This window comes from Vipera ursinii (assembly GCF_947247035.1).
Source record: "Vipera ursinii genome assembly, chromosome: 1".
In the NCBI taxonomy this organism is placed as follows: domain Eukaryota; kingdom Metazoa; phylum Chordata; class Lepidosauria; order Squamata; family Viperidae; genus Vipera; species Vipera ursinii.
The window spans coordinates 275,017,153-275,089,241 of NC_139512.1; the positions used below are offsets into that span (position 1 = coordinate 275,017,153).

A 72,089-nucleotide genomic window follows, 5' to 3' on the forward strand; every position below is an offset into this window, starting at 1 on the left:
ACTCCATCTTCACAAATGTACTAGTTGACTTGGGCAACAGCAATATTCAGCAGTTACTAATTTTTGCCCTAGTTTTTTTCCCTTGTCTAAGCAATAAGAACTCCAGAAATAGCACTACTAACTGTCCAAGAAACATTTGGATTTTTAAAAAAATGAGAAATGTATATCCCCTCCACAATACTTGCTTTATTTTCCAGCGTGGAAGCAGAATTTAGAGAGGTAAGATACTGTATGTTCCTATGGCAAATAGCATAAGTAATAAGCATTCAGAGTTTCAAGGAAATATCCCTGCACTCTAATTTACCTACATTTCAACTCAAAAGAAAAAATAAATAAATTCCCTGTCTGGGCATTTGGCAATTAGCTACTTTCAACTGTTTCTGTATCCTATCTCCAAGTGAATGTTCAATAGGTATTTCCTCCCTAAGAGTAGGACAATCATGAAATACTAAGATTTGTTTGTCAAAATTGGCAAGCATGACATCTACTTCAGCACAGAGAATTAAAACAAGCCAGAGTATTTACTATTTCCAGGGGAAACTGCCTACTTAGAAATTGTCGTGTTTTAAATGACAGTGAGTATGGGTTCAGTGTTGTGTTTTTAGGCTTAATTCAGCTATCTTCTTGCAAAGGGATCCTAGGAAAGAACTGAGTACTAAAAGTTGGAAAATAAAGTATGAAAGACAGCTTAGTATTTTTAGTAGCTACATTCACAGAGGAAATGCTTTGTTGTTTATGGATCCATAGGAAGAAAATGGGAAAAGTTTGTAGAACAAGAGTGTCCAGAGTCTATCATTCATAAAGACTGTCCCACAGCATCAAGCTTTTATTCATTCATTGCTTTTGTCACTGTTCTTGCTACCTACCATCTTCCTTTGGCTTTGTTCTTACCATGTTCTCAGCACTGAGGAACTATCCAAGAGATCCAGAGAAGATGCCATAAGGTTGCAAGACATCTGATGGAACATTGTTCTAGATCAACCATTCCCAATAGGGCAACCTTGAGATATGTTATCACCTGAATATAGTTTTTTTTGGACCCACTACTTAATAAGTGGATCACTCATGGGCTATCAAGGAAAAGGTGGCCTGATTCATTTTGTCAGTATTGACTAGAACCTTATCTGGGTAGATCTTTCAGCTATGTTAACTTCATTTATCTTCACTGTTGGAGAACATTCCTGGGAATACTCTAGATAGACAAGAAAACAAACAGTTAGATCGTAGAACAAATTGATGCAGAGTTTTCAGTTGATGAATAAATAACCAGGCTCAAATTATAATATTTTGGACACATTATGTAAAGACTAGTTCTCTGGACAAAGCTATAATGCTGGGAAATATGGAAAGAATGATAAAGAAAGAGCAACCATCAACAAGGTAAATGGATACAATTACAGAAGTGATATATACACCTTTGGAAGATCTGAAGGACCAGTTTGGGGGAATCATTCTTCCTGGGGGGGAAAATGATCTATGCAGTCACTAAAAGCTGGCACTAATTTGATGATAAATTATCAGCTTTATCAGTTATAGTTGGTATGCTATTATGTGTTATTTGTGGGCTACCTGTGTAAATAGTCTGATCGTTTTAGCCAATCTAGTTGAAAGAATCAAGTCGGCTGTATGTGAGAAGGTGTTACATTGGTGTTTTTCATCTATGCTGCAGAAGATTTCATGGCCTGATTCAAAGAGCTATTAATTTTAAAATACTAGAGGAATTGGAGCCCAGTTACCTGAAAAATGGTTCTGCCCTAAGATTGAGTCCTTGCTCAGATGTCCCGACTTAATAAAGTGAGCTGAACAATTAGTGAGAAAAGAATTAATGAGGACAACCTTATTTTGGGATGTCCTTCCTTTGAAAATATAAAATTCATTTTTGAGCAATGATTTGGTCCACATGGTTTGGAAAGAAAGAATAAACCTAAAACCCCTCATAATTAAACCTCATGATTTGAGAACATACCATGCAGTAAGATCTAATTTGCCATTTTTGAGCAAATGGACAGACAGGCTTGATTTCTTAATACTAGATATGAAATAGAAATAATTGGCCATGCGAGCAGACGACTGGGACTGGAACTGAATGGGGAGAGTGTGAATGTGCTGGTTTATCAAAAGTCACACACAAAAAAGGAGAAAATCTGCAACACAGTATCCCCGCCAAAATGTTGCAGACAGTCTAGAAAAATACCATGATCGATGTACTGAAAGCCACTGAGTGTTCAAGGAGCATGAAGATGTATGCACTACTTCCATCCCAATTCTGCCACAGGTCAACAAGTCCAATCATGCTACCTTTGTACTGAAACCCAGTGGAGTCCCAGTGAAACAGATCTTGACAACCTTTGAAGATTTACAATTCTTTGGTAAGGCCACACCTGGAATACTGCATCCAGTTTTGGTCACCACAATGTAAAAAAGATGTTGAGACTCTAGAAAGGGTACAGAGAAGAGCAACAAAGAAGATTGGGGGACTGGAGGCTAAAACATATAGGGAACGGTTGCTGGAATTATGTGTAGTTTAAGGAAGAGAAGAGTGAAGGGTGACATGATAGCAATGTTCCAATATCTCAGGGGCTGCCACAAAGAAGAGGGAGTCAAGCTATTCTCCAAAGCACCTGAAAGCAGGACAAGAAGCAATGGATGGAAACTAATCAAAGAGAGAAGCAACCTAGAACTAAGGAGAAACTTCCTGACAGTTAGAACAATTAACCAGTGGAACAACCTGCCTCCAGAAGTGGTGAATGCTCCAACACTGGAAGTTTTTAAGAAGAGACTGGACAGCCATTTGCCTGAAATGGTATAGGGTTTCCTGCCTGAGCAGGGGGTTGGACTAGATGACCTCCAATGTCCCTTCCAACTTCTTGTTGTTGTTGTTGTTGTTGTTGTTGTTGTTGTTGTTGTTATTATTATTATTATTATTATTATTATTATTATTATTATTATTATTATTATTATTATTATTATTATTTCTGGAACTGAAGCTCAACTATTTTCTCCACAACATTGCCTAAAAAGAGAAGTTTCAAACTGACAGAAAATTGTCCAGGATTGGTGAGTTCAGTGGCAACTTCTTAAGAGGAGTTCATTCTTGGCTGATTTTCAAATAGTTTGCATGATTGTGAAGCAGGACAATCTGGACAGAAAGTTGGCATCAAAACAAAACAAATAGTTGAATCCACAATCAAGCTTCCACACCTTACTGCAATTTTAAATGTATACTGCTAAGAAAGCTAATAATGTTTTTGCTTGCTGTTTAAAAATACCCCAAACCCACATAGTTTTATGGGTTGAGGTGGGTGCTGATGTCTGTCAGACTTCACACCATATTCAGGCATAAATCTCAGGACTCAATAAATTCAACTCCACCTTCATTAATTAACTAACAATAGAAACTTCACAGCTTTCATATGCTAGATAAGTTGCTTTACTGCAGATAGGAAACAAGTCATACATATCTAGAAGATTAGTTTAGTTTTAGTTTTAGTTTTATTAAATTTTTATACCGCCCTTCTCCCTAGGGACTCAGGGCGGTGAACAGGGCAAATGATAAAAGTACAAAACTACAAAAGTTAAAATAGAATTAAATTAATGCCCAAAATAAAACAGTAAAATATACAAATATTTAAAAACCCAAATTAACTCCCCCTCAGGCCAGGCCAGCTTGTTCAAACAGGTGGGTCTTTAACCCGCGCCGGAAGGAGCGGAGATCCGTTGCCATCCGGAGCTCCACCGGCAGTTGATTCCATAAGGCCGGGGCGCCCACAGAGAAGGCCCTCCCCCTGGGGGCCACCAGCCGGCATTCTCTGACTGGAGGCACCCTGAGGAGGCCCTCTCTGTGGGAACGCACAGGGCGGAGGGGGGTTGACGCCGGCAGCAGGTGGTCCCCGAGGTATTCCGGACCCATGCCATGTAGGGACTTAAAAACCATCACTAAGACCTTGAACCTCACCCGGAAGACAACTGGTAACCAATGTAGCTCGCGGAGCAAAGGTGTAACATGGGAGTACCGGGAAACTCCCAAGACAACTCTCGCGGCCGCATTCTGTACCAGTTGGAGCTTCCGAGTGGTCTTCAAGGGAAGCCCCATGTAGAGAGCATTACAGTAGTCAAGGCGAGAGGTCACGAGCGCATGAGTGACCGTACACAGGGCATCCCGGTCCAGATAGGGCCGCAACTGGCGCACCAGGCGAACCTGGGCGAAAGCCCCCCTAGTCACAGCTGCTACATGATCTTCCAAGGTAAGTCGTGAATCTAGGAGGACTGCCAAGTTGCGAGCCCTATCCATGGGGGGTAACAGCTCACCCCCCATAGAAAGGGATGGAACAATTTGAATGTCCCGGGATGCCGGAATGTACAGCCACTCAGTCTTGTCCGGGTTGAGTTGAAGTCTGTTCCTCCCCATCCAGACCCGAACCGCCTCCAGGCAACGGGACATCACAGCGAGGGCATCACTGGGGTGGTTTGGGGTAGAAATAAAAAGTTGGGTATCATCAGCATATTGATGATACCCAACTCCAAAACCACGAATGATCTCACCCAGCGGTTTCATGTAGATGTTGAACAGGAGAGGCGAGAGAACCGACCCCTGAGGAACTCCACAAACGAGAGACCTAGGGGCCAATCTCTGCCCCCCTGCCAACACCGACTGCGAACGTCCCAGGAGATAGGAGGAGAACCACCGAAGAACTGTGCCTCCCACTCCCAATCCCCTGAGACGCCGCAGCAGGATACCATGGTCGATGGTATCGAAAGCCGCTGAGAGGTCTAATAGGACTAGGACAGAGGAACATCCCCTATCCCGAGCCCTCCAGAGATCATTCACCAGAGCGACCAATGCCGTCTCCGTGCTGTACCCGGGCCTGAAACCCGATTGGTACGGGTCAAGATAATCCCTGCTGCAGAACATAGGCATCAAATCCAATATATTGTATCTTGGGTTTGGATTTTTTATAATTATTTTGATTTGGGTTTTTATTACTATTTTTTTCTTTTAATATTGTATTTCTCCCAGATCTGCTGAGTGTGGATGTGACTGGGTCAGGCTGTAAAGACAATCAATGCTCCTGTCCTTTCAAATTAGTGGGCTTCATCTGTTTTTCCCTAGCTTGAACATTAGACATGTCTAATGTATGTAACAATTCTGTCTGTCCTGAAATTTCCAGCCTCACCAGATTCAGACTTTGGAAGATATTAGACAAGAAGAGGCAAAATAGTCTATGCAGGTCTGGTGATTGCACATCTAACATTAATCTTATTACATTTTTATTGCAGGATCCAATATGGGCTAGTCACTGGGACCAAAGATTTAATCTTTCAAGCTTTCAGATTCATGCTGGACCCCATCCTCAGGGAACTTCTGTCTACTGGAATGCGTGCTTCGGGTTATTCTATACATAGTATTTATGTGGAGCCTGGTTGGGTGTGGCTTATTATTGGTTGATTGGGATGTTGGTTGTTGTTTCCCTCTGCTACCAAGTTCTTGGCTCCAAGGGGCCCATTTCCCAGGCTTCAATCACTTCCCTGGCTGTTTTTGTATCTGCTCAGCCAACAATCTTAGTAACTGCAAAATTGAATGTATGTCTTTGTTCATTGCAATTTGAGGCTACCAATGAGTTTGGGTCTCCTCGTCTGATCACTCACTTGAGTTCATGAAATCTGGCAGTTAGCTTCTTTGCTGTCTTTCCTACATAGTAACAAGGACAATCCATGCAGGGGATCTAATAGATTACATTAGAAGTATCTCCCATCTCCAAGCAATCATTACAATGCATGATTTGTCCTCATATGGTAATCTCTGGGCAGGGTGTACTTGCAAATCTCAGAAGCTGTGTTCTGCTGCTTCCAAAATCCTGGGACACATATTTTTGCTATATTTTTAATGTTGTTGGAGATAGTGTCTAGATTTTTGAAATCCATTTTCATTCATGTTCTCTTTACTCCACTATATTCTCCTTTTTTAGGGTTATTGCCCTCCTTTCTTAAGATCAGGGCTTTTTTTCTCATAGAACGCTCAGAACGGAGTTCCGGCACCTTTTTTGGATGGAACCTTGCAGGGTAGGCAAGGTGGCTTGTATGACATGTGTGAGTTCCGGCACCTTTTTCTTTTACAAAAAAAGCACTGCTTAAGATACATTAACGGTCACCCTATTTTAGATGGAGACCTACAACTGTTCACAAATGGGCTTGCATTTGGCAATTCCACTGGGATTCTGCACTACCTGGAAGCAGAGAAAGCTAAGTGTGCTTTTTACCAATTTGGTCCACAGAACAGTGGATATCCTGCTGACAGGTCTTTCTTCAGTTACCCATCACCTAGAAACATCCACCTACAGTTTTCTCTCACAAGAGCTTTTTCTGCTTTATGAAAGAACAATAATTATATACAACACAGAGAATGCAATATAAAGATTAAAAAATCTTAGAAATATGTACCAGGAAATTGACCAAATTAGTCTGAGGTCTTCTTCCCTGCTCCTCTATTGGGAGAAGGAGGAAAACCAACTCTAAATTAAATATTGGCAAACAGCACACTTGGAGAACCCTTCCTGCAGGTATATTTAGTTTTCTAAAATGGTATTAAAATTCTTTGGACTATTGCAACTTCAACTGGTGCAAAATGCAGCTGCCTGAATATTGCCAGAAGCATGGGTTCAATCTGATCAATACAATGGTCCAGATGTGCTGGTTGTTATCTCAAGTTAGCCTTTCCAGCCTTAGAAATGTTGAGCCCAGTTTGTTGAAGAATCATCTTCACCCATATGCCCATCTTTGAAAAGAAAGCAGACAGGAAGCAATAAGGAGTGAACTCTTCCAGGGACAGCTCCATGTCTGCAAGATGCAGTCTTCAAGTATTAAACAGGCTCCACTTTAAGAAGCTTTTTGTAGAAGGCTTTTTAAAATAGCTTTGTTCTTGCTGTCTCTTTCTCGATTTTAGAGGTCCCTGTAAGTTGAAATGTTTTTCACTGATTGTGCTGAAGGTTTTGGCTTTCCTGTGTTCGCCTCTCAATGGATTTTATTAGCTGTTACTGTTTTATTATTGTGAATGGAATTTATTATTCAATCTATTAAGCCACCTTGAGAAGGTGTTTCTATTAGAAGCAGTGGACAAATTTGAAGATAAAATTATATATATATATATATATATATATATATATATATATATATATATATATATGGAGAGAGAGAGAGAGAGAGAGACCTACTTGCAAGTAAACCTTTATTGAATGCTCTTCTAAAATGTTCCAGGCACTGATAAGCACTTTCATTGTTTTTCATTACTGCTAGTGTTTTCAACAAAATGGGCAAGATAGAGGGTTGAATCTCTTTAACTAAAATCATTTGGCCTTTATTCAAAGTGTTGCACTGTGGTAGAATAATGTTTAGTGCATTCTATTGGAGTCTAAAAAGCAAAGCATCAAGCGTACTGTACTTTAACAAAAAAAGAAATCACGTTTAAAGTTAGACAAGTGAGTCTTGATCATACACATTTAGCCCAGGCACACTTTTTTACATACTTCCATAGACTAACGGCAACCTTTTCCATGCTCAGAATTCTGTGCAGGGCTGTTAGGTAGATGACTATGGCCTAACTGGGTTGGGTTGGCAATATATATAAACTATGATTGTATTGTTGTAATAGAAACAGTATTGTATCACTTTAAATGTGTGATGATTGGCCAACGCTGTTTTTCCAATGGCCATAAGAGGGAGCTAGAGACATAGCTTCTTTCTCTCTGTTATTCTCTCTGTTACGTTTGCTGTTACTTGCTAATTATTGTGGTTTATGGGTTTGCTACTGTTTGCTGAACCTGAAGAACTGTGTTTTGACTTACAGACTGGTAAGAAGACTCTGTATTGGATAATCCTTGGGCTATTGTTATTTGCTATCATCTCTTTACTCGTGTATGACCTGGATTGATTTTTTTTGGACTGTGCTATTGTATTATTCCCCAAGTAAAACTTTTTTACACACCTCAGTGTATCTGTGTGGTTGCTGCGTAAACTTGACTACTCTCAGTATCCTCTTTTTCTGTGCAAGCTCTTGTTAGCTCAAGAGGTACTCTGCACATCCTTTTCAGGGGCAATTTTGCTTAAGGATAGACTCCAAGAAGCAAGGATATAGTGATTCATCCTTGCAATGCTTGGCTAACCCACTTATTTTGAAACATAAGCTTGTATGGAAAAAAAGTCTCTAATCATGGAAAGGACACTCCAGATACTCGCTAATGAAAGACCAGTTTTCTAACTTCTCCCTGATGGCCATAGCTCCAGAGGATCCTCCAGGGTTCAATATGGGAGTCTGTAGAAACCACAGGTAGGAGATGTTGGACCAAGGACTGTGGTTAACAGTGTGAAGAGGAATGACAAACATGCTGGCTGAGAATCCTGGGAGTTGAAGTCCATACCTCTTAAAGTTCCCAAGCTGGAAAAATACTGATCTAAAGCACTCTCTGATATCAGCCCTCCATCCAAGCGTGTTTACTTGATAACCCTAATTTTTACCATTCCCAGGGGCAGGAGAAGTAGGAGTACAGGATGGGTTTACGACTTTGCAGAAATGACTTATTACTTTTCCCATTAATCACATGATGGCCAAGTCCATCTATTTCACCATCCTGGAAAATGATCCAACGTCGTAGTTAATATTAGAGCCGTGTGTGTGTGTGTTTCTATACATGCATGTGTAGGGCTTTTTTTGTCATAGAACGCCCAGAACGGAGTTCCAGCACCTTTTTTGGATGGAACCTTGTAGGGTAGGCAAGGTGGGTTATATGACATGTGTGAGTTCCAGCACTTTTTTTTAACAAAAAAAGCGCTGTGCATGTGCATGCTTAAATCTTTTGTATATGTGCCTGAGCATTTGTTTTATATTTTATGGTTCTGGTTCACTTGGGACTAGGATAACTAAGACTGCTGGATGCAGCGCTGAACAATCCTTATCAGATGAATTGCCTGACTGATTGGCAATGCTGCCAGCAATGGTGAGTCACACATGTCCTTCTCGGCAAAGCATTCCTCAAAATTTTCACCCTGGGAATTGAATTTTTTATAACAAAAGATTATAAACCTCTTTATGATTTCAGATTTTCTACAAAACAAATCAGTCCCTGGGGAAGGAATGGAGTTGTAGGACTTCCTGAAGAGAAACTGGAAAGGGTTTGAAAAAGCTAAGCTGCTGGCTTAGGTAAAGAGTAGTTTTGAACAAACAGCATCTACTAAATGAAATTTTAGCACCCTTTTTCTTGGCTTCTTCCTAATTTTCTCCATGGCAAAAAAGACTTGCCAGGTTTGTAATGAAACTAATCCAAAGCAGATTTCCAAACACATTTGCTGGTAAATGTTGTTTGCTTCTTTAGTAAATTCTCATTTTTGTACTCATTTATCTTCCCCATTATCACAGAAAGCTAAGACTTGCTAGATAATGATCTTTTTAAGTGATTAAATATCTCTTTGTTATATAAAGGTTAGGTAATAAAAACAAATCTGTAGTGAAAAAAGCAAGAGCATAATAAAGGTTCCAGTAGCACTTTTTAAAAATTCTCCTAAAGTTGCTTTTGAAAAAGTCACAATCAGAATGCATTTACTAGCAATACCTTGCAACTGGATTAAGAAGCATATTGCTTCTAATAGTGTTAGCAGCTTGAAATGCTGAAATTGTGTTAATGATCACTTGAACTCCACAAATCTGATCAGACCCCTATGAAAATTCACTTTGGGAAAATTTACCCAAATGGAAAATTAACAGATATACTGGGAGATAGTCAAGAATACCACCACTACGAAGTGACCAGGGATAAGCGGAGACTTCTAGGAAGTTGTGAATCTGCATGGGAACCATAACATTTTGGAGCCATCACACAGACTGAAAATAATGCACAGATGGGGTCCTGCCTTGATTCTTCTTGAACCCAAATATAGCCAGACAAGCTAGATTTTCAGTTGAGAAGGAAGGTATGAATAGATAAAAGGGCATGAACTTGTTGTGTATGAAAGAATAAGTGAGTAGATGACACTTTTCATATAATATTGCCTTTGTTTTACAATGCCTTTCATTGCAAGATTGCCTTTGTTTTTGTTTTGTGTATATTTTGTACATATTTTTCAGTATATAAGGATTAACAATAACAACTTGAAAAACTGCAGTGTGTCTCTTTAAAAAATGCAGTCTGAGCAGGGGGTTGGACCAGAAGGTCCCTTCCAACTGTTATTCTATTCTATTCTTTTTCAGTGGTATAGCTCAGGTGTCAAACTGCCAGCCCGTGGGCCAGTTTCATCATACCGAAGCCGCGCCCACCCCATTGCCAGCAATGCAAAAAGAGTCGCGATATGTCACGACACGTCATGTGACGTGGCGAGTTTGACACCCGCGGTATAGCTTATGCTTCAATGGAAATAAAATATACTACATTACATCTATCATCATCCATCCATCTATCTATCCATCCATCTACCCATCTATCATTAAGAAGGTGGTTTTCAGCAATATTCTGTTTGTGTCACACATACCAATAATATCAATTTGTCTTTCTAATTAATCCAGAAGAAGAGATTGTCCAGTGATTAGCCTATCTACTCCCTTTTCCTTTGTCAACAGCAGTAACCAATCAGATGTCTCTGAATATACACAAGCAGGACATGAAGTTTATGCAGCATTTAATATTTAATGGCAGTTTCTGTTTAGGGAGATCCCATTTAACAGCTACCAACTGTTGTTTCTTTACTCCACAGTCAAAAGCTGGGCACAAAATATTCACTGTATCTATAAGGGGTGATCTAAACTCAGTTTTTTTTTCTTTCCAGTCCTTTCAATGTCTTAATTAATGACACATGCATGAGCTATTAATTAGAATAGAATCATCTATTAATAGATTAATAGAGTTTAGGTGGGGTTTAGAATTTGGTATTCTAAGTGCATTTATATAGAAGCCAGATTTTATTTTCCTAGTAATACTTGAAATTGCCAACTTAATATTCACCATCCACAAAATCAGGGTTTTGTCTATTCAACTAACAATTTATAAAAAAATAAAAATAAAGTTGAAATGGGAAACAATTCAAAATCATTCTGAAGACTGTTGACATCCTTACTGCCAAATCACCTCTTCCTACATGTCTTCCTACATGTCTTCCATCCTTCTGAGGTAGGTAAAATGAGGACCCAGATTGTTGGGGGCAATTAAGCTGACTTTGTAATAATGCCGCTTGGGGGGTGTGTGTGAAAGCCCTAATAAGCAGGCATATACATAGAATGAAGGCTACTGCTAAGCTTGTAAGCCGCCCTGAGTCTTCGGAGAAGGGCGGGATATAAATGGAATTAAAATAAATAAATAAATAAATAAATAAACATATATAGTTTTTGTAAATAAACATTAAGAGGAAGCCTTTCCTCACTGGTGTATATTCACCATAATGAAAGGCATATCAGCTAAAGCAACCTTCTCTTGGGAGGTAGTAGAGTTCGATTCTTACATCAAATCACATTCTATTTACGAAAAAAATAGTTTCCCTTGATAATTTTTTGCCATGGCAAAAAGGGAACAACTCTTTCCCACAGTTTCATATTTCTATATACCACTTATACAGCCATTATTTTTTTCCCTAATTTTGTTCCCTTACTTGATTGTTTTATCCTGCCTAATACTGTATGAAATGTTGTAAATAAATATAAAGTAATAAAGGAACTCAAGGCAATGAACACACATAGTACTCCTTCCTCCTCTTATATCTATGGAGATTCTCAGTCATCCAGGTCACGGTTGTCCCAAAGGTGCTTTTTTTCAGGAGGCAACTGGACTTTCTTGTTTTTCTTTAAAGACATTTCGCTTCTCAGCCAAGCTGAAGAAGCGAAACACTTTCAAAGAAAAACAAGGAAGTCCAGTTGCCTCCTGAAAAAAAGCACCTTTGAGACTTCCTCCTCTTATTTTTCCCACAACAACGACAATCCTGCTGGGCTGAGACAGAGCGACTGCCCAAATTCATTCCTCTTAGCATCAATGCGAGCAAATAATTGGCCCTAAATTATCCCCATTCATATTATTTTTTGCAAATAGATGAATAGATGCTGTTGCATGAATTACAGCTACCAGAGACTCAAAATCCCCATTATACAGTATAAAAAATAATTACTTAGTTTGGACTAAAAAAAACCCTTTTTACCCATTAAATAGATGCATGATTTCTTATTTTTTTAAAAAAAATAATCACAGCCTCTATGACTTGGATCTCGTATTAAATAAAAGTCAGCAATTGCTTCTGGAAAAAAGCATAAAGAACTTATTTTTTTTCAATTCCAAAGAATGAAAGCAGATTTTACATTCAAGGCAGGGTTCGTCAGCAAAACACTTTGTGAAATGTACCACTGGAGCAAATTCAAAGGATTTTGAGGCAGGACAAGATGCAATGGTTGGAAACTAATCAAGGAGAGAAGCAACCTAGAACTAAGAAGAAATTTACTGACAGTTAGAACAGTTAATCAGTGGAATGGCTTGCCTCCAGAACTTGTGAATGCACCAACAGTGGAAGTTTTTAAGAAGAGATTGGACAACCATTTGTCTGAAATGGTATAGGGTTTCCTGCCCTTCCATTCTATTTCCTGCCCTTTCCTGCCCTTCTATTCTATTCTATTCTATTCTATTCTATTCTATTCTATTCTATTCTATTCTATTCTATTCTATTCTATTCTATTCTATTCTATTCTATTCCATTCCATTCCATTCCATTCCATTCCATTCCATTCCATTCCATTCCATTCCACTCCACTCCACTCCACTCCACTCCACTCCACTCCACTCCATTTCATTGGATCATACCCAGTATTGATTGCCATCTTGAGAAAACCATAACTGAAGTGAAGCAAACAGTGAATCTCCCCATTAGGAGGGCTTTAGATTATGTTTTGCCTTGCGTACTGCTTTACACTTTGTGGTTTTTGTTTTAACACATTGCCAGATCAGTCGCAACCAGATGGTTGCAGTGTGCATGACATAATAAAGCAGTAGCTCTAGGCCTCACTTGATCACTCTTGCCATTGGGAGAGAAAAAAGCACAACTTCTAAAGCATTCTAAAGCATAGCTCAGAGGATGCTGCTGATTAGTTCTTTACTGCAGCCAGATAGCATACCCAAAGAAAATACTTTGCAAATCCATGCCAAAGGAATGCACGGAGAGAGATGGTTGTTGGTTGGTTTCTTTAGGAACAGTTTTTGTCTAAGCAGATGTGTCCAAAAAAAGTGCAATTTGCCTTTGCCTTGAATTTAATATACTTTGTGCAGCAGTTCAGCACAGAGATACTACCTTCTCCCTCCCTCAAATAAAATAAAATTATTAAGAGTATGGAGAGAACAATTAGATCAGTGAAATAGTACTTAGGCTGATTACTTATTTCTCTCTGTGTTTTTCTCGATTTAAATCTCCATGAAGTTCTTCTTTGTATAGATAAACCAATAAGCTCAGCTCTTCCTCAAATGCTCTGTACTGGTTTAAGGTCCCAGTGATTGTTTTTAACTTAGTAATATAAGTTCTTTATGTTACATCCAATTTAGCCTTCTTTATCCCCATGACTCTATTGATGCTCTTAAAAGAAATCACTATAAAAGTTTCATTTTGAACATCTTTGAAGTAAATAGGAATGATCCTGGAACAGGATATTGTTTATATGCATGTATCATTGATTTTATTAAACTCTGCACAAGACATTTTCCTAGTAGCTTACACACAGCATAGCCATTACTACCTAGAAAATCACTAACTTAACCTAATGCTATATTTTTCCTGGAGAAATTTTACTGATGTGGTTAATAAGACTTGGCACTGACTTGATGACACATAATAATAATCAATCAATGATAATTAAAGTATCAATATCTTTATCAAGAGAGGAGGGAAGGAGAGGGGGAGAGAAGATAGATGAAAAAGAGAGAGAGATTAGGAAAGAGAGAGAAAGAGATGAGCTTACATTTAGAAAAAAAGATCACACTGAGTCTTGTCAAAATATGGCATTATATCATTTTCATTACTCCCAAATGCCAAACACAAAAGGCAGGATTTAGACTGTGACGGGTACAGCATGGAAATCATATAACATTTTATATAAGAATAATCTGTATATTGGTGCATTGTTAAAGAAGGAGGAGGAAGTTTTGCAAATATAATCATTTTATTAAAACAAATTGGAAATCCCAGACATGGCTTTAGCCCAATAAAGCATGGATTGTAAATAACTGGAATATCAATCTGATACTGTTAGTAACACAGCTTGTCTCTTGCTACAATGCAGTTGCACTTGAAAGAGAATAACTAGCCTCTCATTATTTTGTTCAGTTTAGTTTCTCCCTTCATGCAGAAGTTATAACAAAGTTCTATGTGAGAGAACTATTTTGGCAGGATAAATCTATAAATTGATTACCTTGTAATATGCATCTTACACCTACAAAATAAGTTCCAAATGGAATTAATTACTAAGTCTTCAATACATTAGTAATTGTATTGAGTATACCTATCTTAGTCATGTTGTGCAGATATAACATATATAAGTCAGTGAAATTCAGCATCAGGTAATCCCATTTGCACTCAGAAACTAAGCAGAGATGGACCAGACAGCACTTGGATAGGTGACATCCACTCAATAGCAGAACTGTAATCTATTCTGGAAGAAGGCAGTGGCGAACCATTTTCATTTTACTGCCTAGAATGCTGCAAAGATATATCTGTAAAGTCAGGGAAGGGAAGATCTAGATACTTTTGGTGCCTAATATGCAACAGGCTTCTCTATCATTTGGTTTTATTCCAATGAACCATGGTCATTATTAGTCAGGGCAACGTTTTGTCATCTTCTTATGTCAAGAAAACTACACGAAGAGAAAGACCTAAATTCCTTTGTTTTTTGCAAAATCCAAGACAGCAACATCTTGTGGCTGACTTCTGATTAAGTAAACAACTGTATAGAAAAGGCTGAAATCTGACAAAGAGAAAGCTAATGAGAGAGAGGGTTGTTGCTCACCTGCTGGCCAAGATCTGACGCTGTGGCGGAGTAGATCGGGTGAAAAAGAGTTCCGTCCCACCACCACCACCCTCCACCAGAGGCTCCTCCTTTCCAGACTTATCCCGGTCAACTTGCGCACGTGTGCGCGGCTATCAGAGCCAGCTGTGTGAGCGCACGTGTGTGTGTGTGTGTGTGTGTGTGTGCGTGCGCGCGCGCGAGCACATCTGAAGGGAGAAGAGGCTCCAGCGGGTTTGTTTCTGCAAGACTTTCTTTCCACACTTCTTTCTCTCTCTCCCTTCTCCCCGCCCTCGACCTCCTTCTCCCTCGGCGCTCGATGGGGGGAATGCGGTGGAAGCCGCAGGAGGAGGCAACGTTTCCCCAAGGCTTCAGCTTCAAGGTGCGACGGGTCCTTTGCTTCTCTCTCAGTCGCGTCAGGCAACTGCAAGGATCCCGTCCTCCTTCGGAAACTGGCTAAAGAGAGCGTTGGTTGGGACCTCTGCCTTGGGCGGCTTCCTCGACCAGGAAAGCGGCTTCGCACTTAACTAGGTGGTCAGCACCAGGGACAGCTCCCGGCGCCCATTCTTCCCGCGCCTGCCTTCTGCCTTCTGACTTCTGGCGCCATCTAGCCCGACCGAGATTAAGAGGAGTGAAGGTCGGGCACGATTATGGAAGCGGACAGCTGGAACCAGAGCGAGCTCAACGGCACCCAGCTTTTTTGCGGTGGACCCAACGGAACTCTTGGGGGACGAGGAGACAGTTTGTGTTCTGGGGTCAGCCCTTCCATGATCACAGCCATAGTGATCATGGCCCTCTATTCCGTCGTATGTGTGGTGGGGCTCTTTGGGAACTTCTTGGTCATGTATGTCATCATCAGGTAAGAAGACCGGGGGGGGGGACAGGAGGGGGGAGGAGCTGCTCGAGTGGGGGGGGAGCAGCCAAAGGATTGCTGAAACAAAGTAGGCAGGGAGGGAGGCTTGGGAATTTTGTGAGGATGATGATGATGATGATGATGATGATGATGATGATGATGATGATGATGATGATGATGATAACCAAAGTCAAGGAAACGGTTCTGTAGTAGGTTCTATTGGATATGGACAAGCTAAGTGACAGAGAAAAAGATGTGTGCTTCTTCTCTTGCTAAAACTCCAAAGGCTTTTTATTTGGGGGGGGGGGGTTAATGCTCTCTCCAGAAAGAAATTATCCAGTGGTTCTTCCCATAATCTTCCCCCACAAAAGCAAGCTAGATGCATTGGGATGAAATCCTACTAAATAGCATATCTATGAGTCTCCATAGTATTGTTACATGTTTTTGGTAAAGAGGACATGTGATTACCCCTGATTTCAATCCCAGAGGGTTGATATAGTATCTCCATCCTGGCAAATACAAAAATACCTATTTGATTGTCAAATAAGCGCATTAAAGGTTTAAAGACCCAAAGCCATTTTGAAATCAGCAGCAGTTCTTTTAGGATAATTCTTAAAATTTCTAATTATGTTATAGAAAGAACATGTGCATTTATTAGGAAGTAAGAGACTGAAAACCTTTGTTCAGGGTAACTAGAAAAAAAATGTGTGCTTTGGGGTGAAAAAAAGTATGCCATTTGGAATGATCATTTGTGAAGCATAAACATTCAAGGCAAGCAAAAGTTATTTCATGTTAATAAAGTTGTTTATGTGCCTGAGATTATGTAAAAAAAAGTTAACATGAGTACCTCAGACTATTTCTGCAATCAAAACCCAAATCAAATATAATGAAATAGAGGAGAGGAGGTATACAAGGATGTGAAATATGTTTGAGAGGCATTGGAATCCATAGATAGGAATTGCAGTGCAGTTCCAACAATCAATTCCAACAAATCAGATGATTGGTTTCCTATTTATTTCCTCAACTGAACTTTCTGCCCAAAATCCCTTTCTTTGTATTATTTAGGAAAATCCACTAAATCATTTTCCCAGTAAAAGTATTCCTCCAGAGAAATGGCAAACTAGTCTTCCACAAAAATAATTACATCCATTGGAAGTTTCTGTAGTGGAATCTGCCTCATATTTAAGGATATTGGCTATCTGTTCTTAATGAAAGGAACCATGTTCTTTTTTATGTGTTTAATAGGTGTTTGGTGTTAAATTGGATTTGTTTAATGAAGGCCAAATAGAGAAAAACACTCAAATTTACTTCTAGCATTCCACAAATGTTTCAGAGAAATGAGTTACAGTCAATATCTATGAGAACACAGCACCATCTATTGAAATGATGGATAACAACAGGTGGAAACTGTTGCTTCTGGGAACCAAGTTGGTGGGGTGGGGGGGGGAAGAGTTCTTTGCCTTACGAAAAGAAATAAAGGGGGAAAAGGGATGTTTACCATCCTTTAGCCACCCAACATTTATCCCTACTTCTTTTTTTTTCCTAGACAAAAATCTTTATATCTTTCTCGTCTTTGTTTTAAAGTAAGATGGGTATTCAGTCATATTTAAATGCAACACGTAACAACAGATTAAATATTGAGGGATGAGAGCCCTTGCCAGTCCTTAGAATACTAGAAGCTGGCACTTCCCAGCCTGGTGCCAGCTGTTTTATTCCTTATCTTCGCTGCCAACAGGGCCGTGTTGGCTGGCAAAAGGCTATGCTTAATGCATGTACATAGCATCATCTGAAGGCATAAGTAGCACGTCCACGCCATACTTTTCTGTGTCATCAATTTTCTTTTTTTCTTTTCACTTGTTGCTGAATATTTTGAAGCTACTGAGCAGACTTTGTTTCCCTCTGACTAAATGTCTCCCTCTGCTTTTGCTCTCCTTGAAACAGGAACAGGAAACAATTGGAGACAGTTTTCGATTGCAATTCCTATCATGCCTCGCCATTAAGCAGGCTGGTGGGAGTTCAAGTTCGGTATGAGCCGAATGAGCCCACATTGCTCTTCCTTGCCTTACATGGCTTGAGATTTCCTCAATAGGTCCATAATGGCTGCGGAACTGTTGACACACTCTCCTTTTGCAGTTTGATTACTAGATTAATGAGCCTTTGGATGATTGTACAGGATTCTCAATGATGCCTTGCAGTAATTAAGCTGGTAGTTGATAGTGCAATAAAGGAAGTGATTTATAGAATTATTGCAGGCCTGCTTCTTTCCCTCCTTACATAAGATAAATGCTTTAAAAATTTGTTCTATGGTACCTGAGATATCCAGGTTCAGTTCTCCACTAAAGAATGGAGTTCCCATCTTAGACCTCGTTTCCTTTCACTCTTGCCCACTGATAGAGGATTTTATGAGGATACAATGGAGTTCTTTAGAGGCAGGGTGGGGAAAAAGGGAATAAAAAGATAAATAATTGTGAGTTTCCTAACATAGGATCTTTTTTCAGGCATAAAGGCATAAAACTGAGGGATTCAATTTTATGTCCACTCCCTTTTCTGACACTGATGCAAAATTGGTCCATGAGATGATCATCATCATGGCATGTCTATGGAAATTCTCAGTCATCCAGGTCATAGTTAGCCCAAAGATGCCTTTTTCACGAGCCAACTAGACTTTCTTGTTTTTCTTTGAAGACGTTTCCCTTCCCATCCAAGAAGCTTCTTCATTCCCCACCCTCCAGTCAGAGTTGGATGAGACGCAAAGCGTCTTCAAAGAAAAACAAGAAAGTCCAATTCCCTCATGAAAAAAGCACCTTTGGGATGATCATGGCATGTTGCATGGTTTGCAAGAAGGGAGCACCAATTCTTTAAAAATAAATAAATAAATGGTAAACTTCCACTAGTTAATATTTCCAGTTTCATAATCTATATACTTCATAGGATACCATTTTCATTTCTGATTAAATCAGGCACTCACAAAAGGGAGCAATTAGAGTGCCGGCTAGAGATTTGATAGCTCTCCCAGTGGATGCAATTACAACCTTTTAATGTTCATTGACTGTTGTGAAGGCGTGCTTTACAGACCTTTAAACTATCAGTCAGAAGTGGTTTCAAATGTAGGTTGATGTGTTGAAGGAATAGGCAATTTTAGAAGTATTTGGAAAAGAGTAATATTGCGTGCAATTAGTCATTATAAAGCAAGTAGGCCTGGAATGGAATGGGTACAAAAAAAAAATAATCTGGAAAAAATATTTCAGAATTGAATATTGATGTGCTCAGAAGTACTTTTTAAATATGTTTTGGTATTTAAATGACATGTGACATTGAAAAGGATTTCTCATTAAAATATCAATGAGAAATCACCACCCTGTACAGCACAGAGCATGAGATATGGGGAAGGATTGTTTAATGTTTCCTCTTTGTTTGCTATTGCTACCGTTTGCCTGGCCAAGTTAATTTTCCATCAGTGGAAACAGATATTTGGGACGTGCATCTCTTTCTTTTAGAGGAGAAAGCAATTGTGGGATGGGAAAGCAGTCTAAGGGGAAAGGATCAAATAATCCATTCTCCTTCTTTCCTGCTGTAATCTCCCTTCCTTCCTGTTCATCAAGCTATTGGTCTCCTATGACTGCTTTTTATAATGCTATCAACCAGTTCCTTAGAGCACTTTATTTACAGGAATTTTTATATTTCCCACAGATATATTCTAAGACATAATGCTTCACTTATGACACCTCAACTTTAAGGTTTGCATGATGCATGAGTGTGGCTTACTTTTACACTATCAATGTAGATATAAGATATAATAAATGATGGCAAATACTGTTTTATGAGTATCGGTAACATTGTGAGTACATGCACGTGTGTGCATATATATGCATGCATCTAAAATTTTGTATAAATGTTTGATAATCTGTTGAGTTTAATAAAAAAAATTGCTAATTCATTTTCTCATAGGCACAGCATTCAGTTCAGCATGGACAATGCCCACATTAGCATGGGTAGAACCATACTTACAGATTTATTTCTGAGAACTGTGGAATGCTATGTTAAATGATTTAATGGTGATATTTTCACATAGTTAGAAATTGTATTCTGGATCCTAATGAAAGGAATTATTTACTTGGTGTTTCAAATACTTCGGGGATTCAAATAATTCAGGGACCTTCCTAAAAAAACTAGCAACTGCATAGTGTGCATATTGGTTTTTTGGAAACGTGCTGAATTCACCAAAATTCATGTAGATTAATATTTAGACTGTTTTGGTGCAATGCTAGTAAAAATGGCTCTTGTGCAACGGTGCCTATAAACTGTGTATCCCAGGATAGGCAAACACTTTTGAATAATAGTATTTCATCATATCAGTACAGTATAATTAAACCATGGAATATCCTAAGACAATCTGTATTGATCATTAATTAATTCACAGTATTAATTATGGACTAATTCTTTGGGGATAAGAATAAAGGTGCCATTAATCACAATGCTGCCCCTAGAAACCAAATACTAAGTCTTGGAACACCAATTTTTGAGAATAAGAAGGTAAAGACCAGTTGCACTGGTGCCCTATTTAAGAGCTTCCCAAAGGCAACTAGATGGCATTGACAAAAACAGGATGCCAGACTCCAAACACCTTTGATCTAATCTAGGAGAAATAAATGATGGAAAAGGGGTGGGGTGGGGGTGGGGGGTTTCATGTAAATCTAAGTTTAACAAATGTCTTCTGGCAAACCGAGAGATCTCTTTACTCCCTTCAAAGGAATAAGGAATAGAGGAATTCCTACCGCTTTCCACTTCTTATATCTTGATAATCTATGTTCTGTACCAGCCTGCTACCGGCCCTGCAGAAAAGGCAGGGACAACCCCTTTTACAAGAAGGCAAGAGGCTGGAATTACGCCTGCCAAATTTATAGCTACAAAAACAAACAAGACACGAACCAAGAAACAGGAGCTTTAAGAAACAGGAACTATCCAAGCGGTTGCCTTCAGCAAACCAGCCCTCCCACACATTCCCCTTATATAGAGTTCAGGGCGTGGCTTCTCTCTGCCTCCTTCCGAGGAGCCCCATTGCCTTCCTCTGTCTACTCCTAACCGACTGCCTCCTGCGTCGGGCGTCCTTGAACAGGGCCAGCTGTGGGTCATCTTCATCCACGCTGTCAGGCTCACACAGCTGGGTCTCCGTGGTGACCAAGTGGGAGGGGCCTGGCTGAGGGCTCTCATCAGCAAGATCTTCAACCCCCTCAGCAAGGTCTTCAACACCCCCCTCCTCCTCCTCTGAGTCGACCGACCCAACTGCCGAACCCACAGGCTGACCCTGAATCACAACAATCTAGATGTTCAGAAACCAAGAGCTGAAGCATGTTAAATGAGATAGTAGGTTAAGCCACTGAAATGGAAAGGGGTGGGACATCCTTTATTTCACTTTTAAAAGAATGAGGAGATCTCTAGATTTGTCAGAAGACATCTGTTGAACTTAGGTTTAACTTAGGCAAAGGTTTACATGATTTTTGTTTCCTTTTCCATCATTTATTTTTTACCATGGTGAGTTAATAGTGCTATTTTTAAAAGTACGGAATCCATGGGCTATATATTGCTTATGTCTGGTTTAAATAAAAGTATTTCTCCTGGAAGCATCTCTGGTGCTTCTCTGGTGCCTTTTAATTCCTACCCATGTTGCGCATTTATTTCTTTTGCTGTGCCGCTGTGTAGCAGCACTCTATCTATCACACTCCTACCTAACACACCATTTTACATGCCCTCAGTCCCTCGATTTGCTTCTATTTCCTCAAGAGACATACCTACAGCCATGGCTAATTTTATTTCTTCTAGAGCTCAGTTACCCTCTGGCCCAAGCACATAAGAGACACATAAGATATAAAAATCCACATCATTTCCTCAGTCAGGAATACAATCTTTTGGCAGTTTTCGTTGTGACATTGCAACACACACTTCACCACTTGCCTTCCTCCTGTATGTCTCAAAGGCTTCATGTGAAGGTATCTTTAGAAGATACAAATGATTCCTCAGGAGGCCTTGTCATGGGTGGGTGGGTGGCTTTCGAGGCATGCAGGGGGTGGGAAAGAGGTGAAATGTGTGTTGCAATGTCACAATGAAGACTTGGTCCGTGGCATATTGGTGGGTAATGTTGAAAGGGTGGAGCTTGTATCATGACATACACTTTTCATTATTTTGGCCTCATTATTTTGGTTGGGAACAAATCCATGTACTTTGACAGTTAGATTCCAACACTGCATACTACATCTAAATATATACAATATATGAAAAAGGGCAATAAGTTGGTTATTATTTGTGTGAAAGCAGTAGCTCACAGTTTAGATTGGCATTAACTATATCATATAGGCTAAAACAAATTAAAAATGTAATTCATGGCTCTATGTAAAGGCAGTTTTTAGCAGAACTTAGATTTCAAATAATTCCAACAATATTTAAATGTTAGGTTTTAAAGACAGTGTTGCAGCCTACTGAGAATTGTGAACTTGATTTCCTGTTATAAATTGCAAAGAATATAGGTTAAAATGTCATTCATTTTCCTCTTGTATTGCATGTGCATGCCTTGGCTTAAAGTTAAAGCATACTAACTTGGGGGAGGAATTCAGCTAAGACAGAGGGTGCAAATTATATGGATTGGATCCAGAGTTTAGAATAGAATAGAATAGAATAGAATAGAATAGAATAGAATAGAATAGAATAGAATAGAATAGAATAGAATAGAATAGAATAGAATAGAATACAGTAGAATAGAATAGAATAGAATAGAATAGAATAGAATAGAATAGAATAGAATAGAATAGAATAGAATAGAATAGAATAGAATAGAATAGAATAGAATAGAATAGAATAGAATAGAGCTGGAAGGGACCTTGGAGGTCTTATAGTCCAGCCCCCTGCTCAAGCATGAGAACCTACACCAGGGGTGTCAAACTCAATTTCATTGAGGGCCACATCAGCATTGTGGTTGCCCTCAGCGGGCCGGATAGGTATGGCCAGGGTGGGTGTGGCCTACTGGGTGGGCGTGGCTAGAGTGCATATGGCCTACTGGGTGGGTGTGGCCAGCTCTACATCATTGGCATCAAGGGTGCCTATGGGGGCCTGGGCAGGAGTGGGACAGATCTGAGGGTCTCTGGCAGAAGGAGGGTCTCTGGGCCAGGACCAAAGCAGTGGGGGCCGTTCCCTCACTGTTTCCAGGATGGCTTCGTGGGCCACATGAAACCACTTCACGGGCCGGATCTGGCCCCCGGGCCTTGTGTTTGACATGTCTGACCTACACTATTTCAGACAAGTGACTGTCTAGTCTCTTCTTAAAAATCTCCAGTGATGGAGTGCCCATGATTTCTGAAAGCAAGCTACTCCACTGGTTAATTGTCCTCACTGTTAGGAAGTTTCTCCTTAATTCCAGGTTGCTTCTCTCTTTGGTCAGTTTCCAACCATTGTTTCTTGTCCTGCCCTCTGGTGGTTTGGAGAATAATTTGATCCCCTTTTCTTTGTGGCAGCCCCTCAAATACTGGAATACTGCTATCATGTCACCCATGTTTCTTCTTTTCTTTAGACTAGCCAAACTCAAGTCCTGCAGTCGTTCTTTGTGTGTTTTAGTCTCCAGGCCTTTGATCATTTTAGTTGCTTTTCTCTGAACTTTTTCCAAGGTCTCAACATCTTTTTTGTAGTATGGTGACCAAAGCTGGTTATAGTATTCCAGGTGTGGTCTTCCTCAGGTTTTATAAAGTGATACTAATACTTCATGTAATCTTAATTCTATGCCTGTTTATACAACCCAGGATTGTATTAGCCTTTTTGGCGGCTGCTGCACACTGCTGGCTCATAGTCAAGTGATCGTCCACTAGGACACCAAGGTCCCTCTCACAGTTACTGTTTTTGAGCCAGGTTTCACCTAATCTGTACTTATACCTTTGATTTTTCCTGCCTAAATGTAAAACTTTGCTTTTCTACACACTGAAACTCATTTTGTTAAATAGGGCCCATTGTTCAAGTTTGTCAAGATCTTTTTGGATCCTGAGCTTGTCTTCTGGGCTGTTGGCTATTCCTGATGAGTTTCCCTTCTATTCCATCATCTAGGTCATTTAGTTTTAGTGAATGAAATTCTACACATGGGGCACATCCACTCATCAAAGAGGAAGGGAATTTCACAGATGTGTGCTTCCTCACAAATATGTTCTTGGTGACTGAAGTACCCTTTAGAACAATACTGGTGCAGAACTATAGAGATTGGAAGAATTGGGGCAGTCACCTTTCTTTGTTAAAACCTCCATTGCAACTTAGTTCTTTATTCACAGAGGTTCTGTGAGTCACAAAAAGATAATATGGATCTATGTGAATTTTAGTTTGTGCCATTCCATTACAGTGTAAAATTTTACAAGACAGGAAGATATATTAATGAGTTACGTAGGCCATTTCATCCAATATTATGTTTGCAAGGACATGTATCCAAATGTCTCTTGAAACCTCACAAGTGAAGCATGATGTTTATTACCCACACTACTGATTTTATACCCAAATGATGAAGAGGGTTATTCTGAGTATAAAGTTTCCACATAGTAATAGCAGATCATGGACTCATCTTCCATCGATTTATATCACACCTTTTTAAAGGCTTCTAAGGCAGGAGCTATAACCGTATCTTATAGTAGCAATTCATGTTAAACTGTTATGCTTTTGGCAGAGCAACTGTCATTTCTAAATGATGTTTTATGATTTAAAGTGCTGTAGGCTCCACAATATTGCAATTTATTTAAAAAGACAGAGTTAAACAAAATCTGGCTTAGCACAATCTTGAAACTCAAATTATTACTAAACATGCTTCTCTCTCTCTCTCTCCCTCTCCTTCTCATTGATTTGATGAATCTACTGTCCATTTGAGGAAGAAAAATTCAATTCACTTAAATTAAGAACAACCTACTAATTGCCTCAACACTCAAAGCACTTGGAGACAATAGAATAGAAGAGAAAGAACTGGGGAAAAATGACAAAATACAAAGAACTGCGAAAAGAAATAGAATGCCTGTGACTAAAGAAAGCAAAGCTGGTACAGATAGTGAAAAGTGCCTTGGGTGCAATACCAAAACATCTGGAATACTACTTAAACATTGCCAGCATTGGCAAAATCACCATCAGTCAATTGCAAAAGGCAGATTTACTTGGAACAACTTACATCCTGAACCCTCAAACATTTGCCCTATCCCCATTTCTTTGGAAGAACTCAATAAAATAGTTATCTTTGCACAGGGAGGAGAGCAGTAACAGTATAATAGAATTTGAAGGAACCTTGGAGGACTTCTAGTCCAACCTCCTGCTCAAGCAGAAGATGCCATTCTGGACAGATGCTGTCCAGTCTCTTCTTAAAAACCTCCAATGAAGGAACACTCACAGCTTTTGGAGGCAAGCCATTATACTGATTATTTGTCCTCACTGCCAGGAAATTTCTCCTTTGTTCTAGGTTGCTTCTCTGCTTGATAAGTTCCCAATGATACTCTTGTCCTTCTCTCAGATGCTTCAGAGAATAGAAGGGGGCAGCCCCTCAAATATTGGAAGACTGCTATCAAGTCATTCCTTTTCTTTGTTAGACTAGATCAGACATGTCAAACACAAGGCCCGGGGGCCGGATCCGGCCCGCGAAGTGGTTTCATGTGGCCCGCAAAGCCATCCTGGAAACAGTGAGGGAACGGCCCCCACTGCCTTGGCCGAGGCCCAGAGACCCTCCTCCTGCCAGAGACCCTCAGATCTGTCCCGCTTCTGCCCAGGCCCCCATAGGCACCCTTGATGCGAACGATGTAGAGCTGGCCACGCCCCCCCCAGTAGGCCATACGCACTCTAGCCTCGCCCACCCAGTAGGCCACGCCCACCCTGGCCATAACCACCCGGCCCCTTGAGGGCAACCGCAATGCTGATGCAGCCCTCAATGAAATTGAGTTTGACACCCCTGGACTAGATATACCAAGTTCTTGCAACATTTCATCGTGTGTTTTATCCTCCAGTCATTATTGCTATTATTCTCTGCACTCATTGTAGAGTTTCAACACCTTTTTTGTATCTTAGTGACCATGTCATTCTCTCCATGTAGATGTAGTTCAGTTGAGGAATACATGTTAACTTTTCTCAGTCAGCCAGTTATGAATCCATCTGGTGATGATAGTAACTAGCACACATTTTTCTAAGATGTCTACTTTGTCAAATGCCTTGCTGAAGTCCAAGTATACAATGTACAAAGCATTTCACTGGTCCACTAATTTAATGATTTTGTCAAAGACTCCAATAAGTTTGGTCTGACATTATCTGTTTTTGACAACTCATGTTGGTTTCTAGGTGTTTGCAGATCCGTTGCTTGATTATCTTTTCCAGAATCTTTCTGGGTTTGCCTCAGTGCATGGATGTACTGCTAGAATTGCAATGATGAAATATTGCCTGTCATTTAGTTCCTGTCATAAATACATAATAAAACCCAAGAAACAAAATTGTAAGAAAGTAACAAAGAAAACATGTATTACTTTATATAAAAACTCTGCGGATAGAAAACCCGTTGTCAAATACAACTCTTGGCTTCCTTATCTTTTTCTGTTCTAACCTGGCAGCAATAAAGTAATAATATATGCATTGCTTTATGAAGAGGAAGTCATATCTACTTTAACAAACTGCCACAATTCTTTTTAGGGGGAAAAAGTGTCAGTTTACTAATATAAAACAGGACAAATGGAACACATCCCAAACAATTATATACAATGCAATATGGAGAAAATGGGGAAGATCATTAAAACGGTATTTATCCATATATTTGTTAGATTTATGTTCTACTTTTTCCTCTAGGAGCTTCATTCTACATTTTTTCCCCAAAAACCATCTAATACAGGGGTCTTCAAACTTGGCCCTTTTATGACTTGTGGACTTTAAATCCCAGAATTCTTCAGCCAGCATGCCTGGCTGAGGAATTCTAGGAGTTGAAGTCCACAAGTCATAAAAGGGCCAAGTTTGAAAATCCCTGATCTAATAGGTAGGTTGGGCTGTAAAAGAGTTGATAAAAAAAAGAGTCTATAGCTTATGATGGATTTCTTTCTAGTGCAACATGCTAACCCCATAGTCAAGAGTATTATTAGAATAAATAGAGATCAGTCAGTTACATTATATATTCTTAACCCTCAGTTATACCAGCATAGACATGGTTAGCTGCTTTGGCTAGCAAGTTGTGATAGATGCTATTCCTTTCATATTAAACAGAATAAATTTTACAAAATAGATTTGCTCGCTTCTTTGTCTTGTGCATGTAATGAACTCAGTTTTATAACTTGAGAAAGAGCTAAGAGGAAATGTATAATCTTAGGGTCACTTGATGCAGCTAAGGATAAATGCAGGACATCATAACCTTGCAGAGTCCCAAGTGACCAGGAAATGAATATGGCAAGTAATGAAATAATGGCAAGCTTGTTAAATAAGGATTTCCCCAATTGCAGGCATAATGTATTGCCCTTCAACCCAGTAATTTCAGGCAGGGTTCCAAGGAAAATAGAAAGCCTGTTCCAATCCAATCTACTTATCAGAGTAATTTATGTACAGGATGAGAAGCAAAGAGTTTAGATTACAAGGCAACACATTTTTGGTTATAGAACAGGAATATTTTTCTAATGGTAAAAGCTATTCAATAGTGGATATGACTGTGTCAGGAGATGGAGGGTTCCCTTTGTTAGGGGTGTTTAAATAGAGATCTCCAAGGTCCCTCCCAACCTTCCATTCTGTGATTCTAGCACTGTCCAGAAGGGAATGTGTGAATTCCCCTCCCACTTTTTTAAAACCAATTTCATCTGAAAAGATTGCTATGCATAAAAATGCTTCAGTTTAACTATCTGATGCTTTTTAAAAAATATTTCTACAATAGGTACCTAAATCTATTATGAAACAAAAAAGGAGGAGGAGGAGGAGGAGGAGGAGGAGGAGGAGGAGGAGGAGGAGGAGGAGGAGGAGATGATAAAAGTCTCCTGTGCAAGCCAACCTACTTTTTTCTCTAAAGGGGATTAATCTACATCTGAATGTTCTCATTCTGTTGAAAAGCAAACAAAATAAATTAAAACAAGGTGTCCTTTTCCTACGCTAGTGGGGAAAAATAACTTTTGACTTTAAAGCAATTAATTTCTTATTGCTCCAAACCGAAAGTGGTATTATTTTTTCTTAAGGACTGAAGAACTGAAGGATGCAATCAAACTAATTTGCATTGGGTCAAGATGAGACAACACCTGCACAATTTAATTTGAATACGAATATTAATGAATCATGGCAAAACATAGGACAACATTCAGGGAAGAGGACCAACAGCTAATTTGTCAAGATGCATTCTGTATTCCTGACCCTAATTCCTATATTATAATGCAGTGAGAACATATCAGTGGATCTTAGAGCGAGGAAGGATGAAATGTTCCAACCATAAATTTGTCATATTCTTAGATTAGAAAACCTCAGGAAAGTGACAAAGTGCTATTAAAGAAGGCTGCATAGATATTCAGATTTTGGAAATAAGATCTTACCTACCTAAATCTAACTCAGGAATGTAGGAAGGAATTCTAAAGGTTTCTTGCTACTAGAATATGGTGTTTGTCTCACATTATTTATTCAAAAGTATCAGTCAAGCATAAAAAAAAATCCCTTCTTATCCTTATGGGTGGTATACGCCTTTGTCAATCTCAAACTGGCAGTTTGAGGGTTCTGTGTAGATTTCTTAACTATTCCTCACACTGCAATCTTTTGGACAGAGAACTCTGAAGTTGATCCTTGGATCTATTGGAACCATTCTCTCAGCTTAAGAGTCACAACAGCTGAATACCTTAGGACCACTTTGACCTTTACTTTCCCCAACCTTTCTAGTTGTTCTTGCAGGTCTTATACTTCTCCAGCTTCTCATACTTCTTATTCCTGAATTCAGACCACTGCACCACTAAGAGCTGTGGTGGCACAGTGGTTACAATGCAGTATTGCAGGCTAACTCTGCCCATTGCCAGGAGTTCGATCCTGACGGGGCTCAAGGTTGACTCAAATTTCCATCCTTCCGAGGTCGGTAAAATGAGTACCCACATTGTTGGGGGGCAATAGGCTGACTCTGTAAACCACTTAAAGAGGGCTGTAAAGCACTGTAAAGCGGTATATAAGTTAAAGTGCTGTTGCTGTCACTTGGCATCACTACATCTATAACCAGCATTGTCTTCTGGTCCTTATCTACTACATGATGTCTGTCTTGTGTGGTAAAGCCACAATGTACCCACCTGTCCAGCTGTACCTGGAGGTCCCACAGGATCCTAGCCCTGTTATCCTCCATGAGCTTCTATATGTTATACTATAGAATTTTCCATCTGGACTTGGGAGGTACTAGTCCCTGTGCAGATGTTCCTGTACACAATGCCAACTATTTGGTTGGATCGTTCAGTGTATGGTCTTCCACCTTGCATCTTACACCCTGCCACTATTTGTTGGACTGTCTCTGAGGCCTTTCTGCAGTCTGCACCTCAGGTCCTGTCTGGTGTGGTAAAGCTGTGCTTCTATGGAAGTGGTGCTTAATGCCTAGACTTGTGCTGCTATGCCTCAACCTGAAGACACATCAGCTGTAAAAAATGGACAATTCAGTTTCTTGTTCTTTGCAATAATTCAGGTGGCTCTGTTAAACAAATTATTTCACAGGGGGTGTTGTATACAAATGTACTTAATGCTTTGTGCAAATGCTGTGCCGAGCTAAGCCAATTTTATAATCTTTTGATACTACTTTCTCTTGATATATCCTATTGAAGATCTGAGTTTTAATGTAAAGACACAAAAACACTTTTTGCCTTATGAGATGATTTAATGTTGAAGTACTGTGCATTTAAGATACCTTATGTTAGAAAAGGAGAAAAAAATGAAAACATTTCTAATTTTTCCCCCCGAAATAGAGAAAGTGTTCACCCACATGCATGGTGGAAAGATCTTTCATGTCAACTTTCTTTGTTAGTTAAAAACCATGTTGTGATTCTTTATGCAAAAATACAGTGATACACTTAATTCAAGGGAAGCTCCACCTTTTGCAGCTGAATTAATTACTGGCCTATTGTATCAACTTCACATGATCTCTGTTCACAGTTTCATGCCTCAACTTTGTTGACTTTTTTAGGTACACCAAAATGAAGACCGCCACCAACATTTATATTTTCAACCTTGCCCTGGCCGATGCCTTAGCCACAAGTACGCTGCCATTTCAAAGCGTGAATTATCTTCTGGGAACATGGCCATTTGGCACCACTATTTGTAAGATTGTTATATCCATAGATTACTATAACATGTTCACAAGTATTTTCACCCTCTGCACCATGAGTGTGGATCGCTACATAGCAGTTTGCCACCCAGTCAAGGCTTTGGATTTCCGCACCCCTCGAAATGCCAAGATCGTCAACGTCTGTAACTGGATTATTTCTTCAGCAATTGGCATTCCTGTGATGGTGATGGCAACCACCAAAGAGAGTAATGGTGAGTCAGAATTTCAAATGGACACTGAATGTTTCTTTATCTGAACCTGGGGAAGGTTTATGAAGAAACGAGGTAGTTTCAAAACAAATTAGAATCAGGCACTGTACCAGGTCTGCAATTATACAAGCCCTTTATAAGATTTTTTTAAAAAATGAATGTGCCTTTTGAAACTATGTATGTACTTATGTCTTGGTCTCGTTCTCTCTCCCTCTCTGTGTGTCCATCTCTCTCTCTCTCTCCCTCTCTCCCTTCCTCCCTCCCTCTCCCTCCCTCTCTCTTCTTTCCCTCTCCCTCTCTCCCTTCCTCCCTCCCTCTTTCCCTTCCTCCTTCCCTCTCTCTCCCTCCCCCCCTCTCCTTCTCTCTCCCTCTCTCCCTCCCCCTCTCTCTCCCTCTCCTTCCCTCTCTCTCTCTTTTTTTCTCAGAGTTAGTCTATGCTTTACCCTACTAGCTGTAAAGAAATTGCCAGAAATCCAAATGTTTCTTATTTCCAAAATTACCTGCCCTGCAGGGCTTCACATTAATCCTGAAAACCTGCTAAACTCTCCAGATCAATACACAGAACATAATTAAGGCAGAATTACTTTAAGTTGCTTTTTCATGTTTCCCACCTTTCCTGGGCTGACGGGTCTCTTTTTCAATTATTGCGTTTTCTCCCACCTCTTCTCAGTACCTGCTAGGCATTCCTTCAAACTCTCTATCAACTTAAGGTTCAAAATTTATTTCAGAATGACCCTTTAACTTGACCAAGAAGTATAGTTTAAAAGACTCGGATACTCAGCGGGAAGAAGGAAGGGAACTCTTAAGAGAACCAGGAGTTTCACGAATATGCAAAAATTCTAACATGTTACCTAAAATAGGTATTGATTACTAGAAAAAGTCTCAGATTTTGCATTTTTGCTTAAAGAAATGCATTTCCATCTCTGTCTCCTCAGTAAGACAATTGAGATTAATGGAAATACTTCCAACTGCTTAACTACATATCAAAATGTAACTTTGGAAAAACTATTCAAGCATTGGATGTAAATTCCATTGTGTTTAATGAGGCTTTACTTTGGACTAAGTGTACATAAGACTACAGCCTAAATGTCAGATACTTAGTAAAGGTAAAGGTTCCCCCGCACATGCGTGCTAGTCATTTCCGACTCTAGGGGGCGGTGCTCATCTCCGTTTCACTCTGCTCACTCTGTTACGCGGCACTCGGGATTCGACCTGCCAAACTGCTGACCATCTGATTGACAAGCTCAGCATCCTAACCCACTGAGCCACTGCGTCCCTTGTCAGTGTTGTGATTCAGGGTCAGCCTGTGGGTTCGGCAGTTGGGTCGGACGACTCAGAGGAGGAGGGGGGTGTTGAAGAGCTTGCTGAGGGGGTTGAAGATCTTGTTGATGAGAGCCCTCAGCCAGGCCCCTCCCACCTGGTCACGACGGAGACCCAGCTGTGTGAGCCTGACAGCGTGGATGAAGATGACCCACAGATGGCCCTGTTCAAGGACGCCCGACGCAGGAGGCAGTCAATCAGGAGTAAACAGAGGAAGGCAATGGGGCACCTCGGAAGGAGGCAGAGAGAAGCCACGCCCTGAACTGTATAAAAAGGGAATGCGTGGGAGGGCTGGTTTGCTGAAGGTAACCGCTTGATTAGTTCCTGTTTCATAGCTCCTGTTTCATGGTTCGTGTCTTGTTTTGCTCTGTTTTATGTTAATAAATTTGGCAGGCTTAATTCCAGCCTCTTGCCATTTGTAAAGGGGTTGTCCCTGCCTTTTCTGCAGGGCGGTAGCAGGCTGGTACAGAACAGTCAGATACTTAAGAAATACTAAAAGATAAAACAGGCTATTTGTGCTTCTCTCAATTTATCCATTCATTAATAAATCCATTCTATCTTGCATTAATGCGCACAGATTTTTAAAATTAATATCACAAGTGTTTTAGGCATGTGGGGGGGCTATCCTTGTAGAGAGATATGCATTTATTTTTATATAAATATAAGGTAAAGGTAAAGTTTCCCCCACACATGTGTGCTAGTCATTTCCAACTGTAGGGGCTGGTGCTCATCTCCGTTTCAAAGCCAAAGAGCCAGCGCTTGTCCGAGTACATCTCTGTGGTCATGTGGCCAGCATGACTAGACGCCAAAGGCGCACGGAACCTTCCCACCGTAGTGGTCCCTATTTTTCTACTTGCATTTTTATGTGCTTTCGAACTGCTAGGTTGGCAGAAGCTGGGATGAGTAACAGGTGCTCACTCTGTTACGTGGCACTCGGGATTCGACCCGCCAAACTGCATACCTTCTGATCGACAAGCTCAGCGTCCTAACCCACTGAGCCACCATGTCCCTATAAATATAGCCATATATAAACAACTGTTCACATATGGACATTTTAAGGCCATTAGGCCATTTCAGAGCAAGAACTACAATGCAAAATTTGAAAAAAGCAACTACATTTCACTCCAGCTAAATGGCAGCATTTAGACAACACTGGGTGATTTTTTTTAAAAAAAATAGCTAACCATTATTTGGCCTGGTAGTATTTGAATGGGAGACACAACTATACATTATGCTGGGAAATAAAATCACATAAAACTTTGTAGAAGAAGAGAAAGCACTTATATATTGCTATCCAGGAAGTCTCCAAGAGTCAAACTTAAAAGACAGCATTCTATTTTAACTTTTTTTCTTCAATTCAAACTAACTTTGCAAAAAGCAGATTTTTCAAACATCCTTAAAAATGCTTCTAAGTCTACAGTTCTCCCTCAAAAGACCCAATCACATCTCCCTCCCCCCCCCCAAACATCAGCCTGTCTCATTAGATCTGGCAGGGAAGAGATGTTAGGGCTAGGCACTTGCAGGTCCCAGGGATGGGCCTTCTCTGCCATGGCATGCTCCTTGTGAAACATTCTCCTCCCTGAAGTGAGGCTTGCTTCTTCCTTACTATCATTTAAGAAATCCCTCAAAATCTGATTATGTCCTAAGATGCTAGAGAACTCCTCAAGCTGCTTTTTGCATGGCCAGAGTCAGTCTGGGTGTATCATTGGGAACTGGAGACATATTTGTTCTCTCCCTGGTTTGCATATTTATTTATTTTTAACTAATATTCTTATTTTAACAATTAGTTTTTAATCCTTTAATGATGATTGTTTTTATTTGTCTTCTGTTGTATTCAATTGTTTTACATCACCCAGAGTCACTTTGTGTGAGATGGGTGGCCACATAAACGTGATAGATAGATAGATAGATAGATAGATAGATAGATAGATAGATAGATAGATAGATAGATAGATAGATAGATAGATAGGTAGGTAGGTAGGTAGGTAGGTAGGTAGGTAGGCAGGCAGGCAGGCAGGCAGGCAGGCAGGCAGGCAGGCAGGCAGGCAGGCAGACAGACAGACAGATGAGAGAGAGAGAGAGAGAGAGAGAGAGAGAGAGAGAGAGAGAGAGAGAGAGAGAGAGAGAATGATAGAAAAGATGATAGAAAAGAGAGAGGAGGCTTCCAGTTTGTCACGCAGCTGCTATGGACAGCTGGGAGAGTTGCTCTCTCTCCCCCGTCCAGTTTTGCATCATTGGAGGGCCCTGAAAAGGGCCAAAAGTCACCCCAAAGAAGTGACCAGCAAGGAGGGGTCCTCGCTGGATCGTGGGAGAGCCATAACTCTCCTGTTAGACCTGGTGATCCCTCCAAACTGGCGGACGAAAGGACCAGCCATTATGGACAGCCAAAGTCACATTTTCCACCAGGAAACTCTTAAAGCAGTGCAGAAGAGACTGGGTGAGATCTACCTCTTTTACACCCTAATTACTTTCTGTACCTCCTTAAGCTGCTAAGCATTTTTCCCCTGCAGTGAGGGAAGGGGGACTTTTGCCCTCCCTCCAGAAAGAGTGGCGACTAAATACCCAGGGGTGTTTTAAACATTGAAAAAGTAACTGAATCCCAATTGGAACTTTATTTCTCAAAGCATGTGGATTGAAATATTTTTTATTTCCTATTTTTCATTGTCTACTTCTGCTGGAAATCTGGATTCTTTCTTATGAAAAAAAAGAAAAGAAAAACTGAAAAGATTAAGACAATTTTGGGACTCAAAGGGAAACTTTAAAAGGGGCCTGGCTGACTGCCCAGGAAAATAGATAAGATACATAACCTTGAGAACTTTGAAACAACAGCTGTGAAAGGCTTTGTGTTTCCTACCTAGAAAAAAATTCTCTCTTTTGGATTTTCTAAGTGTAAAGCCTTTAGCTTAAAATACCAATATGGAAGAAGACCAGGAACAAAATTTATTTATGGATGAAGATCAACAAACTCTCGCTATGTTGAAAACACTAATCCAAATTCTTACCACAACCAATGAAATACTAAGAGGCTATGTGAAGGAACAAGAAGACAGCCCAGATATGAAAGCCCAAACTTTGACCACAACTAAAGAGTCATCTATACAAAATACAATAGAAAAAATGAAACATTCAAGTACAATGACAGAAGAATCTACTATTAAACAAATATTGATATTTGAAAATCCAGAAAAGACAGTCAACTTGGAAAAAAGAAAAGGTTTCTTATACAACTCAGAAGGAACTATAGGATCTAGAAAAAGAACAGTTGGATGAGAAGACAGACAATTCAGAACAACTGTTAATATGGAAGAATAAAGAGATGACCCACTACAACTCCTCTCAAAAAAATGGCGATCGGATGGTTTTGCCAATATCAATTAATATACATGATATTACATGGAGATTGGTTCAATGACCCAAAAACAAGGACATGGAAGATGATTTGGCAAAGGAAAAAAAGCCAGAATAAGACTCAAGAAGAATGGAGTGTCGACCATCTTATTGAAATCTGAAACAGAATGTGCTTAAATAGATAAGATGTGTATGTTGAACACAAGACATTGTTATGAACTGAGATAAAGAAAAAAATTCGATCATTAAAATTTAGCAGTATAAATATTAATAGCTAATTTGAATATTGATTTGTGCATAAAGGTCATGTAAAGGTGAATAATGTAGACAAGCTAAAAACCTATTGTTGAAAGTAATAAATAGGTCTATATGGAATGTTAAAAATGAAAATTATCAGTTTAAACAAGAGATAGCAGATACAAAGAGGAAGAGAGGAAATATTAAATATTGAAATAAAAAGAAATTTTGATTACTACTTAAAAAAAACAACTGAAAATTAGCAAAAAGGAAGGATATCATATTGTATCCTTAATTTGTTGACATAGAGGGTGAGAAGTTAAGTAAACGGGATGTGTATTTTGAATATTAGATTTTGTGAGGAATGGTGATAGGTGAATTGGGAGTATACTAAAAATCTTGGGAATGATAAATATCAAACGTTAAATCTAAATGATAGTGGAAATTAAAATTGAAAAATCTATTAGGTCATTGATTGTCTAAAAGATTGTATGTTAAAACAATTAGAATATGTGTAAACTAAAAACTATGGCTATATGTAAGAAAGGTATTTTCTGTGGGATTGATAGGATAAAACCTGTCTTTAAATCTACAAACAGACAGTATATATGAATGGAAAAAGAGAGGAAATGTTTATGGTAGCAATTTGAAATCTGTACTAATGATATCTGTATGTAATTGAATTACTACTACCCAGCCACCACGTTGCTTTTCAAATATGTGAATGTAATATTAGAAAATCAATAAAATTTGTAAAAAAAAAGAAAAAAAGAAAAGAGAGAGACCTCAAAATGTATGCACTTCTAACTAAATTATGGTGTTACCATCTTCAAGTGACTAAATAGTATTCAAATTTCAAAAAAAAGTAATACAGTAGAAAAAATGCAGTAATTGGAGCTTGTAACTCCCTGAAGAGAGAGATGATAGATAGATAGATAGATAGATAGATAGATAGATAGATAGATAGATAGATAGATAGATAGATAGATAGACAGACAGACAGACAGACAGACAGACAGACAGACAGATGTGTTTTTCGATTATACAAACTGTTCATGTTATCTTTTCTCCAAATGGTGACGATGAAAGTCTGAACACTTCTAAAGGGAATAGATTTTTCACAAAACAAAATTGCTGGTAGGCTTAATTTTAAGTTATGTAAAAGCAATTGTTTCTTTATAAAGAATTATCGCTCACGCTTGTGAGGGGGGGAGGGACAATAACAGTGAAAGAAGCTTAAATTTGTTTGTTTTCTTTTAATTTCTATAGGATCTATTGATTGCACGCTTAAGTTCTCGCATCCAGCATGGTATTGGGAGAACCTACTGAAAATCTGTGTTTTCATCTTTGCCTTCATCATGCCCATCTTAATCATAACGGTCTGCTACGGACTGATGATTTTACGTCTGAAGAGTGTCCGAATGCTCTCTGGCTCCAAGGAAAAGGACAGAAATCTTCGGAGGATCACCAGGATGGTCCTTGTGGTTGTGGCTGTTTTCATTGTCTGCTGGACTCCAATCCATATTTATGTTATCATCAAAGCCTTGATCCATATTCCAGAAACTACTTTCCAAACCATCTCCTGGCATTTCTGCATTGCACTAGGATACACAAATAGCTGTCTCAATCCCATCCTTTATGCCTTTCTAGATGAAAACTTCAAAAGATGTTTCCGAGAATTCTGTATCCCAACAACGTCAAGCATTGAGCAGCAAAACTCTACCCGCATCCGTCAGCACACCCGTGAGCATGCCTCCAGTGCCCATACAATGGACAGGACTAACCAGCAGGTATGACTAGAAGTGGAGATGTCGACCATGGAAAGAAGAATTCCTCCTGGAGATGACATGAATTCTGAAGTCACAGTCTTGACTGAATTATAGCTTCTGGAAGTTTTATAAAATTCTTCTGATTTATTTGCCCTGGCTGAGGCGATACGCAAAGATGGAAAGACTTATCCAAACATACGAGGGAAGTTGTACCAGTCCTACTATGACTAGGAGCTAGAGAACTCCTCAAGTTGCTTCTTGCATGGCCAGAGTCAGTCTGGGTATCATTGTGTTATATATTCAACATGCCTGAAAACAGAAGAGATGCTTGCGGTTGCTACTTCAGCATTCTAGAACTTTGTGTATTTAGAAACGTCTTACACCAAATCAGAGCATTGGGCTATTTGACCTAAAGCAAATGACCTGAACTAGCAGCTGCCTCAGAGCCAGTTCTCCAATATCTAATAGTCCTGCAGTTACTAGAGACTTCCTGCAAATACATGCAGGCAGTCCTCAGCTTACTACCACCACTGCTAAGCAAGGCAGTTGTTAAGTGAGTCATATCTGAGTTTATGAAAAAAAATTGCTTTGGTCGTTAAGCAATTCATTGCCATTGTTAAGTGAATGCCATGGTTGTTAAGCTAATCGGGCTTTCCCCATTGACTTTGCTTGTCAGGAGCCATCTGGGAAGGTCACAAAGGGTGATCACATGACCCCACGATGCTGCAGCTATGATAAATACATGTTGGTTGCCAAGTCCATGAATTTTGCTCACTTGACCATGGTCAGGGGCAGACAACCTTGGCTCTTTTATGACTTGTGGACTTCAAGTCTCAGAATTCCTGAGCCAGGAATACAGTGTATGTATATATATATAAAATTCTTTGAATTTACCTCCTGTTCTTTGGGCCAACCAACATAACAAAGGTTTCAATTGTATATAATTTGCTAAGCAGAAGGCAGTAACTTTTAACCCACTCACACAGGCAATACATGGACCAATATTTCAAATTATAATGTTTTCTGAATGCAGTATGCCTATTATTAGTCATAGTATAGCTATTATCATTAATGTTTTAACAATAGTTTCTGGTATTAATCATACACATTACAGGCTTCTCCCATAAGAAGAGATAACCAGACATAAATGAATATACATAATATATTTATATAAATTAACACAGTGTTTTAATGATTATTTTTATATTCTACCCTCAGGTCAGGATTCTAGGCAGGAAATATAACTTACTCCAAATGTTACTCTCACAGATAAACTAAAAGGCGTTAGAGTGACTTGCTAACATTCAAAGATGGCTTTTCGCCTTTTTGTTTTCTTAGTATTGTTGATTTCTATCACCTAACACTCTTTAAATCTACTTCAGGCTTAAGTTATTTAACAACTCTCAAAAACTGTCCCTTGTGAGGGTTTCTGCCATTAAGTTTCTAACCAAGACGGTGAAGAAGGCGCTTTGTGGGTTTGACTGCTAAATGGTGCTGATACTTTCTCTGCATCACAGAGTGTGGGAAGAATCAATTAAACTTGATCTCTTTATTATACAAGAAAGATCCCCACAGGAAACAAACATCACAATATTTTGTTTGTTTGTTTTTACTTGAGAAACCCTGTTAGGAAAATGGAAAACAATCAGTGTAAAAAAACAAACTATGTGCATCTCTGAAATTGTTTATTCATTCATGACAAAATAGAGTTTACAGAAAGGTACAGTATATCCAGTTCTGAGGGCTTTGAAACAGCATGCACTCCAGAACTCTCATGCTTTTTTAATGACCCTGCAATCCCTTACTTTGGTGTGGGGTTGGGGCGACTGATTGGAGCTGAGCATTTACAGGCCAGATGCCTTTCCTGATGCCTATGCGGAGTTCACAGCAGACAATTACTCATTGTTCCCAGAAAGAGAAATATCTTTCCCCTATCTAGGACTGAACTCATAGCCTCCTGATTATGAGGTGAGAGTTCCATCTTTAGGCTACTATGCCACTCACTAGATCTCTTCTAACCTGTAGAAAAGACTCCAGTAATAAACTTTATCAGAATGTACAAAAATTTGGATTGGGTACATGCCAGCTGACTTTAAGAAATGACATCCTTCAAATGCACTGCTATTGTATCCATGCAGACCCTCAGGAATAGACTGAATGAAAACATAGCATATACTGTACGTTCACTTATATTCTGATAGGGTGGGTTGTTCTTTCCTTTAAATATTGCCATTGATGGGAGCTAAAGAGTATGCCTATTCTGTGGCAGCCCCTGCCCTGTGAAACATCCTTCCCCCTTGTAGTTTGGCAAGCCTCTATCCTCCTAGCCTTCTCAAAAGCACTTGAGGTTTGTTTGTTTTTCCCCCAATAACTGTAACAGGGTGAGCATCCTCAAAGTTTAGGAGATCTGATCATTTTAAATGACATTACTGGAATTACTCAGCAAGCTAACAAGTATGATACTGAGGTGAGCACAATAGCTTTTCACCCATGGCTCAAAGCAGAAAGAACTATAGGAACATGTTTCTACCAATGTGTTTATAGAAGCAGTTTGAAACCTGGCGTACATTATCCTTTGTGTCTGTTAATAAGTTTGTTAAAGATTTCTCTCTATTCAGTGTGGTAGGTTTTGAATGAATGGGATGTAAACTAGTAATATCATGTTTTAATAAGTGAAGAACTGCCAGTGCAGAAGAGAGGATCTGCCTGACATCTTTACAATGTTTCTGGTAGACAGTTCCATTACTGCTGCTGCTGATATTTATTACGGAGAATCTTGAAAGGTTTGCAAGTATAGTATAACCTTGATGGCAGAACTCTGTAGGTAAACACGAACCAATTTTCAAAGGCTCTTCTTGCATCACCAGGCATATATGGAACTCCTAAAGTTCAAAAGCTGTGCAGGAGAATTTGGGAGAAGAGAAATAAAAGTTTGAAACCATTGCTGGAGAGATCTTACAGGCTCTAGAACAGGGGTGTCAAACTGCCGGCCCACGGCCCGGATGCGTCATGCAGAAGCCACACCCACCCCATTGCCAGCAATGGCAAAACCATCCCAATACGTTGCGCGACATCACGTGACATCGTGAGTTTGACATGTCTGCTCTAGAACATGACAGGAGCAGATGAGTGAGAAAATAAGGGTAGTAAGAATTACCACTTGTTTCTAAGAATCAGAGCTGATTTGAAGGAGATAACAAAGATTAGAGTTCTTTGAAAGCTAAGAAGCAAATATTTTAATAAATCTCTGTAGAAGTATTTTAGTCTTGGAGCTGGCAATCTTCTTTCTTAAACCGGGTCCAAATTGCATGCAATACAAGCTAATTCCACTTCCTTACCTCACCCTATAAAATAAAGTGTGGTATGGAAAACAAGTATATGATAAAGCCCTATCACTATATTAAGTGCATTTGTGTATAGGAGTTTGAAACAAATCCCTTTAGGTATAAACAATTGTAAAGAATTTTTTGTTGATGAAAATATTCTTAGCATCTAATCCTTTGTGGTGAGGAATACAAGCTAGCTGCAATGATAAAATAGGTCAGTTCTATCCCTGAGATATTGAAAAAAGACATTCATTCACTAAAAGTACAATCCACATCAACTGAAGATCACTCTTTCATAATAATTGAAGCTTCTATCTACATTGAACACCAAACAAAACTTCTTTTTCACGTGTGGAAAAATAGCGTGAACCATCTTTCCTAGCTAGATACAATTCCAATATTTCCAAAGGTATCAGATTATGTAATATTCTTTTCAGACAGATGACATTGAATAATACCTAGGAGTGGTAATTCACGCTATTCTTGCATTTTCTATGAAAAGTGGCTAGGGATAGCCAGTTCTGTAAATATTATTGTCAATATCTGTATAGTGCTAACACTTGGGTAATGAAATATATTGCACTACTTCATTTTTTAAATAAACATATTCATCTAATCTGATTTTATCACATGTATTTAAATAAAATATTTTATGTTTCAAAATTTGCATAAATTGAGTAATAGAATAATATTACATGTATATGTTATGAGTCTTCTAAAATAATGCCATTGTGTGTAAATGTTTGTAAAAATGTGAGTGTAATTGTTTCTGTAAAGTAGTGCAGCATTTATATGCATACATTAAGAAAAAATATTCACACAGCATGAAATTAAACTATTTGTTTCAAAAATAAAATATAGCTCTATGTATATAATATATATAACATACATACAATGTGTTATACACAGTTTTCTACATCATTGCAAATGTTGTCATTTGTCTCTCTGTGTGATTGCCACTAGAATTAACAACTTACAAACGTACACTCAAGTCAGAATAATAATACTTCTTTGGAACAACCAAGACTAATAATCATGCACATCATTTGTAGTTAAATAATATGTTATACTTGTTTTGTGTTTTCTACAATTAAATTGTCAAAATGCACATAAGTAGCAAAAAAAAGATTATTTTTCCTGCATTGAAAACAAAATCATACCCATTGCTCCCTTTTAAAAATGTTTAGCACTCCGTTTTCACTGCTGGTTTGCAAAAGAAAAAGTTTGTAGGAAGGAAATACACTATTTATCTTGAGTGAAAATGTGAGTTAAATGAGATCAAATTATAAAAACTCGTGTATTTATGCATGGAGACTCTTTCTGAAATCATGTTTTTACCAGCTTCAACAATCAGCAAACTGCTTTTCTGTTAATTTATTATGGTGTAATTGATATCAGTCCGATTCCCACCTCATTGGTCATCTGGCCTGCATCTGAAAAGAAGTTCACTCTACTTCCAACCAATTGGAGTGTTCCAATCCTTCCTTTCCAGAAGTTGTTTAATTAACCCATTTTCAATATTTGGATCAAATCTGCCTTCAAAGAAAGAAAAGCAAAATAACAATGGATCAAAATAACAATACCAGCAATTAGGAACAGATAAGAGCATCACACAAGTAATTTTCTTTGAGCCTCACTTAAGATTTATTAAGAACAATTAGAAGTGATTAAATAACAATTACAGCAGGTAACTTTGCCTTCAAACATGGACAGACAATTCAAAAATTCTTACTCTCTTCTTCCATCTCTCCTGAAAAAACTGGCCAAAATGCTCTTGAAAAAATTGGAGAAAGAAATTAGCAATGCAGTCTTCTATTCCCTCCCCCCCCCACCGCCATTATTTGACATTTGAACTATTTTAGATAAATTTCTCATAGCAGTCAGAACAAAAATATTGATGCTAAACATAGAATATTTCTATACAGTAGGTAGGTTCATCCAATGCCTTCAATTTGTTTTTCAAGTTTGCACAGGGTATTCAATCACAATGTGCATTTCTTCAAAGCCAAATCTTCAAAGAATTTTGTTGTTGTTGTTAGTTGCGAAGTCGTGTCCAACCCATCACGACCCTATGGACAGTGTTCCTCCAGGCCTTCCTGTCCTCTACCATCTTCTGGAGTCCATTTAAGCTCATACCTACTGCTTCAGTGACTCCATCCAGCCACCTCATTCTCTGTCGTCCCCTTCTTCTATTGCCCTCAATCTTTCCCAGCATTAGGCTCTTCTCCAGTGAATCGTTCCTTCTCATTAGGTGGCCAAAGTATTTGAGTTTTAGCTTCAGGATCTGGCCTTCTAAAGAGCAGTCAGGGTTGATCTCCTCTAGGACTGACCGGTTTGATCACCTTGCAGTCCAAGGAACTCGCAGGAGTCTTCTCCAGCACCATAGTTCAAAGGCTTCAATTCTTTGGCGCTCAGCCTTTCTTATGGTCCAGCTTTCACTGCCATACATTGCAACTGGGAAGACCATAGCCTTGCCAAAGGCTAAAAGTAATCATTTGCAATATGAATGCTGCCACTAGGTTTTAAATTAATCTATTCTAGTTGATTTAAAGTAGCAAGAGTAGCTGAGAAAGGTGCTGGCTGGGGAATTCTGGGAGTTGATATTCACACATCTTAAAGTTGCCAAGTCTCAAAAACTAATCTATCTAATGGTCTGCCTGAGATGTGTGAATGAAATGAAGCTTACTAACAGAACATTTCTAAGTGCTAAACTACTAAGCTGTGAAATGCTTAAAGTTTTGCAAGCTCAGTCAATAGGTTATATGTCATGTTGTCAGCAGCTATTGATCAAGACACATTCCTCAATTCCTGAGTTTTGCATCAACTATATACTCATGTTTCATTTTTCAAGAGTCAGATGCAAATAGAATGGGGGGGGAAAAGTCACTGAATTCCAAAATATCTGGAGGCACCAGGCACAGTACGGTACTTTTATGAAAAGTCAGGCAACGTTATGTTTCTTTGTATTTCCCTGTATGGTGAGCTCCTGAATTGAAGAAAGCTATATTCTCAAAATAAATTCATTCACAATTTGCCTTGATCCTAACCACTTAGAATGGATTTTCCCACATAGAAACATGTCAAAACGGGGATTCCTGGGCACAACCATATTTTGTATCCTTTGTTATTCTTTGGTGTGTATCACATTGGATTTGTCCTTCTATAGTTTTAATAGGTGGGGCCACATTTTTGCTCTTTGACGGAGGATTAGAATTTTAAAAGATAAAAAAGTAGAGAATTAAAAAATTTCCCCTTTAAGCTCCTCAAAATTCTCCAGTGAGGAAAATTCTCCAGTGGGAGGCTGCAGGGGATGATGGGGAGTTAATATCTGCAAGGGCTGAGGCACTCATCTTGCCTCTTAAATTCCAATTTTCAGAAAACCAAAACTTGCATCTTTATCCATTAAAAGGCTGCAGTGAGGTCTAGAATGCCTTTGGGCAGGGGTAGGCAACCTCGGCTCTTTTATGACTCATGGACTTCAACTCCCAGAATTCCTGGCTCAGGAATCTTCAAGTAACTAAATAGTATTCAAATTTCAAAAAAAAAGTAATGCAGTAGAAAAAAAAATGCAGTAATTGGAGCTTGTAACTCCCTGAAAAGCCACAAGGTTGCACTGATGTACCAGTTTTGTCAGTTTCATATCCTTACATTCAGCTGAAACTTATATGTGGCTTAGTTTGAAATAAATAAATTGGATTCTTTCCTAAACGAGATAGGGGAGATGGTGATGATGGGAAATACATTTTTTTTCCTCTGCAAAAGAATTTGCCTGAGTATTTTTTAAAGATGGGGATTTATTTATTTTTCTATCATAGATATCACATCTTTCATCCAAAACAGTGATGAATTCAGGCTACATTGAAGTTTTGATAAGAAAGAAAGAATTCCATATCTATCAATCCTGTACTTTGGAGACTGTAATCATATAATCCTACATAGGATTGACACACGATCAATCTTTTAGCAAACCCTAGTTTCAAAGAAAGTATTTTTAAGTGATCTTGCTTTAGGCAGATATTGGCTGCATTTTGCACTTAAGAAGTTAAACTTACTGAGCCCATCCTTTTTAGACTTCGATGCTGTGGGCTGCAGTCATCCCTCAAGATCAGGCCACATGCCACTGTTCTGAAACTGTATCATCATGTTCTTGTGCTTAGTTAAAAATACTTCAACACTGCACTTCACATCTAAAGTGCGGAGCAGCAGAAATAGAAGCCGTTAATAACTTTTCTTCCAGAATATTGTTGAGAGAATATTGGGCCCCAGGAAACAGGCCCACATTGGATACTATTATATGCAAGGGGATGGATAAATCCCACCCTACATGCTTAAACGTTCAAACCTGCAGCTGTTCTGTGCAAGCATTCCCTTAATTTTCAGCTCGGCCACAGGCTTAACTTGTGTGCCAGCAACACACTTTTTGGGCAGCAGGTTTAGGTTTAGGTTTAGGTTTATTCGATTTCTATACCGCCCTTCTCCCGAGGGACTCAGGGCGGTTAACAGGGCATATATAAATAGATAACAGTACAAAAATTAAAAAAGATTAAACCAATGCCCAATTAAAATACAATAACAATAAAATAATAAAAAACCTGTTAAAAAGACCCTCCCCATCAGGCCAGACCAGCTAGTTCAAAGAAGTGGGTCTTCAGCCCGCGGCAGAAGGAGCGGAGGTCCGGTGCCATCTGGAGCTCAACCGGCAGTTGGTTCCATAGTGCCGGAGCACCCACAGAGAAGGCCCTCCCCCTGGGGGCCACCAGTCGACATTCCCTGACCGGAGGCACCCTGAGGAGACCCTCTCTGTGGGCACGCACAGGGCGGAGGGGAGTTGACGCTGGCAGCAGGTGGTCCCCGAGGTATCCCGGACCCATGCCATGTAAGGACTTGAAGATCATAACCAAAACCTTGAACCTCACCCGGAAGACAACTGGTAACCAATGCAGCTCGCAGAGCAAAGGTGTAACATGGGAGTACCTGGAAACTCCCAAGACAACTCTCGCGGCTGCATTCTGTACCAGTTGGAGCCTCCGAGTGGTCTTCAAGGGAAGCCCCATGTAGACAGCATTGCAGTAGTCCAGGCGAGAGGTCACGAGCGCATGAGTGACCATACACAGGGCATCCCGGTCCAGATAGGGCCGCAACTGGCGCACCAGGCGAACCTGGGCAAAAGCCCCCCTAGTCACGGCCACTATATGATCTTCCAGAGTGAGTCGTGAATCTAGGAGGACTCCCAAGTTGCAAGCCCTATCCACGGGGGGTAAAAACTCACCCCCCATAAGAAGAGATGGAATATTTTGAATGTCTTGAATGTCCCGGGATGCCGGAATGCACAGCCACTCAGTCTTGTCGGGGTTGAGTTGAAGTCTGTTCCTCCCCATCCAGGCCCGCACCGCCTCCAGGCAACAGGACATCACATCGAGGGCATCACTGGGGTGGTTTGGGGTCGAAATAAAAAGTTGGGTATCATCGGCATATTGATGATACCCAACTCCAAAACCACGAATGATCTCACCCAGCGGTTTCATGTAGATGTTGAACAGGAGAGGTGAGAGGACCGACCCCTGAGGAACTCCACAAGTGAGAGTCCTAGGGATCGACCTCTGCCCTCCTGCCAACACCGACTGCGAGCGTCCCAGGAGATAGGAGGAGAACCACTGAAGAACTGTGCCTCCCACTCCCAATCCCCTGAGACGCCGCAGCAGGATACCATGGTTGATGGTATCAAAAGCCGCCGAGAGGTCTAATAGGACCTCCAGAGATCATTCACCAGAGCGACCAATGCCGTCTCCGTGCTGTACCCGGGCCTGAAACCCGATTGGAATGGGTCTAGATAATCCGCAGCAGGTGCCGCAACCAACAGAGTCCTAACAATTCAACTCAGCTCTTAGCATTCTGAATATGGGCATTAGTTTGGCCAATACAGAACCATTTTTTTTAATTTAATTTTATTTTTTACTAGTTTCCTTTCTCGTTCTTAGGGCAGGCTCATGCCATAATAATAGAAACCACAGAACCGTCTTCCTGTTGTTAGTTCACCCATCCTATAAAGCAGAGGTGCCCAACTTTTTGGGCACCAAGGACTGTTTACATGGAGAGAGGTTTTTCTGTGAACCAGAGGGGGCATGGTTTTGTGTGTTGCCTGCATCCTGTGGATGGGGCTTTCTTTGTTTGTGCGGACCGGTTGCTTGCATGCTACGGTCCAGTACTGGTCCACAGACCAGGGGTTGGGGACCCCTGCTGTAAAGGAAAAATCACATAGCATGAATGTAAGGGTTTTTTAAAAAACTGTTCAAAATGGTAGACTTCTCAATTTTTATGGCCACCCACTCACACATTAAAAGACTTACCAGGAACGTGGCAGGCAAAAAGTTTGGGAAGGCCAAATGTATTACCTGACTATTTACCTGTATAAATTTGATTAATAGGTAAATAATAAACTCCAATGTTCCTATCAATTTTTAATATTAAATCTTTGGTGGGGCTTTCTTTACCAGAGTGCTCCCTTATATCTTGTAAATCAACCATGCTATTGCCTATCTCAGGATTTGGCTAGTTTGATGCATACTATTCATTTACAAATTTTATATCAAGGTATTATTCTGCTCATGGCAACCCTGCAGTCTAGATGCTATCATCTGACTAATTCAGGGAGAAGGAAGAAACATTCAACCATGAAACAGTAACTACTGTATGAGTTCAAGCACTTGTACAAATTGGTTTGGGGGCTTGATGGGGTGGTGTGGTGATGGTAGGATTTTCACTGAAATCACTTCAATTCAAACCAAACATCCAAAGTAATAAATATACTACATTGTGTTGTTTAAGTGTTCCCTTTATTTTTTTGAGCAGTATATATAGCTACATGCTCTAGTTTTCCAAAAGCAATAGGACATTTTCACCGAATAAAAATGCTTTTCCTTGATCAGTGCCCATGATTTAAACATTTCTGCATGTCTAAAATTAGGACTAATTTCAAACAGGGGACTGGGGATCAGAAAGGGAACTGCAAAATGCAAGAACAGTAGTGCAAGCTCAGTGACCAATTGTGTGCATTTTTATAAGGAATCCCTGAAAGAAAGAAAAAAGGCAACATTGAAGTGCTAGGCCAGGGGTCGGCAACCTGAAAAAGGAAAAGAGCCACTGGGAACCGGTTCCATCACACATTAAAAAAAAGTGGGAGCCGCATGCGTGCATCCAGGCACGCGCATGCTCAAAAAAATGTTTTGCGCATGCGCGAAACGGGTTTTTCTTGTGCATGCGCGGACACGCACGGTTTCCATTTTGTGTGTGTGTGTGATGGACGCGCGCACCTCCCCAAACCTCCCCAAACGTCGGCAGGTCTCTGTACCTCCGCGTGAACAGGCAGCGGCACCGCTTCTTGGGAAAGCTGCCACGGCCCTTCTGCAAAGCTGCTGAAAGTGGCAGCTTTGCAGACGGGCCGTGGCAGCTTTCCCAAGAAGCGGCGCCGCTACACATTCCGAGAGGTGCACATGCACCTCTCCAAATGACCGTAGGTGCGCGCTCACCTCCCCAAACCTCCCCAAACGTCGGCAGGTCTCCGTACATCCGCGCGAATGGGCAGCGGCACTGCTTCTTGGGAAAGCTGCCGCGGCCCTTCTGCAAAGCTGCCGAAAGCGGCAGCTTTGCAGATGGGCTGCAGCAGCTTTCCCAAGAAGCGGCGCCGCTACCCATTCCGAGAGGTGCACACGCACCTCCCCAAACCTCCCCAAATGTCGACAGGTCTCTGGACGGCGGTGGCTTGGGAGAGGTGCATGTGCACTCGCCAAACCGCCGCCATCCCGCTTGCACAGCTGCCGTGTTCATCAATGTTTGACGAACGCGGCAGGTCACCGGACGGGACGGCGGCGGCTTGGAGAGGTGCGTGCGTACCTCCGCCCTTCGGAAAGGTGCACGCACACCTCTCGGAACGGGTGGTGCCACTCTCCATTTGGAGAGGTGCGCACGCACCACTGCCCGTTCGAAGAGGTGCATGCGCACCGGGCGGCTGGGAGCCACAGAGCCGCGGGTTGCTGACCCGTGTGCTAGGCTTTGTTTAGATGGAATGTTGACTTGCTTCAATGTCATCCAGCTAAAAAACGTACTAAAGATATATGTATGCATGCAAACTGAAAAGGATTCAAATTTGAGAAGAACTGTCAAGTCATGTCTATCATATGAATTGGTTTTAAGAGCCATGGTAGTGTAGTGGTTTGAAAGCAGTATTGCAGACTAATTCTGCTGACTACCAGCAGTTTGATTCTCACCTGCTCAAGGTTGACTCAACCTTCCATCCTTCTGAGGCCAGTAAAATGAGGACCCGGATCATTGAGGGCAATATGCTGACTCTGTAACTGCTTAAAGAGGGCTGTAAAGCACTGTGAAGCGATATATAAGTCTAAGTGCTATTGTTATTGCTATATCTAGGCAGTTTTCATGGCAACAAATACAAACCTTGGCACGTATTTGTTGTCTCACACAGCATCATCCCAAAGTCATTTTACCAATAAGTAGCAGCTATAACAAAATCTATAAAACCTACAGAAAACCTGCCATTGCCTATTTGTGGGCTGCTCTTTTGGTTTCTAAATCTAATTTATACCACTAGACTTTCCTCATGATCTTCTATCCAAGGACAATTCGGGTTTGGTTTAGCTTTTTGAGATCAGCCACATATGGCTACGTGAGACTGAAAAAAAAATCTACATTTTCACAAAAAGCAGAGGTAAAGCTTATATGTCTGTGTTTTGTACTTGTTTTCATTTACAGTTTGGTTTATGGTCCATAAAGCATTGAGGAAAGACGGACACATACATTTTGGCCAATGAATTTATTTGCTCATAAAAAAACAATTCAAATACAACTTTGCTGACATGATAAATGGATTTTTTTCCATAAACCAGAAGATATTATGACTGAAACTGTGTCCTTTGAATAAATCATGAGAAGGCTATATAGAATACAAACACCAACCTTCTTTTATTTATTTCTTCTGTGACTAAAAACAGTCCATCAGCAGAAACAATTAAAGCATTGACAAGCTGTGGCAAAATTGTGCATTTTGTATAATTCTTACCCTGTAGTTTTTTTCCAGCCTAAAATTTCCTGGTACTCTCTCAACCAAATTTAAAATGACCCAAGTCTTCTTGTGTACACGCCCTACATTCAGAAAACCAAGAAATGCATTTCCTAAAATATTATACTTATTGCAAAGTTGACCCAATTCTCATCCACCAAATAAATGTTCTTCTTAGAACTGTAACAAGAGTTGCATCATGGTGTGCTCATTAGAGGAGATTTTTCCTATCTTCATGGAATATGGAAAGGGGAAGTCATGCTCTGGGCAACAATCTCTGTATTCCAGGGCCAGATTAAGGTCAGTTGATGCTCTAAACCAGGGGTGTCAAACTTGCAACATCAGGTGATGTGTTGCAACGTATCATGACTTTTTCTCCATTGCCGGCAATGGGGTGGCCGCAGTTTCGGCATGATGCATCTGGCCCGCGGGCCGGCAGCTTGACACCCCTGCTCTAAACCCAATGCTGCTCCTCAACTTTTCCATTGCTTAATTGATAATATATTGAGACTCAGTAAGTGCTGAAAACTAAAGTTGAGCGTGGCAGTGAACGAATTAAAGGCATGATCACTAGGAGAAAAAACTCTATGGTGCCCCCCCCTGTCCTTGGTACTCTAAGCATGCGCTTATTTTGCTTATTGGTTAATCCAGGGCTGCTCTGTTCCAGTACAGAAATTACCAGTAGCAATGGAAACAAAACCTGAAGATGTGGCAGTTTAAACTGAATGACTGAAGAGATCAGTGATGGAAAATTCACTGCCTTCAGATAGAATTTCCATTGAATACTAATCATCCAATACAAGATGACTGTGTGGTCATTTCTAATTCTGTGTTCTCTCCTTCAGTTGTAGTCAGACTGTCTGGTGGCTCGTAGATATCTTGAATCAGAATGGAGTTTGTATTCTTCCACTCTCTATACTTTTTTGCTGTTAGCTGATGATCCTCCAGCAGCTGGTTTATCATGGCCAAGTCATGTTCTTTGCACTAGCCAACACAAGAATGAAAAACAAGTTACTAGACGTAGACACTGGGACAGATAAATGATCCAAGTCTACTTGTGTATATACCCAACGTTCAGAAAACTGAGAAACTGTCTCTTAATTGTCAAGTCTCCTAGACTTCTCACTACTTTTTTTAAAAAGAAAAACTATTTCTCATAATTACTAATTAGTTCCCTTGTTTTTAAAAATAATCATTTCACAATAGAGAAAAATATTTTTTTTAACAGTTGCTAAACATCCTACTGGCTGTAATAGTTACATTTGCATTATATGAATAATGGATTGCATTGCAAATAACCTAAATGGGCTGGGTTTGTACAAAAAGCTAAGCTATAATCATATATGCATTTACATATCACTAACTAAAACTAAAATTAGCTACATGCAGTCCATCAGGTGAATGCAACCATAGCTGTGTTTACTAGCCTGATTAAGCTGTTCATGTGAATACATCCAAAAGGCTTTCTCCCCCCCCCCCAATCCAAAACACCTAGAATCTCTCTCCTCCATCAACCTTTACCTTTAAGGTACTATTCAGAGCTCGGATTTGATGAAGTTTCTCATTTACAGAAGGGTTTTTACTCCTTTTGACAAAGGACTTCCTCAACTCTTTCTTAGTAGAAGGTCGCCGGTCCCCAATGGGAGATAAACTTGCTTGCTCTAAAGACTTGTACAGTTTCTCCATTTCATCCACAGAACATTTGGTACAATCTGCATGGGACATAAAAGAGAGGATTCTGTGATACAGTCCAGGTGAACTAGATTTTTTTTTTAAGTAAAGCATGTTCAGTGAATGGGAGAGTGCTCCTTCTGGTGGTCTGGAGAAAATTAGGAGGAAAAAAGTAATATATGGACTATTTTGACATTCTCATCCATGAGTTGCTCTGTTGACATGCTATATGAAGAATACTAAAAAAACAGGACTCAAGATTCCAGGGGCATTGGCCAAAATGTACACATACCAGAAATGATATATTGATGGTGGATGTCTCTATTCCAGCAACTTATGATTGAAATGTCTGGAGCAACTTCTTAGTACTGCCCTGAGTCCTTAGGGAGAAGGGTGGTATACAAATCAAATAAATAAATAAATAATAGGAAACATTTTCTCCACCTAGCAGTATAACTGGGCATATGACTGTACAGGATCAACTATTTCATTTTTAGCAGCAATATTATAATACTGTGGTGCACCTCAAACATGTGTAATTAAATACTCCCTAGCATGTCTGTTTCATTTATTTTATAGAATTATGCAAGTATAAGCATGCCATAATTGTCCTTGGATAAAGGCTAAATTTAGGTTACTACTTTAGCCCAATGTTAAAGAAAATGCCTGGACTCTAGCAGACTAGCCTATTATAAGATGCTATTGTAATGTTTCTTTCTGACTCATCGCCTCATTAAATGTGACTCAGTTTGTTGCAGGAAAAATCCAATGTAAGCTATAGTTAATTAAGCAAGAGCCAGTCAGGCAATTTTTATCTCCACAGCTTGAATGAGAATAGATAGAAAAAATTGTAGAATTTCTCTGCATGATATTAATTTCAACTTTTATAGAACATCTCTTCAAAATTCACATTAAAGAACTGAGGAGGCAGTTATCTTTGGAACCTATATGGTCTTTATCTGAAGTATACTAAGTTTTTTAGGTCTTATTCTCTGACATAATCAATCATCTTAATTTCTTTCAAAGATCTCTAGAATCCTCCAAAAGGGAGTAGACGACATTGATATACTAAAGCCTTCTTTTCAACTGGAATTCTTATAAAGATCTCACCAAAATCTTGTGAAATCAAGGTGACTCTGATCTCTGTACTTTGGAATGCTTTTCTTCTAGATATTCAAGCAGCCAATTCCCTACTGAAAATGTGCAAAAGTATTAAAACAACATTACTTGGGTGACTTTAGATCAATTTAATTTATTTCCACTTTTTTCCTTTAGGCCTTCAGCAAGTGTCCTTATCACTCAAGTGATACAAGGAAAATGTTTTGGCCACAATTATGTTTTTTTTTCAAACGAAAGACCAGGATGATATCCCACTTGCATAGAAGAGCCATCCTTAAATCACAAATATATTGAAGCACTAATGCCATCCTTCTGCATTTCAGGGGTGCTAGAAGCTTCTGTCTATCTTGCCTAATTTCTGAAAATCAGGTGTTAGAATTGTCTAAAGTCATTTTCTACCAAGTATAGATATCTCGTAAGGAGGCAGTAAAAATGATTGAACATAAAAGGACCTGATTCGTCTATAACAATTGACTGCAAAAGGTCTATAAATATCTCAGAAAAGAGGGTGTTATCGCTATCACAGACAAACAATACAACATAAATAAGGTCCATTCTGTTGTAGCTGTGTTTCATTTTCTACAATTTCCTCTTCATTATTATTAGTTTTTATAGCCTCATGTTAAAACCAAGCATATGAGGCTCCCATCAAATAAAAGAAAAATGACAACAACTAGTTGTTGCTTCTGTTTACCTGTTCTTTAGATTAGAAGCAAACCTCTGGATTATAGTTTTACAGTTTTAAAGTCAAACAATGTGCAACTGGGAATTCTGGTTATTCTTATCTTGTGCTACTACTTTGCTATTGTTTTCTTCTTTTAATACAGATAGATAGTCAATCATGGCATTCTCTCTAGCCATTTGTCCAGCATTTCCTTCCAGAGAAGGAAATAAGAGAGGCCACCTAAAGGTTTGCATGTATTATTAACACATGTAAAAAATTTAAAAGCATGCATTTTTAATACATGCAAACATTTGAATTTTAAGTTTTTAAAAGGGACATTCGATAGTGTGAAACTCCAGTGATACTAGTATCTCATTTCTGGCTTCTAAAATCAATTCTTTTGCTTTCAGAAGAAAACTTGCAAATGATTGAGTTCTGCAAGAAACTAGTTAAAGCTTCCCAACAGAATAAGCATCTATTAAGATTCTGTTATCTCTTGTACAAAAATGCAGTAAACCCTCAGTTTAAACAGCCTATTCAGAAGGCAGAAGTGTACATTCATCATGAATGACCATCAAATCCCTGATTGGTGTAAACAGTCTATGCTGCAATTTTTCATTATTTTAACTTGATGACTACAGGAAAAGTTTATCCGTTATATTTGAAGTCTGCTAAACCAAGTTATTTTAAAGTCAAAAATGTAGTGACTTCCCGGTGGCAAGGCTCCGTCGATAGCGGTCATTTCTGACCGTCAGCCCTGCTGTTCCGTTTAAACCATGAAAACAGTGACGATCAGCTGTTTCACAGTTTGGGAATCCCCCCATCGGGAGAAGGGGGTGAGTATTCAGGCAAGAGGTAGAGCTCCCCTAGACCCCCAGAACTTAATCTGGGGGTTGAAGGGTGAGAGCTCCCTCGGAGCCTGAATTAACTCCGGACTCGGGACTCTTCTGTTTCAAGGCTTTGGAACAGAACAGGATGCTGCAACCATCCCTGCTTTCAACATTGTATTTTGGGGATTACTTGGACGCAGGCAGAGCTGAGCAGGAGAATACAGAAACAGCAAGTATATGATCTTTAACTCCGGTTTAACTTAAAAGAAGGGGAGGAAGATGGCGCCGGAATAACTTCTAAGAGAAAGCATGAAGTACAAAAGAACAAGGAAAATAAAATAAAAGCAAGGGGGAAGACAGAAAGTGGATTTTTAAAAGTTGTAAAAGACTTTGTTTAAAACATTTGAAGTTGGTTCAAAGATGATTTAAGAGACTTGGCTATTTGACAGTGAAGCAACAAAGTTGCAATTAGTGCGGAAAAGTGAAAGTGAGAAATGAAAGTTAATTGGGTGTTAAAATGGCTTCCAAACCACCTAGATTCCCTGCTTCTAAAAGTGCGGGGGCTTCACCAGTTCAACAATCTGGTCTTCAATCACTGATGCCACCCCCTGCAGCATCTGCACCCATATTAACATTGAAAGATTTGCAAGATGCTTTAAAACTCCAATCTGAGCAAATATTTGAGCAAGTGGCAGAGCTTATTAATGAGAAAAATAAAGAAATACGAGAGGATATTCTGCTGGCACTTCAAGGATTGACAGTCTGTATTTAGAATCTGGATGATCGTGTGGAAGAAGTCAATCAAAATAATTTGATATTGGAAGCCAAAGTCAGTGAAGCTGAGAATAAAATGGAAAAAATTGATGATGAGATGGTGATGATACAATATAGGAACATGGAGTTTGCTTTGAGGATCAGAGTTCTGAAAGAAAATCCACAAGAAAATTTGGAGGAAATAGTGGCAAAAGCTGTGGCACCTATTTTGGGTTGGCGAGTTGAAGATGTTATATTGGAAATAGATAAAATATTTCACGTCAACTCTTGGATTGCTAGGCAAAAAAAATTGCCAAGGGATGTGGTTGTTTATTTTACAAAGAGAATTAGAAATGCGATTATTCAAGCTTTTTATAACAACAGATTTAAAGTGGCTGATCAAGAGGTTTTAATTCTGAAAGAAATTCCACCAAAAATTTTAAGAAGGAAAGAATTTGTTTTTCTGGCAGATGAATTAAAAAAACAACATTCAGTTTAGATGGGAGATACCAACCGGGATGGTGGTGAATTATGTTGGCACAAGGTATTGTCTTAATACAGTTCTTAAGGCCCAAGACTGTTATTGCAATATACTGAAGGCAGGCTCACCGCCATCTCCAGAAATTAAAAGGAGAGAGGAAAAAGAAGTGCAACAGACACAATTGGAAGGTACACAACGAGATGAAGAAATCACCTTGCTGATTTCAAAAGAAGTACAGCAAACTTTGGAAATTGCACAGCCCTTGGTCCCATTAGAAGATCCAAGGGCTCAAAGAGTGACAAGAGCTGCGACTAGACGCAAGGAGCAACAACAACAATAACAGAAACAATATTCTACAATTACAACTCAAGAATCTACTAATACAGAAGCAGTGGGAGGAGCGAGACCAAAGAAGCAGATGTTTGTGAAGCTGCAAGATATGCTCCGAAAGCTTCAAGTCACAAAAGATGGCGACAAAGTTCCTGACATGGAATGTTAATGGTTTAAATTCACCGCAAAAGAGAAAGAAAATATTTCAGTACCTGAAACAATTTAAAAATAATATTATATGCTTGCAGGAAACGCATATTCATGTAGCTGATCAAAAATATTTGATAAACTCTAGAGTGGGTATACAGTTTATTGCATCTGCTCCAGAAAAGAAAAATAGTGTAGTTATTTATGTGAAGAAGAATCTGACAGCCAATCTAATTGAAGCAGATAAACAAGGAAGATATGTTATAATTGAACTCTTAATAGAAGGAAAGAAAATATTTTTAATTGGATTATATGCACCTAACCAACAGCAAGGAGAAATTTATAAACTTTTACATAACAAAATAATTCAATGGGATTATAAATCGTGTATTTTAATGGGAGACTGGAATGGAGTGCTGGATACACAAAAAGATAAAAAAGGACCTTTTAAAAGTACACCAAATCACGCTAAATTGCCTAAATCCTTCTTTGACATGACAGACAATTTGGAACTGAGATATGTTTGGAGAGAACGAAACATGGATGAAAGAGATTTTACTTTTTTTCTGACAGACATCAATCCTTTTCTAGGATTGATTTTGTATTAACTACTAATGATTTTTTCTAGGGTTAAGAAGATCAAGATATGTCCAAGAACCTTATCAGACCACAGTCCAGTATGGATGGAATTGGACAAGGAGAAGGGAGATAGGAGATCTTGGAAGTTAAATGAAAACTTGTTTAGATATGAAGAAAATTTGGAAGAATGTAAAAAAAATGAAAGATTTTTTTGTTATAAATATGCATAAGGGTACACCCATTGAAATGGTCTGGGATGCAAGTAAAGCTTATATGAGAGCAGTGTTAATATATTTGAATAATAAATATAGACATAGATTGGAATATAACCGTAAAGAATTAGAGGAGGAAATAAAGATGAAAGAGAAGACTTTTATTTTGGATTCATCTAATAAAAGGTTGAAAGAAGCAATTAATTTGCTAAGAGGGCAGTTTGATATGCTGATGGCAGATCAGGTGGCAACCAATTTACGATATGTCAAACAAAATACTTTTTATTTATTTTTATTTTTTTATTTTAATCCCATTTATATCCCGCCCTTCTCCAAAGACTCAGGGCGGCTTACAATTTAAGCACAAACCAATGTGCTTAGCAATATATAATGCTAATAAGCCAGGTAGATGGTTAGCTTATTTGTTAAGGAAAAAACAAAAATCACGTAACACGTAAGATAGAATATAAGGGTAAGGAGGTGTTTCAGCAAAATCTTATTAAAAAGGCTATTAGTGAATTTTATTCTAAATTATATGCAAGGGATATAACTCAAGGTTTAGACATGGACAGGTATTTACAAGAAGTGAATATCCCTATACTCACACAGGAGCAGAGGGAAGGGATGAACCAACCGATAACTGCTGAAGAAATTATTTTAGCAATTAAACAATTAAAAGTGGGTAAATCACCTGAAACAGACAGTTTGACAGCTATTTATTATAAAAATTTACAATTAGAGTTGGTGGAACCTTTAAAAGAATTATTTAGGACAATTCAATCTGGAGGGGAAGTGCCTCCATCATGGAGAACAGCATTTATATCATTGATTCCAAAGGAAGATCAAGATCTTACCCAACCTAAAAATTATACACCTATATCGCTCTTAAATACAGACTATAAGATATTTGCAAAGATCTTAGCAAATAGATTAATGAAGGTTATGCAGCAAATGATTTATAGTGATCAAACAGGATTTATAAGTGGTAGACAAATGAAGAGTAATGTGAGACATATTGTAAATCTATTAGAATATTTGGAAAGAACTAATCAAGTCCCTGCAGCGCTTATTTTCTTGGATGCTGAAAAGGCGTTTGATCAATTGAATTGGCAATTTTTATTTAAAGTTTTAGAGAAGATGGAGTTTGGCGATACGTTTTTACAACCTATTAGGGCAATATATCAGAAGCAAACAGCTCAAATAATAATTAATGGTAGTTTAACAGAGGTTTGTAAAATTGAAAAGGGTACAAGACAGGGATGTCCGTTGTCACCATTACTGTTTGTTTTAACATTGGAAATATTATTGATTAAGATATGTGACACAAATAAAATAAAGGGAATTAAAATTAAAGATCAAGATTATAGATTAAGAGCGTTTGCAAATGACTTGGTTATTACATTAGCTCAACCGACTCATTTGGTTATAGATTTAATGGAAATAATTTCGCAATATGGGCAAGTTTCTGGATTTAAGGTTAATAGACAAAAAACTAAAATTTTGTCTAAAAATATGACTATGGAACAAAAGGTAGTTTTAGAAAAATTAACAGGACTTGAGATAGCTAAAAAGATTAAATATTTGGGGGTATATCTTACAGACTCAAATGTGAAATTATATAAAAATAATTATGAATTGTTATGGTTAAAAATACAAAAAGAATTAGATAGTTGGAAGAAACTACAATTGTCTTTATTGGGAAGAATTGCATCAGTTAAAATGAATGTTTTGCCAAAATTTTTATTTTTGTTTCAAATGATACCTATACTTAAAAAAGATTCAAATTTGGAAGAATGGCAGAAAGGCATTAATAAATTTATTTGGGCAGGGAAAAGACCAAGAGTAAAACTCAAGATAATGCAAGATATATGTGAAATAGGTGGTCTTAAATTGCCCAACTTTAAATTATATTATGAAGCTGCAGTTTTATCATCAATTAGTAATTGGTTTAATTTAACAGAAGGAAGATTGTTGAATATTGAGGGACATGATTTATTATATGGCTGGCATGCATATTTATTGTATGATAAAAAGGCGGATAATATCTTTAAGACACATATATTAAGGTATGCCCTGTTGTGAGTTTGGAAAAAATATTGATATAAGTTAAATTATAAAATCCCAATTTGGGCAATACCTAAGCATGCAATAGAAAATATAAGTCTGGGATTTAAACATGATGTGACTACATATAAAGATATTCTTAGACTGGAGAGGAATGGATGGCAATTAAAGCCATTTAATATCTTAAAAGAAGGGAAAATAGTACAAACTTGGTTTCAGTATGGTCAGATACAAGCTAGATGGAAAGAAGATCAGAAAATTGGTATTACAACAACAGATGAAAATTTGGTAAAACAAATTAGAGATCGAAGTCAAGCGCATATAAGAAGGATATATAATGCATTGATAGAAATAGATTCAGAATCGGAACTTGTCAAAGATTGTATGATAAAATGGGCCCAGAATATTCAAGAGCCAATAACGATGGATGTTTGGGGGAAAATTTGGGTCAGAAATGTAAAATTTACTCAGGCTCAAAATTTAAGAGAGAATTTTTATAAAATGTTTTATAGGTGGCACTTAGATCCTAAAAAATTAGCATGTATGTATCCAAATTATCAGCCTAAATGCTGGAGGTGTGGTTGTGAGGATGCAACCTATTACCACATGTGGTGGACTTGTAAAAAAGTTAAAGTTTTTTGGATTAAAATTTGGTGGAATATGCAGAAGATATTTAAGAAAAAGATAAGGTTTACCTCACAGTTATTCTATTGGGTATTATTACTGATTGTACTGTTATAGAAATTAAATTGATGTTGAATTTAGAAACGGCAGCAAGACTTTTGGTTTCGCAATATTGGAAGAAGGAGGAACTGCCTACTATAGAAGAGTGGACTTTAAAAGTTTCAAACTTGGCAGAAATGGCAAAAATTTCAGCATACCTGAAAGAACAATCGCAACAGAGATATATTTCGGAATGGAGAAGATGGATTGAATATATTCAGAATAAATATGGGACTAAAAAGTTTCATCTAGCATATGAATGATTATTAGAATTATATGATGTACTATTATTTACCTATGTATAAGGGGAGTTAAAGTGTATTCACAGTTGGTTAGAATATTTTAGTTTAAGCTTGTTAGAGGCAATACCCTGTTTTCAGCTCTGGGAAGTCGGGGGGGGGGGAAGGGGGGGAGGGCGGGGATGTGGGGGGGAGGGGGAGGGATGGAGTATACTTAAAATATACTGTAAAACTTTTCAATAAAAAAAGAATGTAGTAGATATAGAAAATATATTGCAATAGGAATTTCACTGAATTTGGCATGTTGTTAAGAATTGTTAAACTGAGAGTTGAAATGCAGCTGTGTGGCAGAAGCAGCATCTGGATTGACTCAGTCCACTTTATTTATATAGACTGGAGTTATGCATACGTGTACAAGATTATTCTAAATAGAAAAGGACCCCCCTGAAAATTCCAATATATACCATCACTTGGGAGTTGTATTAATATAGAAAATCTAGGATAACACACAAACAATAGCTTTCTTCCCATGTGTCCTCCAATTAAAACAGCCTGTCTGGGCAACCAAAGCACTTCTGGTGCTTTATCTTGGTCTGAAATCAAAGTGAAATGGCTCTTGATCATTGGCTTATTTTATTTATTTATTTACTTTGTTAGGCATATGGTGTTAGCCTACAATGTTGGGTTGAAAATATATTAACCATAATGCTATGTCTTTAAGATGTTAATTGGCCAATGGGTGTGTAAGTGTTCTCATGGCCATAAGAGGAAGCTAGGAACGTAGCTTCTCTCTCTCTCTGAATTCACTGATCTCTACTGTTACTGTTTTTGCTCTGCTGTTAGTTTACTACTGTTGTAACCTAAACTGTGTATTGACCTCTGGACCGGTAAGAAGACTTTGATTACTCCTTGGACTGTTGCTATTGTTTATGACCTGGACTGTTATTTTTTGACTGTGCATTTTTGTTCTTACACCACCTCAAAAGTAAACTACTTTTTGTTTTTATAACTCAGTGTATTCTTGTGTGACTTTACTGCTCTCAGTACCATTCCTTGTCTGTGCAACTCTTTGGTAGCACAAGGAGACCTCTGCACAACACATTCCTTAACACTGGTTATGGGCCCAGGCCTGTACTGAGAGTTAGTACACACAGTATTCCTAGCTGAGTTTGTGTTAGTTATTTTTGGTGTAAAATGGCACAGGACCTGTTGTCAGGCATCTCCTGGATAACCCGGTTGGATGGGACAAACTATGTTTCCTGGTCCACGAAATGCTGCTTGCTTTTGCGCAAGGAAGGACTATGGACTGTTGTAAATAACCCACCAGATACTACTGCATGGGATCCAGATGATGAAGAGGATGCAAAGAAGTTAGACGACTTTAAATGTAGCAATGAGAAAGCTCTTTGCATTATTGGACTAACACTGAATGACCAGCAGCTTGTCCATATTCGTGGTGAGGAGTCTGCTGCTAGGTGTTGGGATGTTTTGCGAAGGCTTTATGTTCGTGACAGTGTGGGTGCACATATACACCTTACACGTAAGCTGTTTAGGGCTCGTCTGCAGAAGAATGGAGATATGCTGACCCATTTAAATTACATGAAGGCAACTTTTCAAGAGCTTCATGAAAAAGAGCTGATTTTTTCAGAGTTGCATCAGGTCTACATTATTCTGTCATCTTTGGATGAGAGTTATGATGAGTATGTTTCTTCTTTGGAAGTCCTGATCAGAGAGGAACTGACATTGACTAACATTACTGGGAGACTGCTGGAAGAGTCCAGAAGAAGGCGTGACAGAGACCAGCTGAGAGAGACACAGCCACGAGAGGAGCAGCCATTCACCACTGCTTACAACGTCAAGAAATGTTATTCTTGTGGGGCTAGAGGGCATATAGCCAAATTCTGTAGAAAGGGTAGAAAACAGAATGTAAATAGCAGTGGAAAGGCTAAGAAGGGCATTGGTTTGGCTATTTCTGATGAATCAACATCCAGAAACAATGAATTGTGGGTTGTTGATAGTGGGGCTTCACAATGCATTACTAAAGAGAAAAAGAGGTTTGTTACTATGAAAAACAGCAACCAATATGTTTCACTAGCCAACGGTTGGAGGATGAAGGCCTCTGGTGAAGGTAATTCCTATTGTCCATGCATTAATGAACAGTTACCTATGTTATATATACCTAAACTAAGATTCAACCTGTTATCTGTAAGGGAATTGGTTAAAGTTGGGTTTGTGGTAACATTCAGAGGGGAGCAATGCACTATTGAGAGGAATGGAACCTGTGTAACTGCTAATTTGAAAAATGGTTTATTCGTTATCACAAGTAACCAGGTTAGTACAGTTAAAGCTAACTCAATATGTGAGAACAAGAAGCCACACGATGAGTGTATACATTTATTGCATAGGCGGTTAGGGCATGTAAACTTTAAATCACTACGTAAAACAGTTGAGTTAGTAGAGGGAATTAAACTGAAGCCATGTAGTAAGTATTTGAATTGCAATGCCTGTAATCAGGAAAAGAGTAAGGCAAGTCCGGCAAACAGGATAAACAGCTTCAAAACAACTGTACCTTTGGAAGTTGTGTTTGCTGACTTAATTGGACCCATGAAGCCAAGTTTAGGAGGGTCATGTTATATTTTAAGTATATTGGACCACTACTCTCGTTATGGTTTTTGTTATCTGCTTAAGTCAAAGGCAGACACTTTCCAACAATTTGCAAACTGGCTGAAGTTCGTGGAGAGAAAAACAAAGAGAAAGGTTCAGTGCATAATTACTGATAATGGTACTGAATTTACAAACAAGCGTTTTTTTGATATGCTAGAATCTGCTGGCATTGAGCATAAACGTTCAGCCCCCTATAGGCCTCAACATAATGCATTTGTTGAGAGACGTGGGCAAACGTTACAAGCCATGATGAGAACTATGTTAAGAGATTCTGGCTTAACAGATAGACTGTGGGGGGAGGCAGCAAAATGTGCAAACCATGTTCTGAATATAGTTGTTAATACTTCTACTGGTAAAATACCATATACAATATGGCATGGTAGAAGACCAAACCTTGATTACCTGCACACGTTTGGCACCCCAGCTTGGGTCCACATTCCTGCACAACTCAGGAGTAAAGGCCAACATAGGGCTAGGCAATTATACTTCGTAGGTTATGAAGCTAACCATAGATCCTATCGTTTCTGGGAACGAGGCACAACTAATGTATATAATAGTGCGAGTGCAAAATTCCTTGAGCACGTTGGTTGGGATAGGTTAGAGCAAGAAACTGTTAATACTGATCCTCTAGTGTTTGAGGACTCCTCTGATAATGTAAGTAGTAATGATAATACATCTCCTGTAAATATAAAAGATGAAGAGGAGATAGGGGAGATAAAAGAGGAATCAGAGGAAGGAAAGGAGTCAGGAATTCAAAGCCCTGTAATTCCTTGGCGTTCAACGCGCATTAGACATCCACCTGATCGCTATGAAGCTAGTATATGTCAAGTTAGTGTAGAGCCATCTAACTATGATGAGATCAGGATGTATCCTGAAAAGGAACAGGCATCATGGAAAGCTGCAATGAACAGGGAGTTGAACTCTTTGCGGGATCTTAAGGTTTATGTGAAAGCAAAACTGCCACCTGGTGAGCAAGCTATAGGTTGTAAATGGATATATAAAATAAAGAAAGGAGTAGATGGAACCGTAACCCATAAGGCACGTTTGGTTGCACAAGGTTTTGCCCAAACTACTGAGGATTATGACGAAGTGTTTGCACCCAGTCTAAGGGCAACTACTTTAAGAGCAGCTTTAGTATGGGCGGCTAAAAACCAATATATGGTTAATCATGTAGATGTTGAAACTGCATATTTACATGCTCCATTGCAACATACTATTTATTTAAGAATTCCACCAGGATTGACCAATGATAGAGACCATGATTGTTGGGAGTTAAAGAAAAGCCTCTATGGATTGAAACAATCAGGCTATGAGTGGAACAAATGTATAGTTAATGAGTTAAGTGCATTAGGTTTTGTAGCCAGTAATGCTGATCCTTGTTTGTTTAGAAGAGAACACAACGGAGCATTATCTTTTCTTTTATTATTCACAGATGATATAGCAATAATAACAAAAACTGAGTTAGAAGCACAAACTATCATTTCAAGATTGGAAAATAAATTCACAATTAGAAATCTTGGGAAAATTAGCCACTATTTGGGGTTAGATATTGTGAAAACAAATAGGGGTTTTAAGATTTCGCAAGCCAGTAAAATATCTCAGTTATTAAAGAGATACAATACAGCAGCCTCATGTAACTCATGTTTTGTAAGACAATTTTGATTTAAAAGATGGATTGAAAGCAAAAAAGGAGGAGATACTAGAATAAGGTATAAGGTAGCTTTTTGTTTTACTCACCTTTACTTAGAGCTGCCGATGCTATGTTTCCAGGTACAGCTAAGTTATTATCCGCATTGCCTAATGAAGATCTGTCTTCATTCACTGTATTCTGAATGTTTTCCTTGGATCTAAAACTTTCCACTGTTTCATTATAGTCTGTCAACCGGCAATCAGTATCCACAGAGTCACCCCAGGCAGCTGGAGGTTGATTGTCCACTTCTCCTTGAGCAGAAGAGCTGCTAATTAAGTCAAGCCACGACTGTCTCTCCGAATGCAAGAGGTTGCACAGTGAGGAAGAAGAGGAACCTTGGGTTTTCATCGAACTGCTTTCTGGGTAAGATAAGGAACGTGGTACTTCATTTAAAAGATGTGATGTTGAGGAAAGCTCTTGTCCGGCCTGTTTTCCAGAACAATTTTTTTTTTAAAAAAGGGAAAAGATTGCATTGTTGTTATTGCCAAGAATCAATAAATTTGCTTTCATACAGCTCCTTGGATAGCTACATGCCTGGAACTTAGCACTACTTCTAAAACTTCTGGAGACAACTGTAGCCTGTGGTCTCAGCTGAGCTAACCCCCCCTTGCCGCAGTTCTGAGACAGATGAAAACTACGATATTAATCCTGAGCTGGGTTTAACACATTTTAAAAACCAGGAAAAATAATACCTCCATCCCTAGAAAATGGACAAAAGGTATGGTGTGACTCGAAGCACTTTGACCCAGAAGGACATTTTATTCATTCCTTCGGGAAAGGGCGGTATATAAATCCAATAAAATAAAATAAAATAAATCTCCTTTAGTAGGCCCCTTGTTAAGTTTGGGGCTTATTCAAGAATTGGTTGGCCACCATTCTTTACACTGTTATTTAACTGTCATTTTTAGAGAGTATTTTTCAGGTTTTTAGGCCCAGAGTTTCCATAGGAAATGTTCTTCTCGAGGGAAAAATGATTTCTTTTTTATTGGTACAGGTAGTCCTTGGTTTACAACAGTTCGTTTAGTGACTGTTTGAAGTTACAACAGGATAAGAAAAAGTGGGCTGTGACCACTTCCCTCAGATATCCCGGACCCAAGCCATTCAGGGCTTTATAGGTCATCACCAGCACCTTGAATCTCACCCGGAGGGCAACCGGAAGCCAATGCAGCTCGTGGAGTAGAGGTGTAACATGGGAGAATTGGGAAACCCCCATCACAACTCGCGCGGCCGCATTCTGCACTTATTCTCCATCACAGAATTGAACTGGTTTGGAGGCAGTTGGAAAGGATTGCCTTATCTTACTAAAACAGCCGAAAACTATTAGGAGAAAATATTGGCAATCACATGGCCTTCTATTCTTTGCAATAACATAATTTCTGTTTTGATATTTGCAGACTTGACAAGGCTAAAACCTGGGTGAGCCAGGCATCCCTCCATCCCTCAGCAAAAGGCCATTAATTATATGTAAAATACCTCACTGGTGAATATTTAGAAGTCATGGTTTGTGGATAACAGCTAGAAACTGGGCTGTCTGAATTACGTGGAACCATTATTCAGGAATGGATAAACACTGAGGCAGCTCAAATCATTTTACTCCTCAAAGCTTTTGTAGAGTCTGTCTCAGGTACATTACGTTTATTTTAAAAAATGAACCATAGAGTTTTCAAACCACATTTCTCTCTCACTGGAAGCAAAATAATCAGGTGCATAGCCCAGACGATGACATTTTGAAAGGCTTGTTCTCTAAATCAAGAATGAGAAGTTTGTCTGACTGTGGTGCTTTGGTTAAGTTCTTACTAATGCTAGCTAAAATATTCTTTGTACAGGGCCTGTATGTTCTGTCACATATCCGGTATTTCTCATCTTCAACAATTTTAACATACATGGACCTCAACTCCCAGAATTTCTCAGCCAGTCTACTTGCTGGGGAATTCTGTGGCTTGAGGTCCAAATGTATTAAAATTGTTGAGGTTGAGAAACTCATTTTAGTTGCTAATTGGCTTCCAGAAGAAGCACAACCCAAATACCTTACTGTATTCCCTTATTAGTTGTAGAATAGTAGAAAGTCTTCTTTCTTTCTTCCTAGTTCCTGTCATCTCTAACCTCCTCTTCAGACAAAGGTGCCATTTTTCTGTTCCTTTCCTGATGCTCTGAGGGATGGGCTTCATCATATCCCAGTCCCTAATGTGTCCATTTGTTTTTGACTTTTTCTTCCCCAAGGAAAGAAAACATGGTGAAAGAAGAACAGGGAAAGAGAGCTACTTTTGCCAATGGTGCTCTTAAATACTCCTTCAGGGATCAGGAGCAGGGACACTCAAGCACAGTGGAAAAACAACAACAATGTTCCTTATTGTTGGAGAGGGGGAAGGCAAAGCAAAATCAGCAGCTTTGTGAAGGGGAATTCAGTTTGTGTGTTTGTGTGTGTGTGTGTGTGTGTGTGTGTGTGTGTGTGTGTGTGTGTGTGTGGTGTTATTCTGGACTGGAAAAGAGGGACTTACAATCCATGAAATCCTGACCTTTTTGTTTTTTTAAATAATTTGATAAATAAATCAAATAGTTGTAAGGCAAGAGGACCATGGTGTGCTTATGTGATGGTTCTTTAAACTTTTCCACTCAATTCCTTGCATCCCACTGTGCATGTTTTATTTTAAAAAAATGTTAACAGGACAGCCCTTGATGTTTGATCAAAAGTCCACCTTTTTATGCATAGTGCTTTGATTGTACCATCTTGACCATTGTCTTAACCTTTTTTTAACGCACTTTGATATTATAAAGTGCCTGGAGAGGAGCTACATGACACCTGGTATAAAATGTGCAAAATAAGTGATACTTTAAAAGGAACAAAAACCCTAGTAATTTGCTTAACATTTATTTTGTCACATGACTGACTTTAAACAGAATAAACAATTCACAACTCTTTCTATGGGTTGCTTATCTTGGAGCCATCTTTTAAACTTTACAGAGTGACATTTGGACAAGCCATTTAGCAAATGGAAGCAAGTTAATTACTATAATTCATACCAAATCAGACAGCAGCAACTCATCTGAATATGGAGGGGGTGGTGTCTCTGCATTTATTTCTGGATCTTCATGCTCACTTTCACTATAGCATTCTGAAACAAGATTGTAACCATTAAAAATGTGGAAGACATTCTATTTAATGCCCTGTAAAGCAGAAAGCATGTTTCATGATCACTTTAATGAAAAGCAGAACAGATTGGTTTCTGACCCTATCATTCAGAAAGGGAATGTTGAATGCAAACTACTATTCTATTCTATTCTATTCTATTCTATTCTATTCTATTCTATTCTATTCTATTCTATTCTATTCTAGAATAGAATAGAATAGAATAGAATAGAATAGAATAGAATAGAATAGAATAGAATAGAATAGAATAGAATAGAATAGAATAGGAATTATGAAGCCTCTTTTAGCAAGAAACACCAAAAGAGGTATGCAATTATTCAGGAAGGCAATGTAAAAGTCACTGTACAGGAGCAAAATAAATCCTTGCATATACTACCTTTCTAATCACCAGAAAACATTGTGATTACATCTCTTAGAATGGAATGACTTAGCATTGCTCAATAGGAATTCTGGGAATTCTAGTTTCAACCTCTTTGGAAGATAACCATTGAGGAAAAGTCCTCTCCAGTGGAACTAAAAAAATATTATGGCCAACTTATTACTAGCAAACTACTGTAAATGGTAGGCCTAGGGCAGGGGTAGGCAACCTTGGCTCTTTTATGACTCGTGGACTTCAACTCCCAGAATTTCTGAGCCAGCCATGCGGACGCAAGGAGTGTAGCAAAGTAATTAGACCTCGCCATCCTCATTGCCGCGAGATAAGATCTAGTAAAGGATCTTAGTCATGATTGGTCGGATTCAGATCAGGTGGATCTCCAACAGCTCTCTAGGCCCCGTCTCCAATGCTTCATCTCCCGGAGCTCCGCGGAAAACCATGGAGCGAACTGGGATCTGCACCGGGTCAGGGGCCGCAAGGGAACAACTTGGTCAAGTGCATCCGTGGCAGCCTTTTCCCAGGCTTCCACTAAGGCATCAACCGAGCTGTCAGCAAAGGAGGCAGGTGGAGACCCCAGTGCTGCCTGGAACTTCTCAGGGTCCATTAAGCACCTGGGGCGGAACCATCTTGATGGTTCAACAACTCCACAACGGGGGGTGGCAAAACAGAAGATCAGCCTCAGGAGATGATGATCGGTCCATGACAGGGGTATAACAATTGGGGAACCCCCACGAAGATCATCTAACCACCGTCCAGATAGAAAAACCAAATTGAGCGTGTGGCCCCCCACATGAGTCGGGCCCTGAATTACTTGCATCAGGTCCATGGCCGTCATGGAACCCATGAACTCTCGGGCCAACTCAGATGATCCTGAGGTAGATTGAAATCACCCAAAACCATAAATTTGGGGAACTCAACCACCAGCCCCAAGAGGATATCGAGAAGCTCAGGCAGGGCTGCCGCTGTGCGACTGGGCGGAAGGTACACCAGCAGCAAGCCCAACTGCGCCCTAGGGCCACATCTCAGGAGGAGGGACTCACACTCGGCTATTTGGACGATGGTGGACTCCTGAGGACAAAGAGTCTCCCTTATAACTACTGCCACTCCCCCGCCCCTACCCTGAGCCCAAGGTCGGTGAAGCACCCGGAAACCTGGTGGGCAAAGATCAACCAGAGGGACACCACCCTCTGGGCCCAACCAGGTCTCCGTAATGCAAGCCAGGTCCGCATGCTCACTCTCAATCAGATCCCGGATGAGAGGAGCCTTATTGATTACGGACCTGGCATTCAAGTACACCAGCCGGAGCTCAGGTGGCTGCTTATCCTCGCTCCCGGAGCCTCAGGAAGAAACCAGAGGGTCGGAGCGCTTCACCGCTTGGAGATAGCAGAGACGCAATTCCAGGATATTACACAACCATTCATATAATGTTAGTGTATTTGCCCATAAAATATACAGTCTGATACATTTCACCCGAAATGAACATTTTGTACTCACTTGATCCTATTAATGAATGTTTGCACACATTTTTTTTTATTTAAAAAGTTTTACAATACATTTTGACTTTAATCCCCCCCTCCCCCACCCCTATCCCTCTCCCCCACTCCCTCCCCCCCCGACTTCCCAGAGCTAAATACAGGGCATAAAATCAAAAAACAAACATAAACACCCCTATATTATCAACAATAAACTATAAATTCTATCTCTCTCTAGCTCATATAAAATGAGTACAAACAATATTAATATTACAAATAAAGTAGAGAAGAAAAAGAGGAAAACAAAAAAAGATCTTTACTCAAAATAAATTTTCTTAATCCCAGTCCTTATTCATATTAATTTCAAAAAAAAGGGAAAAGAAAAAAAAACTTTCACCTGCTATTTGCATTCTCCCACCTTTCTCTAATTTCCAAACAAATTCTCAGTTACGCACCAAAAGCGCTTATCTCTGTTAATTTGCACACATTTTAATCTAATGTGCATTTCCATATGTGTTTTGTACCTTTTTTAGCTGATATCACATCATGAAAACTGAAGGATAACTGCTACATTCGTTATATTGGTACAAATAGAAATTGAGTAAGATGGTTTAAGAATACATACTGAACCAAGTCCTCCCATATCCCAGAACCAAGCTTCTTGAAAAATCCTGTCCCTATCCTGCAAAATATTATGTTAGAAGTATTATGTTCAATACTATCCATAGGTCATAAATGTTATTTAGATTACGTAAATCCTTCCCGAGGGATTCATCTTGATCTAATCAAATATTTAAACTCCCTATTATTATTTTTCCAAATAGTAGTCTTCGTATACAAAAGCACAAAGTGATTCCTTGTAAAAAGCTGACATCTGAACTTACCTTCTTCATTCTTTTTATTAGCCTGTTTGTCTAGGACTGCCACGCCTAATTTATTTAGCCACCTGAAATTTAAAATGGAGATACATTTGAATGGAATGTCCTATCAAGTCTGTCTTAGAACAGTGTAAACTAATATGCATTCATTTAAACACAATAAAGCAACAATAGCTCTTCTAGCTTGCACCCTTGATGCAGTCTAACTGGTCCTAACTCTTCCTTGAAGCCTTGTCTCTTGGGAAAAGAGAAACAAAAAGAGGCCTCATTGGAACATTAATGAGTGGCCGACAGCTCTCCATCATTATTAGCCCATATACAATTAGGCTGGCAAAGTGGCTTTTCCTTCACAATTGAAATTTATTTATCATTTATACAAAACATTTATACAGTTTCCTGACATGTTTCCTGAACTGAGAGGGGAAGTTTAATCTTCCCTGTTTGCAATCTTCCTGCACACATCTTACTCTGAAACTTTTCAGGCATAGCAAAGATGGAGTTGGATATGTTTGCATGGGTCAGTGGATGAGAAAAAGAAAGAGATGTAAGATCTTTATTTGATTTTACATTCAGCTGTGAAGATATGTGATCAGGAAGCTATGGAGTCCAAAGGCAAAAAAAAAAGACTTCTTCTGGACCAACATGTTATTTATTATTTTATTTTATTTTTTACAATTTTTTATCCTGCCTTTACTACTTTATAGGTAACTTCACATAGTGAACATACATAATACTCCTTCCTCGTCTGATTTTTGTCACAACAATCCTGTGGGGTAGGATGGACTGAGAAAGAAAGTGACTGGTCCATAGTCATCCAGTTCATTTTCATGCCTAAATGGGACCAGAACTCATCCTCTCCTGATTTCTAGACCACCACTTTGACTAGTGTCACTGAACTGACACTTCTGACAACAGTCTAATAGAAATAATAATCAAAACAATACAATCAATCAACTTAAAAAAACTGAAGTTGGGTATTTATTTTTACTTACATATTCATTTCCTGCACATTTTCTGCTGCGAAATAGAATGTCTTGATCTGTGGATGTGTGATCTTCATCGCACTTCCAAAACAAATTAAAATATATGTGAAAGATATTAGATTTTCTAAAAGTTAGGTTGAATGAAAGAATCAGAAACAATTCGATACGGTGAAATATCCCTGAAACCTACCTCCATGAGGTATTCCAGAAGACTATAATAATTGTGGGGCAAAATATCCAGTTAATTCAAGGGAGTTAAGAAGATCCTGCTCTGAAGATCATTTGGGCAATTTCAATCTTATATTTCAGCTTAAATCCATACTGTGTCAAGAGATGAAAACAACCACTAAACTAGGAAAATCTTATGTATACTGTAAGTTCTAATAATTGTAATGAAATACAAAATTTGGGGGGGTCTATCAAGGTGCAGTATTGTGTTCTTCTTTTTCAGAATAAACCAATATCATGGATTTGCATGGATTATGTTTTAAGTAATATTCAATCCCAACTTCTGCTTTATTCTTTATGATTCACTGTAACTTCAAAATAATTTGTAACTTTCCCAAGGACCGAAACAGTATGATGGACTTACTGTTTTTTCTTGCATTCTGTTGCTTGATCCACTGTGAAGTTTGGAAGGTTGAGGAAGCCTTCTGCCTTCTCTGCCTAGGGGGAAAACCCACAATATATTAATATATGCCATGTTATTGATCAAAATGGGATATTGGAAACTGATGAATTTCATATCACTGTTCACATTATAGAAAGGATATTTTAGCTACATGAGCAAAATTGTAAGCCATAGTATATTCTGAGGTATTATTTATAATTATATAATTATAATTATATAACAAATAGGAGGTGAAATATGCAGGGCCTTTGCTCAGATTGTTAGCAGTTATTTAATTGGACAAGGTAGGGGTTTATTTTCTCTCACTAGTTCATAAGATTCTGGACAGCTGTGAAATCTAAACTAACTGTGTACTCTGATAGAACTGCAGAAATTGAAATCAATTAAACAAAACAAATATAAACAATCAAATATGAAGTTGCCATGGATGCCTATGAGCACATCATTCAATAGCTGAATTTCTGAATGTAAGGCAGTGAATACCATTCCTACTATCAGAGAGCTGCTAAGTGATCTGCTTCTAAGATATTTCAAAAGAGAAAGTAAAGAAGATTGGTAACTGATATATATCATTGACCATGTATCTTTCTAGTGGAAGGTGGAGAAATAATTCTCGTTTCCAAACTTTACATTAGAGTAGACTCTAAAACCCATTTTCCCCCAGGAGAAAAACTAGTGGATTTTTGTACTTATGAAAGCTGCATTTCTCAAACAAATGGCACTAAGTAAGAAGCCTGCAAGGTTTTAGAACAGGGGTGTCAAACTCAATTTCATTGAGGGCCACATCACCATTGTGGTTACCCTCGGGGGGACCGGGTGGGTATGGCCAGGGTGGGCGTGGCCTACTGGGTGGGCATGGCTGGAGTGCGTATGGCCTACTGGGTGGGCATGGCCAGCTCTACATCGTTCGCATCAAGGGTGCCTATGGGGGCCTGGGCAGGAGTGGGACAGATCTGAGGGTCTCTGGCAGAAGGAGGGTCTCTGGGCCAGAGCCAAGGCAGTGGGGGCCGTTCCTTCA

At 39.2% G+C, this 72,089-nt stretch overlaps 2 protein-coding genes across 2 annotated transcripts in view; one reads left to right on the forward strand and one right to left on the reverse strand.

Annotated features, from left to right (window-relative positions):
* Window positions 1–15,651: 15,651 nt before the first annotated feature.
* OPRM1 (opioid receptor mu 1) lies at window positions 15,652–37,045 on the forward strand (the record flags this gene model as incomplete). Its single annotated transcript, XM_083358510.1, has 3 exons — window positions 15,652–15,860; window positions 29,995–30,347; window positions 36,519–37,045. 3 exons carry the CDS (start codon window positions 15,652–15,654, stop codon window positions 37,043–37,045), a joined length of 1,089 nt encoding a protein of 362 aa, XP_083214636.1.
* Window positions 37,046–49,118: 12,073 nt separating this feature from the next.
* IPCEF1 (interaction protein for cytohesin exchange factors 1) overlaps window positions 49,119–72,089 on the reverse strand; it is a gene marked incomplete at its 5' end in the record, with an annotated part of 30,544 nt that continues 7,573 nt past the window's right edge. Inside the window, 7 exons of the mRNA XM_083375009.1 lie at window positions 49,119–50,401; window positions 50,939–51,129; window positions 63,631–64,009; window positions 66,605–66,696; window positions 69,464–69,525; window positions 70,450–70,521; window positions 71,033–71,106. Of these exons, the coding sequence (XP_083231135.1) occupies window positions 50,207–50,401; window positions 50,939–51,129; window positions 63,631–64,009; window positions 66,605–66,696; window positions 69,464–69,525; window positions 70,450–70,521; window positions 71,033–71,106 (1,065 nt within the window). The 3' untranslated portion in view covers window positions 49,119–50,206. The remainder of the gene's footprint in view (window positions 50,402–50,938; window positions 51,130–63,630; window positions 64,010–66,604; window positions 66,697–69,463; window positions 69,526–70,449; window positions 70,522–71,032; window positions 71,107–72,089) is intronic.